Source organism: Sminthopsis crassicaudata, chromosome 4, assembly GCF_048593235.1.
Source record: "Sminthopsis crassicaudata isolate SCR6 chromosome 4, ASM4859323v1, whole genome shotgun sequence".
Taxonomy (NCBI): Eukaryota; Metazoa; Chordata; class Mammalia; order Dasyuromorphia; family Dasyuridae; genus Sminthopsis; species Sminthopsis crassicaudata.
This window is the reverse complement of record NC_133620.1, coordinates 300,128,359-300,200,447: the sequence shown is the minus strand read 5'-3', so window position 1 is coordinate 300,200,447 and position 72,089 is coordinate 300,128,359. Positions and strand designations below refer to the sequence as shown.

Here is a 72,089-nt window from a genome sequence, read left to right as displayed (position 1 = left end):
ACAGAGGTTATTTAATGAGGAAACCAAATGATCACTCTTTGCAGATGATATGATGATATAGAGAACTCTAGAGAATCTAGTCTAAAGCTATTAGAAATATTCCACCACTATAGCAATGTTGCAGGATACAAAATAAATCCACATAAATCATCAGCATTTTTATACATCACTGATAAAATCCAACAATGGGAGATACAAAGATAAATTCCATTTATCTGAAAATCTTATCTGCCAAAAGAGAGTCAGGAACTATATGAACAGTACTACAAAACTGATCTAACCAATTGGAAAAATATAAAATGCTATTGGATAGGGGCAGCAAAAATAATAAAGATGACAAAACTACCCAAGACTGGGTCCCCAAATACACCTATTTTATTTAGCGCCATACCAAACTCTCAAACTATTTTACTGACCCCCCCCCAAAAAAAAATTAACAAAATTCATCTGTAAGAGCAAAAGGTCAAGAATTTTAAGGGAATTTATTTAAAAAAAATGAAGGTGACCGCTGCTTTATAATGTAGCTTTAGATGTCATACAGCTAGGCCATCCAAACCATTTGGTGCTAGATAGGAAAAAGAGCAGTGATCAATGGAATAGGTAAAGTTTATAGGACAAAATAGTTAATGACTATAGCAATGTAGTGTTTGACAGAGATCTGGTATAGCTAGACCATCAAAACTATTTGGTACTAGATTGGAAAAAGATCCATTGATCAGTGGAATAAGTTAGATTCACAGAACAATATAGTCAATTACTATAGCAATCTAGTGTTTGACCCCAGCATTTGGGATAAGAATTCACTATTTGACAAAAACTGCTAGGAAAATGGAAAACGAGGATGGCAGAAACTCTTCATTGACCCACACCTAACACCATATACCAAGTTAAGGTCCAAATGGGTTCATGATCTGGAAATAAGAATGTTATAATAAACAAATTTGGAAGAGCATAGGAGAATTTACCTCTCAGTACTGTGCACGAGGAAGGAATTTATGACCAAAGAAGAACTAGAAATCATTATTGATCACAAAATAATTTTCATTAGATTAAGTTAAAAAGTTTTTGTACAAACAAAACAAATGTGGACAAGATTAGAAAAGAAGCAATAAATGGGGAAAACATTTTTACATTCAAAGGATCTGATAAACGCCTCATTTCTCAAATATATAGAGAATGGATTCAACTTCATAAGAAGTTAAGCCATTCTCCAATTGATAAATGTGAAAGGATATGGACAGACATTTTTCAGATGAAGATATTGAAACGATTTGTAGTCATATGAAAAGATGCTCCAAATCACTTGGAACAGAGAAATGCAAATAAAGAGAAATTCTGAGCTACCCCTATACAGCTGTCAGATTGACAAGAAACGATAATGATGAATGTTGGAGGGGATGTGGGAAAACTGGGATGCGGATGCATTGCTGGTGGAATAGTGAACACATTCAAATATTCTGAAGAACAGTTTGGAACTATGCTCAAAAAGTTATCAAACTGCATACCCTTTGACCTAGCAGTGTTTCTACTGTGTTTATATCCCAAAGAGATCTCAGCAGAGGAAAAGAGACCCCACATGTGCAAAAATGTTTGTGGCAGCCCTTTTTGTAGTGGCAAGAAACTGGAAACTGAATGGATGCCAATGATTTGGAGAGTGGCTGAATAATTTATTTCAGAGAGGCCTGGAGAGACTAAGCTAAGTGAAAAGAGCAGAACCAGGAGATCATTATAACATGCCACAGGACTAGAGGATGATCAATTCTGTTGGATAGAATCTCTCTTCAACAATGATTATGATTCAAACCAATTAAAATTTTTCAGTGATGTAGAGAGCCATCTACCCTCACAGAGAGGACCATGGGAACTGAGTGTGGACCATAACATAGCATTCTTACTCTTTCTGTTTGCTTGCGTTTTGTTGTCTTTCGGGTTTTTCTCCTTCTGAGTCTGATTTTTTCTTGTACAACAAGCTAACTGTTTAACTATATATATTTTAAGCTTTTCAACATGTATTAGAGTACCTGCCACCTAAGGGAAGGAGTGGGGGGGGGAAAGGGGATAATTTGGTACATAACACTTTGTTGAAAAATTACCCAAGCATATGTTTAATAAACAGAAAGTTTTAATTATTTTTTAAAGATAAAGCCAGATAAAGCCAGCCTTGGTCCCTGAGTCTCTGGTTCTCTGACCCTCTGGCTCTCTGGTTGATTGGTTGCCAAGGGTATTGGCGGCCAAAAGTATTGGCCTTGCGATTGTTGGGTAATTTCTTTACAACATTATTCCTTGCACTCACTTCTGTTCTGACTTTTGCCTTCCCTCTCTCCACCCCCTCCCCTACAAGGCAGGCAGGTTTATACAGGTTTACTATGTTATAGTATATTGCAGAACCGTACAGTTCTCTTGTTGCACAAGAAGAATTGGATTCAGAAGGTAAAAATAACCTGGGAAGAAAAACAAGAAATGAAAATAGGTCACACTCATTTCCCCGTGTTCCTTCTCTGGGTATAGCCGATTCTGTCCATCATGGATGAAGTGGAACTGAATGAGATCTTCTCTTTGTCAAGATATCCACTTCCATCAGAATACATCCTCCTAAGTATTGTTGTTGAAGTATATAATGAGCTAGTGGTTGTGCTCATTTCACTTAGCATCAGTTCCTGTAAGTCTTTCCAAGCCTCTCTGTATTCTTCCTGCTGGTCATTTCTTACAGAATCATAATATTCCATAATATTCACAAACCATAATTTACCCAACCATTCTCCGAATCTTGGACATCCATTCCATTTCCAGTCTCTGGCCACTAGAAAAAGGGCTGCCACAAACATTTTGGCACAAATATGACCTTCCTGTTGTTGTCGTATATTGTCCTATATTGTTCTCCTACCTTGAAAGTCCTATTATTTGGACAATAAAATAGAATTTTCATTTGATGGGGGGGGTTAATAAATGTATTAATTTAGAATACATTTTGCTTTATGAATCGTGTTTGGAGAGAAAAAAACAAAGCAAATGTAATAACCATGGAAGAGAGAGGGAGAGAGAAAAAGTGAACAAAGTACATGGTGTGTTACATTTTCTTCTCATTTTTTTTTTAATTCAGAGGGCATTTTCTGTCAAGTCTTATTAGGATTGCTTTGGATCACTAAAGCGCTAAGAAGAACCAATTCTCTCCTATCTGTCACAAATTCTTGCTGTTATTTCCTACAAAGTATTCTTCCTATTTTTGCCACCCACATCCTTCTCTGTTTCTTAATTCCTTCCCCTTTGCTCATATGTTGCCTCCTTCATCCACAGACTTGGACGTACCACTTGGCAGAAGGCTCTGCCAACGGGCCCTGGAGGACCTCACCCCGAGTTGACCTCCCCACATAGCCCATGGTGTGGAAAAGAAAACTAAATTAACTCAACCACCAGTCTAAATATCTACCCTCCACAGAATCGGTCCCACTGCCTGGCAGAAGCTTCCACCAGTGGGTCAAAGGCGTTCCTCTTCAATCGACTTCAACTCATCATCACATATTGGGTAAAACAAAACAAAAACAAAAACAACAAAAACAAAAACAAAAACAAAAACAAAAACCAGACAAGCTGACCCACCTTAACCCGTCCTAGGATGAATGTGTGCCCTCCAGAGACTTCACCCCAACACCTAGAAGAATACCAACAGGGCGAATGGAAGGCATTGTGCTATCTTTGCAAAGAGACGCTCCCCCCCCAAAAGACACCAATCACCCTCAACATCCAGTCTGAATGTGTGACCTCTGCAGATGTGGTTCCACCACCTGGCAATAATGCTCCACAGATGGGTCAGGGCACTCCTCTTCCCCAATTGATCTCCCCCCATTTCCCTTGAAAACCTGAGGGAACAGATGCCCAACATAAACCTCCAGGATTCACTGTGATGCCAGCAGCTAGGCCGGCCTTGGCAATCCCGACCCCTGGAAGAAGCCGGTCTCTGGGCTGACCAATGACCACCCCACCCCTCCTAGCCCCCTCTTCCCTCAGGCTGCAGCACCTGCCTGCCACAGGCTTTAGGCACTCCAGCCAAAGGTCCCAGGAAAAGGCTCAGCCAACTATAAAGGAAAATTGCGAACACCAGTCCAGGGTCCTGTTCACAAAGATGATATATTGAGAATCAATAATTACTAATTGTACATGTAGTTTCAGTCAGACTTGGTCCCCAGGTCTCTGGCTCATTGGATGCCCTAAACAGCATAGTTATTGGCTGTCCTGTATTATACATTAAATATTGAATAAAATTTTAATTTTAAATTTTTGTAGTGTTTAGTAAATTTACTTTTAATAAGCATTGCTTTTATGAATCATGTTGGGAAAGACAAATCAGAGCAAAAGGGAATAATCATGAGAGAGAGAGAGAGAGTGAAAGAAAAACATAGCATATGGTGTTTTACATTCTTTTTCTGTAGTTCTTTTTGTGAATGCGGATGGCATTTGCAGTTCAAAGTCTATTGGGATTCCTTGGATCACCAAAGCACTGAGAAGAAGCAATTTTTTCCTAGCTGATCAATACAAATTCTTGCTGTTATTTTGTACAAAGTATTCTTCCTTCTGATTGTTCCACACAGCATCAGTTTGTGTGAGTCTTTCCAGGCCTTTCTAAAATGAGCTTGTTCATGATTTCTTATATAATGCTAACATTCATATACCGTCATTCATATAATGATAACCTTCATATACCGTCACATCTTGTTCAGCCATTCTCCAATTGATGGGCATCTACCAAATTTCCAGTTTCTATCATAAAAAGAACAATTACAAACAACTTGGCACAGGGTCCTTTTCCCTCCCCTATAATTTTTTTGGAATACAGACCCTGTAAGGCAATTGCCATTTCTATAGGTATGTGCAGTTTGATAGCCCTTTCTGCAAGGATCCAAATTGCTCTCCAGAATGGTTGAATCGAATGCTAAAAAATGAGTGGATGAAACAACAAATTACAGAAACATTCCATAATTCCACCAAGAGAATGACAATCATGAAACAATGTATGAAAACCTATGAGATAATGCTGCCAAAATAGTGAATTCTTAAAGCAAATTTTTTTCTCTTCAAATAAGTATGTGAAAAAATTAAAGAGGACATCAATGACATGGACATGCAACTAGGCAAGCGAGGAAAAAAAAAAGAAAAGAAATTAAAAGTCCCAATTAAATATCAAATTAGAAATCCCAAGGAGAGATTAATAAATGTGAAAATAAGAAAACTAATGAACTAATGAGTAAAGCTAAGTAAATGAGTAATTAACCAAAATAAGTAAATGAACTAATGAGTAAAGCTAAGAGGGAAAAAGCGACAAAACAGATAAAACTTTGGTTAATTTGACAAGAAAAAGGAAAGAAAAAGCAAATCACCAACATTGAAAATAAAAGGGCATAGAGAGCAATTGGGAGTGATGCCCAAAGGGCTGTCAAATTGTGCATACCCTTTGATTCAGCCTGGTTTGTTCTGGGCTTCTATGTCCTAGAGATCCTAAAAGAGGGAAAGGGACCCATATGTGCAACAATGTTTGGTATTTGCAAGAAACTGGACACTGAGTGGCTGCCCCTTCGTTACAGAACGCCCAGATATGTTACGGTATATGAATTGTATGGAATATTAATGTTCCATAAGAAGCCATCAGCAGGATGATTTCAGAGAAGCCTAGAGAGAGTCACATGAACTGATGCTAAGTGAAATGAATAGAACCAGGAGATCATTGTACATGGCAACAGCAAGACTATACAATGATCAATTCTGATGGACATGGCACTTCACAATAAGATGATTCAGAGGATTTCCAGTGACTTTGTGTTGAAGAGAACCATCTATGCCCAGAGAGAGCATTGTGGAAACTGAGTGCAGATCACAACATAGCATTCTCGCTCTCCTTGTTGTTTGCATTTTATTTCTCATTTGTTTCTTTTTGATTTCATTTTTCTTGTGCAGCAAGATAATTGCATGATATGTATGCCTATATTGGATTTAATGTATATTGGATTATTATCTACAGGAAGAGGTGGGGACAAGGGGGAATAATTGGAACACAGGCTTTTGCAAGGGTTAATGCTGAAAAATTATCAATGTATATCTTTTGAAAATTAAAAAGCTTTAATAAAAAATAATGAAAGGGGGGAATTCACCACCCATGACAAAGAAACTAAAGCAATGATTAGGAGCTATTTACCCAACCTTCTGGCAGGAAGTCTGGTGATGTAAGCGAGATGGAGGAATATTGAGAAAATTGTAATTTTATCTTTTTTCCCCCTTTCTTCCCCTATATATCTGCCATGCAGGTTTTCAGTTCAGCACATATATTTTTATGTACACACAATATGTTTCTGGATATAACACATTCATGAACCCATGTATGTATATAGAAAATGATCATATGCATATTATATATACATACATATGTACACATGTGTTCATATAGACATTCACAACAATGACATCTAAAACAATTTTATATACCCAAGTATAATGTAGATTTCTCTCTTACTTGAATCATTTCAACTTAGATGACTTTACTTCTCACTTACCTAAGCAACCAAATTCTGCTGAATCCTTTCTTTTTTCATTAATTTTATAATTATTATATATTTGACAGTATTATATGCATGGGTCATTTTTTACACCATTTTCACTTGCACTCCCTTCTGTTTCGAATTTTCCCCTCCTTCCCTCCAGCACCTCCCCTAGATGGCAGGCATTCCCATACATATTACATATGTTATAGTATATCCTAGATACAATATATGTGTGCAGAACCGAATTTTTTGTTGTTGTTGCAAAGAAAGAATTGGATTCAGAAGGTAAAAGTAACCTGGGGGAAAAAAATGCAAACACTTTACACTCATTTCCCAGTGTTCCTTCTCCGTGTGTCGCGGATTCTCTCCATCATTGGTCAATTGGATCTGAGTTAGATCTTCTCTTTGTCGAGGATATCCACTTCCATCAGAACACATCCTCCTACAGTATTGCTGTTAAAGTGTATAATGATCTCCCAGTTTTGCTCATTTCACTCAGCATCAGTTGATGTAAGTCTCTCCAAGGCTCTCTGTATTCATCCTGCTGGTCATTTCTTACACAACAATAATATTCCATAACATTCATGAATCATAATTCACCCAACCAATCTCCAATTGATGGGCATCTATTCATTTTCCACTTTCTAGTCACTACCAAAAAAGCCGCCACAAACATTTTGGCACATCCAGGTCCCTTTTCCTTCTTTAGTATTTCCTTGGGATATAAGCCCAGTAGTAGCACTGCTGGGTCAACTGGTATGCACATTTTGATAACTTTTTGGGTATAATTCCAGATTGCTCTCCAGAATGGCTGGATGTATTCACAACTCCACCAACAAGGCATCAGTGACGCCGTTTTCCCACATCCTCTCCAACATTGGGCATTATCTCTCCCTGTCATTCTCGCCAATCTGAGAGGTATATAGTGGTATCTCAGAATTGTCTTCATTTGCATTTCTGTGATGAATAATAACTTGGAGCATCTTTTCATATTGCTAGAAATAGATTCAATTTCTTCATCTGAGAGTTGTCTATTCATATCTGACCATTTATCGATTGGAGAATGGCTTGATTTCTTGTAAACTAGAGTCCATTCTCTCTACATTTTAGAGATGAGGCCTTTATCAGAACTTTTGACTGTAAAAATGTTTTCCCGGTTCCTTGCTTCCCTTATAATCTTGTTTGCATTAGTTTTGTTTGTACAAAGACTTTTTTAGTTGGATGTCATCAACATTTTCTATTTTGTGTTCAATAATGATCTCTCCTTCTCGTTTGGTCACAAATTCCTTCCTCCTCCACAAGTCTGAGAGTTAAATTATACTATGTTCCTCTAATTTATTGATGATCTCATTCTTTCTGCCTAAATCATGGACCCATTTTGATCTTCTCTTAGTATGTGGTGTTAAGTGTGGGTCCATGCCTAGTTTCTGCAGTATGGCAGAATGGAAAGTTATGGAAGTATGGAAATTAGTATGAATTTCCACTCAAATCACTCAAGGTCAAGCACAGTTATTAAGCCATAAGGCGGGGAACAATGGGGAACAAGGAGGAAGGTTAGACCTTTTATGGAAAAGGTGTCCTAACTATGCTAATTGGGAATGTCATAAGTCAACTGGTCTTCAAGGCTTTCTGCTTCCCATAAGATAGCCTCGGGAAGTCAATGTCTGTAGCTGAACCCTCAGATTGTATAAGGTAGCAGTAGAATTCAGTACAGGATAGCTCTGTCTCTACAAGATCATTCTGCAGGGTCAGCTTGCTCCTCACTGGGGTGCATACTGATACTGGGTTGCTGCCAGGGACATTTTTTTCACTTCCTCCATTCACTCCATCTCTTAATGTTTTGTTCCTAGGATAGCTAACATTGGGGAAGAACTATACTCATTTGCCTCTTTGCAGTTTCCATTTCTTCATGCACAAATGAGGAGGAAACATCGAACGTTGAGTTGCAAAATTATTTGTCTTTATCTTTCCAAAGTTTGGGAAATTTCAATCTCTAACCATTTTCCTTCTCAGACTAATCTACTCTGATCTGGCACTTTACAAAGAGCTAAATGTTAGTGGCAAAATCAGAGTAGATTCTTGGAGAGAGCCACATGGGCAAAGAGCCACGCCCCCAATATCCTGGCTAGACTTACCAGAATCATAAAAGAAATCTAGATTAAGCCTTGAAGTCCTAATCAAATACAGCAAACTCAGAAAATAAGACAAAAGGAATTTATTAATACTTCAAGATAATATACACTGAATTCAATCTGTGCTCTGCTTTTTAGGGAAAGGCTGAGCAATGTCCACCTAAAAGACCACTTTGTATACTTCACATTTCAAATGAGGAGATGGGGGGTTAGTCCTGCTTCATTTATTGATTAATTCAGATTTTCAATGAAGAAAGCCAATTAGTGAGCATGTGCCATCACCATCTGATATAGGCTACCTGGCTCATATTCAAAGTTAAAAGCAAAGTTTTTAAAAAGGAGTCTCCCCTGTTTGACTCAGCACAAATAGCTGACTTTGGATGATAGTTTCATGGCTTTTTGTTTTTGTGTATATCAATCCATCCATATGTCTATCTACATGCGTGTATGTATGTATACCCACACACACACACAGATATACATATTAATGGATGTTGAAATTTAGAATGGAACTGGGAAAGAAAAAGGAGAACAAGTGGGAAAAACCATGGGAGGGAAAAGAAACAGAAAAAAGAAGTGAACTTTCTATCCCAAGTTTATTGAGATTGCTTTGAAAGATAGAAAGTTTTGTTTTGGAAGGCATGACTTGATGATAGAAGAGATTCTAAGCCAATGCAAAGCAGATGTTAGAGTTCCTATGTGAGAACAAAAAGGACAGTTTGACAATCATAGAGTACAGAATGGAATGGAAAAGTTTGGAAAAGGAGGTTAGGGACCTGTTGTGAAGGACCAAGAATATGAAGATAATCTGAGTTTCCTTATTGGTCAAAAGAGATAATTCTAAGAACTCATAAAAGAAACCCGATTTTAAATGTCCATTGTCCAAACTACAATATTTAGTTGAATGAACTGTCATTCATTAATACCTAAGAAAGGCTCTACAATAATAAGATAATGACTTAGTCTCTAAATCAGGGAAACACCCACAATGTGTATGGTTCTAGTCTGAGGGGCCTGGAGCTTTGGTATGATGCAATAAATCCTAGATGGACAGACCCCATGACAGTGGCAGAGCGATAGGGTGCTGCATTAGTCAGAAAGAGAGAGAACTTCTGTGTTTTCTCCTTCATCCTTCAAAGCTCTGCCATAAGTAATGAGTAAGTCTATCTCTGGACTTCCTATGAGAAAAGCTATTTTTAATACCAGTCTCCTGAAAGTATGTAAAAGTTGTTATGGGAAAAATGATTACAAGGGAAAATGATATAAAAATAAATTATTCATGCATGTATACTGTCAAAAAATTTCTAATTATAAAATAACAAATAAAAGTTGTTATGGGTTATTTTTGCTTATGTCTTGTTTTTTGGCTTTTAACAGGTTTTTGTGTGCAAGGAATTAGTCGACACTTGAAAATTTTTCTCTGTCTTCTCTTTGGGAGAACACAACCATAAGCCAGACTTAATTTTTACATGATTCTCTCTGGGACTCTGGAACAAAGATGGGAAGTTAAAGTTAATTCATAAAAAAGAATCTAATCTCTCTTTCCAGAAGCCAGACTCCCCTATTACTGCACCTAATTGATGGGTTTCTGGATCTAGAGGAGAGACAGGCCTTAGCAGAAAAGAAAGAGAATCATTACACTACAGCTGACCTGGGCCCTGGAGCAATTTTGAGTATATTGTTACACAATGATGACCTAAATATAAAAAGTTAGATAAGAGATGTCATAGAGAGAGTTTATGATTTGGAGGAGTGGTAGTCAAATCATGTCATTAGGGCTGCAATGAAATTCAAAAAACCTCATTTTTGTTTTGTATTATTGCTTTCCACTCGATCTAATATCCCTATTGTAGTTACGTAAGAGACGGTGAAAAAAATTAGGACACAAGGATTGTGGCGGTGAATGTCAAGAATTGGTACTCCCATAAAGGTATACAGAGTCAGCCAATTTGTTTGGGCAAGCCTTGCAAAGGATATTGGAGGGACTTTGAATATTCTTAGCAGGGAATTAAAATATTACAGTATGTGGATGATTTGTTCATAACTGGGAGAAAGAGAGACACAAACGACCATTGACCTGCTTAATTTTCTGGACCAGAAGGGGTTGAGAGTATCCCAAGAAAAATTCCAATATGTAGAACGGGAACTTTAGTATTTAGGACACTGATGATAAGTGAGCTACAGAAGAGATTGGATAAGATCCAGATTGAGGGAATGCTGCAGATGACCAGACCCAGGATGAAAAAGGAATTTAGGAAATTCCTGGGATTGGTAGGATGTTGTAGGATTTGGATTAATGAATATGCATTGTTATCTAAATCTTTATATTTATAAGAAAAAACCTAATCAAATAGAATGGAATCTTACAGGAAACACAGGAAAGGTTTGGGAGTTTGAGGAAGGCTTTACTATCAGCCCCTGTGTTAATATTGCCATCTCTAAAGAAACGCTTCCATCTATTAATACTGAACAAGGAGTGGCCTTAGGAGTTTTAGCACAAATAAGGGGGGCAGAGATATCCTGCAGCTTTTCTGTCAAATTGTTAGACCCTGTGGCAAGAGGTTGGCCCACATGCCTACAGGCAGTAGCTGAACAGTTGTACTAGTGGAAGAGAACAGAAAACTGACATTTGGGGAAAGTCTTATAGTGAATTTTCCTCATCAGGTTCAATCCATTTTAAATCAGAGGGCAGGAAGATGGTTAACTGATTCGAGAATACTAAAATATGAAGCAATCTTATTAGAAAAAAAGATGATTTAGTATTATTGCAATATTTGAATCCAAACCCAGCTAGTTTCCTTTCTGCCTCCCCCAGAGAGGATATGCAGTTAGAGCCCGATTGTCTTAATGTGGTGGACTTACAAACAAAAGTCAGGGAGCACTGCTAACAGGGGCCTGATGGTTCATAGATGGATCCTCCAGAGTGGTGGAGGGAAGAAGACACAATGTTTGGGCTATTGTTGATGGGGATGGGTTATGGGTCATTAAATCAGGAGTCTTACCTAATAACTTGTCAGCCCAGACTTGTGAATTGTTTATTCTCCATCATGCATTAAAGAATCGGGTGAAAGGAGTGGAACTAACTACACTGACTCCAAGTATGCCTGGGGAACGGTACACATTTTTGGAAGCACCTGGGAAGAACAAGGCATGGTCAAGAGCAAAGATAAGGGACTGGCACATGAAGCCTTGGTGACTGAGGTACTGACTAATCTGATGACACCTAAATTTTTAGCTGTTGTTCAAGTGATAAAACACTGAGCAGGAAATTCCTTCAAAGCCAAGGGAAACGGTTTGGTGATGGAAGAAGCCAAGTTAGCTGGGGAAGGAGATTCTGTTACTCCTGAGGAAATGATGGTGTTAATACCGGCCCTGCCTCAACATTTACCTCCACCATCCTATACCCCGGAGGAGAAACAGAGACTCCAGCTTCAGGGACCCAGGAGGTTCAAAGGGACGTTGGTTTCTCCCCAGTGGAAGAGAGGTACTGACCAAAGCAGTCATGAGACAGGTGATCCAATACCTGCACCTAGGCAGTCCAGAATAAGTGTGATACTATATGCACTATGTTTGTCGACCCTGGATTATACACATTGGCTCTTCAGGTAACGGATGGCTGCATTGTCTGTCGAAGGACAAACAGAGCGGCCCTTCAGTGAGCCCCATTGAGCGGAAGAAGCCCTGGCATTAGACCTTTTCAGAGTATACAAATGGACTTCACCGAACTGCCCCCTGTGGGACGTCTCAGATGTCTGCTGGTCATAGCGGACCATCTGACCTCTTGGGTGGAGGCTTTTCCCCTCTGTCAGGCTACGGCCCCTACTGTAGTGAAGGTCCTCCTTGAACAAATAATTTCAAGATATGAGATGGTGGAACGCACTGATTCAGACCGGGGTACACACTTTACAGCCAAACTGCTACAAGCTTTAGTTAAGGCCTTAAAATATCTTGGCAGTTTCATACTCCATGACACTATCCTTCCTAAGGAAAAGTGGAAAGGATGAATCAGGAAATAAAAAAACAAACAAAAAAAAAAACCCCAACTTACAGGGTTAACATTAGAAACTCAGTTACCTTGGACTAAGTGCCTTCCTCTTGCTTTGCTGAGAATTAGGACAAAGCCTCATAGGACATTGGTCTGTGCCCTTATGAATTATTGTTTGGCCATGCTTACCCTGGGCTAATGACCCCAGAGCAATCAGACCCAATTTTTGAGACTAAAGAGCTATTCCTTAGGAAATATGTTAAGATCTGACAGAACATCTCAAAGCATTGCAATTAAAGGTCTCATTAGTCGGGCTCCCCCCTTAAGATTTGTGATGCACCCATTTAAAGCAGGAGATTGGGTCCTGATTGGCTCCTGGAAAGGGGACAAGCTGATTCCAAGTGGGGACGGGCCTTTCCAGATCCTCTTGACTTCAGCTATGGTGATACGCACCAAAGAGAAATGTTGGGCACATCACACTTGAGTCAAAGGTCCCGTGGAGGCGCCAAAGAAGTGGGCAGTAGAGACTGATCCAGGAACGCCGAAAGTGTGGCTGAAATTACAGCTTAGCAAAGACTGATGAATTGTGCATGTAAAATTTTTCTGACTTGTCTCATTTGGGGAACTCTTTTGGGACTTTTCTTGTTTGTATTAGATATTATATTTTGTTGGACTGTATTGTTAGGGATTAGGGATATTATATACTATCAGGAAGAATGGGGTGTGAACCAAACCCAAAGGCTTGGAGACTGTGCCTTGTATATGCATGTGTAATTTTATGTGGGTACACCCTTTGTACTGGTACCTTGGGACCATTAGGGCATGAAAATACCTTTCAAACCCTGATCCAAACAATAGCCACTAGCTTTAGATTGACTGGCTGTTGGATATGTGGGGGACGTGATCAACTTACACGGTGACCCTGGCTTCCTGTTCCCCTGTCTCCGGCCTGGGATCTTGAACAACAGGTCAGTAATATACAATGGAACAGGTTTCTGGTCAGGAGAAGAAAAGCATCACTGGACCCTGTGGGAATATTGCTCAAATCAGAGTGGTACAGGGCCATGGATGGGAGAAAGTGAATGCCCATGGACATTTACCCACAGGCTGGAGAAGGGAGCTATCACAGATTGCAGTAGGTATGTGAATAGATGGAACTTGTTATGACGGATCAGTAGTTCGTGCTCTGTATCCAATGTTCTGATAGTAGTGAAGGATGTGTGAGAAAAATGGCACCTGCCTGTTTAATCCCTGACCCAGAGGGACCCCAGATATGGACATGTATAACCTTCAATAGCATAGCAGCTGGTTCAACTCACACTTCAATGGAATGGCAGTGGGAGAATAGAGAAACACTGTTAGGAAAAGGTTTAATAATTTCTGGAGCCATCAGGATCTAACTGCGGAAAATGGTTGCATCTGCCAATGGGGAGTTGAAAGTCATCTTTGGATAGGCCCTTAGGTCACTGGCATGTCAGGTATTTTCCAGGTTCAAGCAGACCTTTTATATTTTGTAATGAAGATAATCCTGCCCTGAAGGGGCATTACTGGATGTGTGGGCAGACAGCTTATACTCATTTTTCCAAAAATGGCACTGGGGCTGGTTATGTAGGTGTAATTAGACCTCATTTTCCTTTCTCTCATCAAGCGTTGGCAGGCAATGGGAGATATGGTTATGTGAAAATTTGGAAAGGGAAAAACGAAGTGCGGACTGCTCCCTAACCCACATTCACACTTCTTTGACCCAGACAAATGATGCCAACGGGTGGGGAGATGCCTGGCCTCCAGAGAGAAATTATAAAAGCATATTGACCGGCAACATGGGCCCAGGATGGTAGTTGGGGGTACCAAATGCTGACCTATGTGTTAAATTGGTTGATGAGACTACATCCAGTGCTAGAGGTAATAGCTAACTAAACTGCTCAAGCCTTAGACTCACTGGCTGATCAGGCAACTCAGACAAGGGAAGCAGTGTTACAACATTGGCTAGTCTTAGACGATTTACTAGCCCAGGAAGGTGGGGTCTGTGGGAAACTGAATTTGTCCACCTGCTGTATGCAGATTGATGATAATGGGCAAATTGTTAAGGAAATCATGAAAACCATCCCTAAGATTGCACATGTGCCTGTGAGGGTTTGGAAATCTCCCTTTGGTACTGGCTGGGGGTCGTGGTTCAGTGGAAGCTGGAGGAAACATCTGTTGGGATATGGATTAATACCTATAAGTGGAATCATCCTGTGGCCACTGTGTTTGCCTTGCATAATTCAGTTGGGAACAAGAATAGTTCGGAGATCACTGGCAAGAATCTTACCCAAAGAGGATGCCATTAAAATGATGATTTTACAGAAAGAGGGATGGAAGGCCATAGCAGCAGATGATCCACATGAAGAGATGAACAAGCAATGTGTAGAGATGTTAATTGAATTTGACCACAAAGTAAGCTCTTCATGAGGAAATATATACATATATCTTTATGAATGACAAGGGGGATTGAGTGGGAGAAAAGATGAAGAACTTATAGATTAAGCACATATTGATCAGGGACTGTTATCTAAAGCCTTAAAGGGCTCAGGTTATGAAGCATGTGATTTTAGATAAGGTCCTCAGGATGATCTGTTATTCAAAGAAGTACACTGGTGAGAAAGCTATACATCTACTGCATTCCACTGACCAAATAGGGGAATAAAGATTTATGTGACCCTCTACAGAGGATGGGATTTGGGGGGGTTCTTTTTCTGACAGTACAAAAGTTGTGAATACTATCAGTGGAATGGCTCTCCAAGGGGGCACCTTTACTGTCCTTTTGGGGCCACAGCATAGGATAGTGTGCTTCCTGAGATTCTAATAAATTCTTTCTCTATATCATTTGGAGCAACTCCTGAAAAGTCAATTTTTGTAGGTGTAATAATCCCAAATACGCTGATTAAGAATGCTAATGTTTTGTCAATGATTGTAAAAGTCTTCTGGCCTGCAAAGATAATAATATTTCTTAACTAAACTTTAGGGAAGATATATTAGTGATCCTGAGACTCTGTAACTATTGTTCTGACCATCTCGTATGCCCGCTACAGACTTATTGCCACTGACCAGCAGAAGCCTCTGCCAGTGGGCCAAGGCAGCCTCTTCCCCAGTTAAAATCACTGCATGGTACCATTTTTGGATAAAGCTCCCGGAAACACCCTGACCCACCTCCACCACGAGGCTGAATGTCTGCCCTGCACAGACTTGGCTCCCACCTGGCAGAACTCTGCACTAAGGGCCAGGGCGCTCCTCTTCACCAGTCGATCTCTCATCATTTCCCCTGAAAACTTGGGGGAACAGATGCCTCTCAAAAATCTCCAGCATTGACCATGGTGCCAGCAGCTGTTCCGGACTGGGTCCTCCCTACCCTTGGAAGAGGCCAGTCCTGGGCTGACGAATGACCTCCCCCCTTACTGCCATGAGAGGTCAAAGAAGAAGCCACCACATCCCTGTCAGTCTCTTCTCCCCTCAGGCTGCAGCGCCTGTCTGCCACAGGCTTTAGGGACTCCTGCCAAAGGCCCCAGGAAGAAGTGCCTCAGCCGCTCATACAGAGGAAAATTGTGAACAATAGTCCACCCTGTTTACCAGGTAGATGAAGATTGCAAATTGAGAAGCAAGAATTGCCAATTGAACGTGAAGTTCCAGCCAACCTTGGTCCTCAGGTCTCTGGATCACTGGATGCCCTAAATAGAAAATGTATTGGCTGTCCTGGTTGGACTGTGTCTTAAAAATTAAAAATTGAATTAAATTTAAATTATTTTCAATGTTTCATAAATTATTTAATAAGCATTGCTTTATGAATCATGTTGAGACAAGAAAATCAGAGCAAAAGGGAATAACCATGGGACAGAGAAAAAAAAAAAAAGAACAAGTGCACATGGCATATGTTGTTTTACATTCTTTTTCCTTTGTTCTTTTTTTGAATGCAGATGGCATTTTCTGTCCAAAGTCTATCTGGACTGCTGTTGATCACTAAAGGACTGAGACAAACCAATTCTTTCCTAGCTGATCATCACAAATTCTTGCTGTTATTTTGTGTACACTATTCTTCCTTCTGCTTGTTCCACTCAGCATCAGTTTGTGTAAATCTTTCCAGGCTTTTCTAAAATCAGCTTGTTCACCAATTTTGTCTAATCCTAATATTCTCTCACCTTCATAGACCACCACATCTTTTTCAATCATTCCCCATCTAATGCACATCTACTGATTTTCCAGTTCTTTGCTACCACAAAAAGGAGCTGCTATAAACAATTTTGCACGTGTGGGTCCTTTAGCCTCCTCTCTGATTACCTTGGGGTACAGAACAGTTGGGTCAAAGGGTATGTAAAGTTTTAGAGCCTTTCTGCCTAGTTCCCAATTGCTCTCCAGAATCTTTAAATCCAATTCTAAAAAATGGGTGGGTCAAACAACAAATCAGAGTAATGTGGATTTCATCCAAGAGAATTACCATAATGAAACAACATCCTAAAACCTGTGAAATATGCATCCAAAGCTGGGAGTTCTTAGGCCATACTTTATGTCTCTAAATAGCTGTGTGAATCAAATAAAGAGGAGATCAATGACTTGGGTATACAACTAAAGAAGCTAGGAAGAGAACAAGAAAAGAAGAAATTAAAACCCACAATTCAATGTCAAATTAGACATTCTGAAACTCCAGGGAGAGATTAATAAAATTGAAACTCAGGAAGCTATTGAACTAATAAAACTAAGAGTTAATTTTATGAAAAAACCTAATGAATTAGATACACCTTTGTGTAAGGGTCCTTTAAATGGGCCAGCATGGCGCAACAGGAGGTTTGAGTGGTCCAGAAGAAATTTTCTGTGGCTAGGAGCTGTCCCATGGGTAGGCTTCCTAACAGCAGATGGCTCCCTCTCTGATTGGCTGTGTTGGAGACGGCACAGAACCTTTTTAAGACCATTCTAGCAATGGGTCAATCTCTTCAGTCTCTTTATTCTGGGGGTAGTTGAGCCAAGCTGATGAATAGGCAAGAGAGGTAAGGAGCTTGACAGTGAACACGTGGTTCTCTCACAGACCACACATTCACTTGGGAGTTAACAGGTCAGGGCATTATGTGAGCAAGGATAATAAAGACTTTGAGTTTGCACATGGCTGTTCCTTGAGCAAGCTATCAGATATTAAACTAGGATTCAAAAAATTGTACCTAGAGATCTCTGAAAGCCGCAGAGGAGGCAGCCAGGTAATTAGTTGTTACTGCAAAGGTCTGTGGCCTGAGGCTTTCTGACGTCCTGGGAATTAGGAGAGACTGGCGATGTGAAATATTGAGTAACGCTAGAGCAGGCCAGAAGCAGCCCCCTGAGGACATTTATGCTGCCCACGGGGTTATGGCAACTGGGCTGAGTGGCGGAGACAGAGTGTGAGCTTTTGTTTTTACTATAGTCCGGCCCTCCCACAGTCTCAGGGACAGTGAACTGGCCCCCCTCAGTTTGAGGACCACTGTCCTAGAATGTTCTGAAACCCATGGGCAGTTTTCCAAATGGTTCATAACTGTTGGTCAGTAACTGTTTCTAACTACTGTCCAAAACTGTCCAAGCTTTCCCCACAGCGAGGTCTGGGGAATTTGTGGCCCTGTGGCGACCTTGTGCAGCTTCTGGAGCAGCCTAAGTAATTACACTCATGTTGAGGACAGTGGTCCCTTCAGGAGGAGAGGTGTCCAGGTAGGTGTATTTCTTTTCAATTCATTAACTTCACTTCCAAAATAAAAACAACAACAACAAAAAAAAACTTAACTGGAAAGCAGAAAAACCATTGAAATAACAAAAAATATTGTCAAATCCCACCAGAATAACAGGGAGAATTCAAAAGACATAACAATTAATTTCCTTTTCAAGAAAATATTTAATAACAGAATTTTGGTTTTTGTTCTTTGTTTTCACAACATCCTGTGCATCTCTCAGGCTCATTAGTGCATCGGTTCTCATCCCAGCCTTGAGAATAATCTCTTTTATTCTCTAATCCTTGTTGCAGTATTAAAGTATACATGTTATTGCCTGTTGTAAGTCAAAGAATATCTCAACTACATTCACATTTTGTGATTGGAGCTATCTGAGAGAAACTACCCATCCTATATTTTAAAAATGCCACCTGAAATCACAGCCAATAAGTGGATTTTACCTTTGGAGATAAATTCTTTTGACATACAGACACTTTGCCATAATCATTCATCCTCTGTAATTATTCCTGTGGTTACACAAGGAGTCTCTCAGTTGCCTTCCTTCCATTTATTTTAATGATGAGTATGGAGGCAAAATGAAAAGGAGAAAGGAGGAAATTGGGAAACAATCTGAAAGAATTGATCACTATCATCCATTGTGTTGGAGAGGGTTCTGCTTACTGCTTGAAAAGCAGTGCCTGGGCTGTGCTACGTTAGGGCCTTATGGGACAGCTACTTCTTTAGTTGGGTGGATGGGATAGTTGTTGTAATAAGGAATTATAGCAGTTTGGTTGACATCTTTTCCCTCAATGAAATCTGCAACTGAACAGGGAAAGAAACAGGACAATTCCCAAGGCTGAGAATCAATCAACAAAGATTTAGCAATACTTGTTTAAGATGCACAAATTCCATTTTAAATGGGAGGACAACAAATACATAAACTAGAATCCACCAAAAAAATACAGAGTACAGAGACAGTCACATGAGAATGCATAATCCTAATAGAACAGCTGGAGTCCTGTAGGAAAGAGGTGTACAGGGTCATGAGGTTGATGGCAAGGAGACTAAAGGAAAGCAAGCCTCTGGGGGAGGAGAGTCGTAGAGGAAGGGCTTAGAACCTGCAGAAGCTAATGGATGAAATGTGGGCAAAGTAAGAGAAAAGGGTAGGGGATGACTGATCCTGCAAAGCTGGGTGCCCGGAGTAGAGAATTTCAGACAAGGGGAGAGTTTGGGGGACCAAGATTATGCAATGTGCTTTGGACACATGGATTTTCAGCTGCAAATTGGCTCAGATTCAACATGGGCAACAGAATTATATGGGAATTGGGGAGCACAGCTGAGGAGGTAGACTCCAGCCCCATCAACATAGCTGCGAGTGTTTTGCTTAGAGATGACAATTGGGCCTCATCAGTTTCCAGGACATAGATGACTGGTGACACAGGCATAAGGGGGTCCTCCCCAGGGTCCATGACATAAATAAAGATCCAGTCAAAGAGCCAAGCAGGACACACAAGTCAGTAAAAAACCCAGAGATGGCAGAATCTGGAAAACTCTGAAAAGAGAGGGAGAAGAAAAGGCAGTCACTCCCAAAAATGCTGCCAGAGAGATGCTGAAGGAGGAGAATTAGACAGGGCTCTTTCAGCTTTTGCACTCCAGAGGTTATCAGTCACTGCATTTCAATGAGTAAAACTCATCTGAATGAGGAGGAGAGAAGCCAGAGTGCACAGAGTTTAGGAGAAAGAATAAGAAAAAACATTGATTTTCTACTGTGGTGAGACCCTGGACGAAGCCCTGGGGGTGGGGTGGATACAAAAGCCTGGGGGACCTCCCAGTCTCCATGGAAACAAATCTGCACCAATCAGTGGTTTACAAGGAAAACTGAGAGTGTGTGGAGTAAGATATGATGAACTGAAGAACCACAATAAGGATTATACCCAGGACCTAAAGGCTTCCCCCTTAAAGGATAGAAGGACCTGGGATCTGATATTCTGAAAGGTAAAGGTAAATGGAATGCAGCCAAGAATAAATTACTCCTCTAAACTGAGATTTTCTTTCAGAGAATAGATGGACATTCAGTGAATCAGGGTGACTTGCATTTATTGCTGATGAAAAGACCAGAGCTAAACAAATATTGAAAATCCAAATATTGAAATCAGAAGAAGCATAAAAAGGTAAGCAGAGCACTTAAAAAGTATAATTCTGTTATGGGTATACATAGAGAGTATATGTATAATTTCATATTACTGTTCCAATAAAAAAAATAAAAAAAAAACTAGAGGTGAGAAGGGCATTATACTTGGAAAAAAGAGAAAAGTGGAGGGAAAATGAGGGAAATTAAATCTCAAGACGAAGCAACGAAAACCTTTTATAAATGAGGGAAAGCAGGGAAGGGGATGAATGTTTTGTGAATCTTACTCTGGACAGATTTGGCTCAAAGAGAAAATATTACAAATATTTGGTTTCCCCGAGAAACTTCTCTCACCTTACAGCAAAGTGGGGTAGGGGAAAAGCAAAAGGGGAAAGGGGGAAACTAAATAGAAGGGGAAACAGAAATACTAAGCAAAGGTGTAAGAAAGGGGGAGGGACTCTAAAGGAAGATGGCTGGTTGAGGCAAGTAGTGCTCCTAAGAAAAATACTGGGGAAGGAGGGAAAGGGGAAAAGGAAAGAGAAAAGTATAATTTTGGGAATAAGATGGCAAGGAAATACAGTTTTAACCATAAATGTGAACTCTCTCAATAAAAGGTAAATGGATAGCAGACTGGCTTCTATAATATATTGTTTAAAAGAAACACATTTAAAACAGAATGATACATACAGAGGAAAAGTAAAAGGCTGGAGCAGAATCTATTATGCTTCAGGTGAAGTACAAAAAAGCAGGGGTAACCATCCTGACTTCAGATCAAGCAAAAGTAAAAATATGTCTAATTAAAAGGAATAAGGAAGGGCACTATATATCTATATCTATATCTATATCTATATCTATATCTATATCTATATCTATATCTATATCTATATCTATATCTATATCTATATCTATATCTATATATATCTATGCATATATCTATCTATCTATCTATCTATATTGGAAAAATATAAAGGGCTATTGGATAGGGGCAGCAAAAGTAATAAAGGTGACAAGACTACCCAAGACTGGGTACCCAAATACACCTATTTATTTAGTGCTATGACAAACTCTCAACCTATTTTACTGACCCCTGCCCCCCAAAAAAATTAATCTGTAAGAGCAAAAGGTCAATTTCAAGGGAATCAATTAAAAAAAATTGAAGGTGACCTCTGCTTTATAATGTAGCTTTAGATGTCATATAGCTAGGCCATTCAAACCATTTGGTACTAGATAGGAAAAAGAGCAGTTATCAACGGAATAGGTTAAGTTCACAGAACAAATTAGTTAATGACTATAGCAATCTAGTGTTTGACACAGATCTGGAACAGCTAGACCATCAAAACCATTTCGTACTAGATAGGAAAAAGAGTCATTGATCAGTGGAATAAATTAGGTTCACAGAACAAAATAGTCAACTACTATAGCAATCTAGTGTTTGACCCCAGCTTTTGGGATAAGAATTCACTATTTGACAAAAACTGCGGGGAAAATTGGAAACTAGGATGGCAGAAACTAGTCATTGACCCACACCTAACACCATATACCAAGCTAAGGTCCTAATGGGTTCATGATCTGGAAATAAGAATGATATAAACAAATCTGGAACAGCATAGGATAATTTACCTCTCAGAACTATGCACGAGGAAGGAATTTATGACCAAAAAAAAAAACTAGAGATCATTATTGATCACAAAATAATTTTAATTAGATTAGAAAAATTACCCAAGCATATGTTTTTTAAATAAAAAGCTATATGATAAAATTTTTTTAAAAGATAAAGCCAGCCTTGGTCCCTGAATCTCTGGCTCTCTGGCTCTCTGGTTGATTGGATGCCAAGCATATTGGCGGCAAAAAGTATTGACCTTGCTATTGTTTTTTTACAACATTATCCCTTGCACTCGCTTCTGTTCTGACTTTTCCCTTCCCTCCCTCCACCCCCTCCCCTAGAAGGCAGGCAGTTTTGTACAGGTTTACTATGTTATATTATATCGCAGATACAATGTATGTGAGCAGAACCGTACAGTTCTCTTGTTGCACAAGAAGAATTGGATGCACAAGGTAAAAATAACCTGGGAAGAAAAACAAAAAAATGTAAACAGGTTACACTCATTTCCCAGTGTTCCTTCTCTGGGTGTAGCTGATTCTGTCCATCATTGATGAAATGGAACTGAATTAGATCTTCTCTTTGTCCAAGATAGCCACTTCCATCAGAATACATCCTCCTACAGAATTATTGTTGAAGGGTATAATGGTCTTCTTGTTCTGCTCATTTCACTTAGGATCAGTTTATGTAAGTCTTTCAAAGCCTCTCTGTATTCATGCTGCTGGTCATTTCTTATAGAACTATAATATTCCATAATATTCATAAACCATAATTTACCCAACCATTCTCCGATTGTTGGACATCCATTCAATTTCTATTTTCTGACCACTACAAAAAGGGGCTGCCCCAATCATTTTGGCAGAAGCATGACCTTTCTATTGTTGCCTTATATTGTCCTATATTGTTATACTACTTTGATTGTCCTATTTTTTGCTCAATAAAATAGAATTTTCAAATGTATTGATTTAGAATATACTTTGCTTTATGAATCGTGTTTGGAGAGAAAAAGCAAAGCAAAAGGAACAACCATGGAAGAGAGAAAAAAAAAGTGACCACAATACATGGTGTTACATTTTTTTTCTCATTTTTTTTTAATGCAGAGGGCATTTTCTGTCCAAAGATTAGGATTGCTTTGGATCACTAAAGCACTAGGAAGAGCCAATTCTCTCCTATCTGTCACAAATTCTTGTTATTTCGTACAAAGTATTCTTCCTATTTTTGCCACTCACATCCTTCCCTGTTTCCTAATTCCTTCTCCTTTGCTCATATGTTGCCTCCTTCATCCACAGACTTGAACCTGCCACTTGGTAGAAGGCTCTGCCAACAGACCCTGGAGGACCTCACTGGTATTTGACCTGCCCACATAGCTCGTGGTGTGAAAAAAAAGTAAATTAACTCGACCACCAGGCTAAATGTCTACCCTCCACAGAATGGGCCCCACTGCCTGGCAGAAGCTACCACCAATGGGCCAAGGCGTTCCTCTTCCTCAATCGACCTCAACTCTTCATCACGTATTGGGTAAAAAAAAAAAAATTAAAAACGACAACAAAAAAACAGACAAGGTGACCCACCTTAACCCCTCCTAGGATGAATGTGTGTCCTCCAGAGACTTCACCCCAAAACCTAGAAGAATGCCAACAGGCCGAATGGAAGGCATTGTGCCATCTTTGGAAAAAGATCCTCCCCCCAAAAAAGACACCAATCACCCTCAAAATGTAGTCTGAATGTGTGACCTCTGCAGATGTGGTTCCACCACCTGGCAAGAAAGTTCCACAGATGGGCCAGGGCGCTCCTCTTCCCCAGTTGATCTCCCCCCATTTCCCTTGAAAACCTGAGAGAACAGATGCCCAACATAAAGCTCCAGCATTCACTGTGATGCCAGCAGGTGGGCTGGCCTTGGCAGTCCCAACCCTGGAAGAAGCCAGTCTCTGAGCTGACCAATGACCACCCCACCCCTCTCAGCCTTCTCTTGCCTCAGGCTGCAGCACTTGCCTGCACAGGCTTTAGGCACTCCAGCCAAAGACCCAGGAAGAGGCTCAGCCCCTTATAAAGGAAAATTGCGAACACCAGTCCAGGATCCTGTTCACAAAGATGGTAAATTGAGAATCAAGAATTGCTAATTGTACATGTAGTTTCAGTCAGACTTGGTCCCCAGGTCTCTGGCTCACTGGATGCCCTAAACAGCATAGGTATTGGCTGTCCTGTTTGGACAATGATCTTATACATTAAAAATTGAATAAAATTTTAATTTTAAATTTTTTGTAGTGTTTAGTAAATTTACTTTTTATAAGCATTGCTTTTATGAATCATGTTGGGAAAGACAAATCAGAGCAAAAGGGAATAATCATGAGAGAGAGAGTGAAACAAAAACATAGCATATGGAGTTTTACATTCTTTCTCTGTAGTTCTTTTTGTGAAAGACTTTGGACAGCAAATGCCATCTTCAATCGGGATTGCTTGGATCACTAAAGCACTGAGAAGCAATTCTTTCCTAGCTGATCAATACAAATTCTTGCTGTTATTTTGTACAAAGTATTCTTCCTTCTGATTGTTCCACTCAGCATCAGTTTGTGTGAATCTTTCCAGGCCTTTCTGAAATGAGCTTTTTCATCATTTCTTATGTAATGCTAACATTCCTTTACCTTCATATATTGTCACATCTTGTTCAGCCACTCTCCAATTGATGGGCATCTACCGATTTTCCAGTTTCTATCATAAAAAAGAACAACTACAACTTGACACAGGGTCCTTTTCCCTCCCCTATAATTTCTTTGGGATACAGACTCCCCACCCCCCCGTAAGGCAATTGCCATTTCTCAAGGTATGTGCAATTTGATAGCCCTTTCTGCAAGGATCCAAATTGCTCTCCAGAATGGTTGAATCTAATGCTAAATGAGTGGATGAAACAACAAATTACAGAAACATTCCATAATTCCACCAAGAGAATTACAATCTGCAGCCAAAATAGTGAGTTCTTAAGGCAAATTTTTTTCTCTCCAAATAGGTATGTGAAAAAAATAGAGGACATCAATGACATGGACATGCAACTAAGCAAGTGAGGAAAAAAAGTAAAAGTCCCAATTAAATATCAAATTAGAAATCTCAAGGAGAGCTTAATGTGAAAATTAGAAAACGAATGAACTAATTAATGAGTAAAGCTAAGAGTTGGCTTTATGGGAAAAAGCAACAAAACAGATAAAACTTTGGCTAATTTGACAAGAAAAAGGAAAGAAAAAAATCAACATCAAAAATAAAAGGGCATAGAGAGCAATTTGGATCTATGCAAAAAATTGTGTATACCCTTTGATTCAGAAGGTTTTGTTCTGGGCTTCTATGTCCTAGAGATCCTAAAAGAGGGAAAGGGACCCATATGTGCAACAATGTTTTGTATTTGCAAGAAACTGGACATTGAGTGGCTGCCCCTAAGTTACAGAACGCCCAGATATGTTACGGTATATGAATTGTATGGAATATTAATGTTCCATAAGAAGCCATCAGCAGGTTGATTTCAGAAAGGCCTGGAGAGAGTTACATGAACTGATGCTAAGTGAAATGAACAGAACCAGGAGATCATTGTACATGGCAACAGCAAGAGTATACAATGATCAATTCTGATGGACATGGCACTTCACAATAATGAGGTGATTCAGAGCATTTCCAGTGACTTTGTGTTGAAGAGAACCATCTATGCCCAGAGAGAGCATTGTGGAAACTGAGTGCAGATCACAACATAGCATTCTCACTCTCCTTGTTGTTTGCATTTTATTTCTCATTTGTTTCTTTTTGATTTCATTTTTTTTTTTTTGTGCAGCAAGATAATTGCATAATATGTATGCACATATTGGATTTAATGTATATTGGATTATTATCTAAAGGAAGAGGTGGGGACAAGGGGGAATAATTGGAACACAGGCTTTTGCAAGGGTTAATGCTGAAAAATTATCAATGTATATCTTTTGAAAATTAAAAAGGTTTAATTAAAAAAATGAAAGGGGGGAATTCACCACCCATGACAAAGAAACTAAAGCAATGATTAGGAGCTATTTACCCAAACTTCTGGCAGGAAGTATGGTGATGTAAGCAAAATGGATGAATATTGAGAAAATTGTAATTTTATCTTTTTTCCCCCTTTCTTCCCCTATATATCTTCCAGGCAGGTTTCAGTTAAGCACATATATTTTTATGTACACACAATGTGTTTCTGGATATAACACATTCATGAACCCATGTATGTATACAGAAAATGATCAGATGCATATACTTACATACATATGTACACATGTGTTCATATAGACATTCATAACAATGACCTCTAAAACAATTTTATATACCTAAGTATAATGTAGATTTCTCTTTTAATTGAATCATTTTTTAAGTTTGACATTGTGTGAGATGAAGGATTAGTACCCCTAATTTATTTTGTCTTTTTTTGTTTGTTTTGCTGAGGCAATTGGGATTAAGGGACTTGGTCAGGGTCACACAGCTAAGAAGTATCAAGTGTCTGAGGCCAGATTTGAAATCAGATCTTCCTGCCTTCAGAAACTATATTTTATCCACTGCCCCACCTAGCTGCCCCCACCCTTAATTGTTTTTCTCAAAAATCCTCCTCCCTACCCCAATTGGCATCAGAGGTGCTCAGAGCAGAAAAGCAAAAACAATTCATTATGATCTCAGGAGACAGAGCTCCAGAAGACTGCTGTGTCAGTACAGCAGGGGAAAGCACAAGCTGCAAACACTGGATTATTATAGACCCTAACTGGGAAGTCCCCACTCACTTCTGACCTTTTCTCCCCTTAGCTGGGTGAGTTCAGGCTTCCATCCTAATGCAGAAATCTAATCTATCTCCTTTTCCCCAAGATTTTGCTTTCCTTTTGCCCTTTCCCTCCTCCCCAGTGTTTTCATTCTGATCACCACTTTCCTCAATCAGCTCTCCCCTTTAATAGCCCCTTCCCCACTTCTAAACCCTTTCCCCTTCTACTTCTGTTTTTCCTTCTATTACCCCTCACCCCCCACACTCTTTTTTCTCTTTTCCATTTCTCTCCTATTTCCCTATAGGGTGAGACAAGTTTCTTTGTGATGCATAATATGTATGATATTCTCTCTTTGAGTCAAATAGATGAGACTAAGATTCACAGAATGCTCATCCCCCTCCCTTCTTTCCCTCAATTGTAATAGATCTTTTGGGCCTCTTCATGACATGTTGTTTACACCATTTTACTTGCTGAACAGTTGATTTTTAGCAGCAAACCAAGTTCTTTTTCATTTCAGAATATTTTATTTGCTGATTTTGTTTCCTCGATAATTGAATTATTTCTTTCTAGCTACTTGCAGTATTTTCTTCTTAATCAGATAATTCTAGAATTTAAGTACAGTCTTCCTTGGAGTTTTCATTTTAGAGTCTCTTTTAGGAGGGGATAGATGGATTCTTTCTATCACTATTTTACCCTCTGGTTCAAGGACTTCAGGGTAGATTTCCTTGATGATTTCCAGAAAGATGCTGTCTAAGCTCTTTTCTTTAACATGATTTTCAGGTAGTCCAATAATTCTTAGATTGTCTCTCCTGGATCTTTTTTCTAGGTCAGTTGTTTTTCAGATGAGGGATTATACATTTCCTTCTTTTTTTTGGTGTTGTTTGATGGTTTCTTTGTGTCTCGTTGAGGCACTCACATTTGTTAAATTTTAATTTTTAGTCACTTATTTTCTTCGTTTAGCATTTTTTTCCACCTTGTTTTGCATTTGGTCAATAAAAGTTTTAAGGGAGTTGTTTTATTCATTGGATTTTTTTCCCATTTCACCAATTCTATTTTGGGGGAATTGTTCTCGGTTTTCATTTCACCAATTCTGTTTTTCAAGGAGTTGCTTTCTTTTTCCATTTCACCAAATTTATTTTTTAATGAGTGATTTGCTTCAGACAATTTTTGCATTTCCTTTTCCCTAGCTTTCAATCCCTTTCCCTATTTTTCTATTTTCTTCTAGTATCCTTTTTGAATTCTTCCAAGAGAGCCTTTTGAATCAGAGAGCAACTTATTTCACCCTTTGAGGCTCCAAGTGGAGTTCTTTTGCGTTTAGGGGCTGGTGTTGCCAGCTTCCTACCCATGCTGGGTAGACGTGGCCAAGTCCCATTTCTTATTCTGGGCCTCAGGGGCTCACTATTTCCTTTCTGTGGTTGTGTTGGACATTTCATAGCTAGCCTGCTAAAAACAGAAGAAAATGTCAAGGATATAATAGAAAATAATGACTTGGAAAATAGATTTTAGAAGAAACCAAAGCTTCAGAGTAGTGAAATGCCATGAGAAAAAAAAAACAGACAGAAAAAGGAGTCTAGACAGACCATGTCCACATACCATCAAAAGAAAAATGTCCAGATCTCGTAGAACCAAAGGGTAAATAAAGTAGAAAAAGAAAGAATCCACTGATCACATCCTCAAAGAAATCCCCTCAACTTAAAACTTTCAGGAACATCATTGCCAAAGGTCAGAGAGTCCAGGTGCAAGAGAAAAACACTTCAAATAGAAGATTTCCAGTGGGGATCATAACTGTACTGGTGCTTATTGCTTCTATTGTCAAAGAGAATAAGTGAACATCTTTGCAAGCAAGAAGAATGGGGAACAAGTGACACTTCAACCTCATTCTCCTCCAAAATGCTCAAAGGAAGGAAAATTCACACATATGCAACTAGGTACAGAATTCCATTTCACTTAACAAGGCAACATGAAGAAAAGTGGGGACAAGAGGAAGTTAAAGAAAAGGCAGATTAAGGTATTGTGGTACTGCTCATAGTGTTCAGTCCTTTCAATCTTTGGTGACTCTTTGTGATCCCTGAAATATGTTGTGGGAACACAAACCTGAGTTCTTAGGAACCCTTCCCTTTATGGGCATGTTCTATCTATACTGGCTAACTTGCTGTTCCTTGAACAGCCGAGCCCTGTTAACAGGAAAACTGTTCTCATGGGACACTAGGTGGTGAAGTGAAGAGGGTAGCACACCTGAAATCAGGAGGACCTGGGTTCAGATCTGACCTAAGATACTTGCTAGCAAGTCGTTCTACCCTGATTGCCTCCAAGAACCCAAAACTTCTCATGTTTGACAAAATGGAGTTCTTACTCAGTAGACTTAGTGCCTGAAGATCAGCTATAAACTCCTGTTCTAACAGTCCTTAACCCTTCAAACACTTGCAGTCTTTCTTGTCCTCTTTCAAATTACTCTTCTTTCTCTACCTTTATCCTCTGGGCGTCCTGGCTCCGTGCTTCCTTTCATAAAGAAAGTCCAGATCTGGAAAGATGTGCATGAACTGATTTTGAGTGAAACATGCAGAACCAGGAACACATTATATATACAATACCAGCAACAATGTTCAAGGATCAACTATGAAAGACTTGGTTCGTCCCAGAGTTTCAGTGATCCCAAGAAATCCCAATGGTCTTTGAAGAGGAGATATCATCTGCATCCAGAAAAAGAACTAAGGAGACTGAATGTAAACAACAGCTCTATTCACTTCTTTATTCTCTTTTATTTTTTTTCTCTCTCCCATGGTTGTTCCCTTTGGCTCTGATTTTTTTTCTCCCAATATGATTCACAAAACTATATGGGTTAAAAATAAAAGGGCATGATTTAACTGTTCTACTTTCCTCCAGTCTAGGATATTTATTTCTGTACCATTGGAAAGCACATATAACACAAAAGCAGCTTTACTTTGGTGCTCTGGAATAGATAATAACAGCATGGAATTATATTGTATTTAATTGATACTTTAACATATTAAACATATATTGGTCTACCTGCCATCTGGGAGAGAGAATGGCGGTTAAGAGGGGCAAAATTGGAACAAAAGGTTTGGCAGTTATCAATTCTGTAAAATTACCCATGCATATATCTGGTAAATAAAAAGTATAATTAAAAAAAATAACAGCTTATGATTTCTATTCCTGGTGAAAGACAATAGGTTATTGTAAAATTAGTTATTTCTGTGGGTGAGCATCATTCTCACACACACACACACACACACACACACACAGAGAGAGAAAATTCCATCTTTTATCTCTGAACCTTGTCAATAATTATCTCCTTTTCGTGGAACATCCTCTCTTCTAACCTCCATCTCTTTTAATTCCTGACTCACTTTAAATCTAAGGCAAAAATATCAGTTTATGGAAGAATTCCTATGTTTACCCTGCCAGATGCTAATGGTTTCTTCTTTAAGATTATCTGAAAATAAATATTTTTCAGTAGGTTCAATCAGGTCCAATTCTTTATGATTCCATTTGACTTGGATGTGTTTTTTGGAAAAGATATGGGAGTGGTTTGCCATTTCCTTCTCCAGGTCTTTTGACAGATGGGGACACTGAGGTAAACAGTATTATGTAATCTGTCCAGGGTAGAACTAGTAAGTATCTGAGGCTGGATTTGAATTCAAGCTATCTCAATTCCAAGCCTACTTCTCTGCACCACCTAGCTGCCTTTTCTTAAATTTATTTATTGTTTATGTGCCTTTTGGCATATACATTGTCTTCCTTTTTTTTTTTTTTGCATGAGTAATTTTTTTAATAATATTATCCCTTGTATACATTTTTCCAAATTATCCCCCCTCCCTCTACTCCCTCCCCTTGATGACAGGCAATCCCGTACATTTTACATATGTTATAATATGACTTAGATACAATATATGTGTGTAAATACCATATTCTTGTTGCACATTAAGTATTAGATTCCGAAGGTATAAGTAACCTGGGTAGATAGACAGTAGTGCTAACAATTTACATCCACTTCCCAGTGTTCCTTCTCTGGGTGTAGTTATTTCTGTCCATCATTGATCAACTGGAAGTGAGTTGGATCTTCTTTATGTGGAAGATATCCACTTCCATTAGAATACATCTTCATACAACATTGAAGTGTACAGAGATCTTCTGGTTCTATTCATTTCACTCAGCATCAGTTGATGTAAGTCTCTCCAAGCCTCTCTGTATTCCTCCTGCTGGTCATTTCTTACAGAGCAATAATATTCCATAACCTTCATATACCATAATTTACCCAACCATTCTCCAATTGATGGACATCCATTCATCTTCCAGTTTCTAGCTACTACAAAAAGAGCTGCCACAAACATTTTGGCACATATAGGTCCCTTTCCGCTCTTTAGCATTTCTTTGGGATATAAGCCTAATAACAACATTGCTGGGTCAAAGAGTATGCACAGTTTGATAACTTTTGGGGCATAGTTCCAAATTGCTCTCCAGAATGGCTGGATTCTTTCACAGTTGTGAAACCAACAATGTATTAGTGTCCCAGTTTTCCCACATCCTCTCCAACATTCATCATTATTTGTTCCTGTCATCTTACCCAATCTGACAGGTGTGTAGTGGTATCTCAGAGTTGTCTTAATTTGCATTTCTCTGATCAATAATGATTTGGAACACTCTTTCATATGAGTGGATATAGTTTCAATTTCATCATCTGAGAATTGTCTGTTCATATCCTTTGACCATTTATCAATTGGAGAATGGTTTGATTTCTTATAAATTAGGGTCAGTTCTCTATATTTTGGAAATGAGACTTTTGTCAGAACCTTTAAATTTAAAAATATTTTCCCAATTTATTACTTCCCTTCTAATCGTGTTTGCATTAGTATTGTTTGTACAGAAACTTTTTAGTTTGATGTAATCAAAATCTTCTATTTTGTGATTAACAATGATCTCTAGTTCTCCTCTGGTCATAAATTCCTTCCTCCTCCATAGGTCTGAGAGGTAGACTATTTTCTCTTTCTCTAATCTATTTATTATCTCATTCTTTATGCCGAAATCATGGACCCATTTTGATCTTATCTTGGTATATGGTGTTAAGTGTGAATCCATATCCAATTTCTGCCATATTAATTTCCAGTTTTCTCAACAGTTTTTTGCAAATAATGAATTTTTATACCTAATGTTGGTATCTTTGGGTTTGTCAAAGATTAGATTGCTATAGATGTACCCTTTTTTGTTTTTTGTATCTAATCTGTTCCACTGATCTACTGGTCTATTTCTTAGCCAATACCAAATACTTTTGGTGACTGCTGCTATATAATATAGCTTTAGTTCAGGTACACTTAGACCGCCTTCCTCTGACTTTTTTTTCATTAGCTCCCTTGCAATTCTCGACCTTTTATTCTTTCATATGAATTTTGTTGTTATTTTTTATACGTCATTAAAATAGTTTCTTGGTAGTCTGATTAGTATAGCACTAAATAAATAGATTAGTTTGGGGAGTATTGTCATCTTTATTATATTCGCTCGGCCTATCCAAGAGCACTGAATGTCTTTCCAATTATTTAAATTGACTTTATTTTTGTGGCAAGTGTTTTGTAATTTTTCTCTTATAATTCCTGACTATTCTTTGGTAGATGGATTCCCAAATACTTTATACTCTCAACATTTGTTTGGAATGGAATTTCTCTTTGTATCTCTTACTGTTGCATTTTGTTGGTGATATATAAAAATGCTGAGGATTTATGTGGATTTATTTTGTATCCTGCCACTTTGCTGAAATTCTGAATTATTTGTAATAGCTTTTTAGCAGAGTCTTTGGGGTTCTCTAAGTATACCATCATGTCACCTGCAAAGAGTGATAGTATGATTTCCTCATTTGCTTCTCTAATTCCTTGAATGTCTTTCTTGGCTCTTATTGCCGAGGCTAGCGTTTCTAGTACTATATTGAATAGCAATGGTGATAGTGGGCAAACTTGTTTCACTCCTGATTTTACTGGGAAAGGTTCCAGTTTATTTCTATTGCATATTATGCTGACTGACTGTCGTAAATGTATGCTCCTGATTATTCTAAGGAATAGTCCATTTATTCCTCTACTCTCAAGCGTTTATTATAGGAATGGATGTTGGATTTTGTCAAATGCTTTTTCTGCATCTATTGAGATGATCATATGGTTTTTATTAATTGGATTATTAATATGGTCAATTATACTAATAGTTTTCCTAATATTAAACCAGCCCTGCATTCCTGGAATAAATCTTACTTGATCATAGTGTATTATCCTGGGGATGATTTTCTGAAGTCTTTTTGCTAATATCTAATTTAAGATCTTAGCATCAATATTCATTAAGGAAATTGGTCTATAATTTTCTTTCTCAGTTTTCAATCTACCTGGTTTAGGTATCAGTACCATGTCTGTGTCATAAAAGGAGTTTGGTAGGACTCCTTCATCCCCTATTTTTCAAATAGTTTATATAGCATTGGGGCTAATTGTTCTTTAAATATTTGGTAGAATTCACATGTAAATCCATCTGATCCTGGGGATTTTTTCCTGGGGAGCTGATTAATAGCTTGTTCTATTTCTTTTTCTGAAATGGGACTATTTAAGCAATTTGTCTCCTCCTCTGTTAATCTAGGAAGCCTATATTTTTGGAGAAAGTCATCCATTTCACTTAAGTTATCAAATTTATTGGCATAAAGTTGGGCAAAGTAACTCATTATTTCTCTAATTTCCTCTTCATTGGTGGAAAGATCCCCCTTTTCATTTGTAAGACTAACAATTTGATTTTCCTCTTTCCTTTTTCTGATCAGATTTATCAAAGGTTAATCTGTTTTATTGGCTTTTTCATAAAACCAACTCTTGGTTTTATTTATTAATTCAATAGTTTTTTTTTACTTTCAATATTATTGATTTCTCCTTTTAATTTTTGTATTTCAAGTTTAATTTTTGGTTGGGGGTTTTTAATTTGGTCTTTTTCTAGCCTTTTAAGTTGCAAGCCCAATTCGTTAATCTTCTCTTTCTCTATTTTCTTCAAATAAGCCTCTAAAGATATAAAATTTCCTCTTATTACTGCTTTAGCTGCATCCCATAGATTTTGGTATGATGTCTCATCATTGTCATTATCTTGGGTGAAATTATTAATTGTTTCTATAATTTGCTCTTTCACCCAGTCATTCTTTAAGATGAGATTATTCAGTTTCCAATTACTTTTTGGTCTATTTACCCCTAACTTCTTACCGAATGTAGTTTTTATTGCATTGTGATCTGAGAAGAAGGCATTTATTATTTCTGCCTTCCAATATTTAATTTTGAGATCTTTATGTCCTGATATATGGTCAATTTTTGTATAGGATCCATGAACTGCTGAGAAGAAAGTATATTCCTTTTTATTGCCATTCAGTTTTCTCCCAAGGTCTATCATACCTAGTTTTTCTAATGTTCTATTTACTTTTTTAATTTCTTTCTCATTTGTTTTGTGGTTTGATTTGTCTAAATCTGAGAGTGCAAGGTTGAGATCTCCCACTATTATAGTTTTACTGTCTATTTATTCTTGCAGTTCTCTTAACTTTTCCTTTAGAAAGTGAGATGCTATACCACTTGGTGCATATATGTTTAGTATTGATATGGCTTCATTATTTATGCTACCTTTTAGCAGGATATAGTTTCCTTTCTTATCTCTTTTAATTAGATCAACTTCTGCTTTTGCTTGATCTGAGATAAGGATAGCTACCCCTGCTTTTTTGGCTTTACCTGAAGTCTAATAGATTCTGCTCCAACCTTTTATCTTTACTCTGTATGTATCTCCCTGTTTAAGTGTGTTTCCTATAAACAAGATATTGTAGGGTTCTGATTTTTGATACAGTCTGCTATCCGTCTCCGTTTGATGGGAGCGTTCATCCCATTCACATTTACAGTTAAAATTTCTAATTCTGTATTTCCTGCCATCATATTATCCCCAGATTATGCTTTTTCCCTTGACCCCCCTTAATCCTTTCCACTATATTTTCCTTTTCCTTTTCCCTTTTCATCTTCCCCCTTTTAATGAGGTGAGAGAGAATTCTCGGAAAAACAAATATATCAATTATTTACTCTTTGAGCCTCTTCTGATGAGAGTCAGATTCACACAATGTTTCTCCCCCTCTATAAATTTCCTGAGATATGGTATATTTTCTATGCTTCTTCCTGAGATGTAGTTTCCCTATTTTTATCACTCCTTCCCCTTTTTCTGATACTACCCCCTTCCCTTTACTACACCCCCCTTTTTATATCAGTAAAATCAAATTATCCCTGCGGACTTTCTATATATCTACAACAGAGACACAGTTCTCAAGGGTTCTGTGTACCTTTTTCTGTTTCTCTTCAGTCTTGTGGATGTAGATCAAATTTTTTGTTTAAGTCTGGTTTTTTTCTTAGAAGCATATGGAATTCCTCTATTTCATTGAATGACCATCTTCTTCCATGGAAAAAAATGCTAAACTTAGCTGGGTAGTTTATTCTTGGTTGCAATCCTTGATCTTTTGCCTTTTGGAATTATCAGGTTCCCGGCCCTGCGATCTTTTAATGTGGAGGCAGCCAGATCTTGAGTGACCCTTATTGTGGCACCTTGGTATTTAAATTGTTTTTTTCTAGCTGCTTGCAAGTTTTTCTCCTTTTTGTGGTAATTCTGCAGCTTAGCCACAATATTGCGTGGTGTTCTTTTTTTAGGGTCTATTTCAGAAGGAGTTTGATGAATTCTTTCGACGTCTATTTTCCCTTCTATTTCTATTATCTCTGGTCAGTTTTCTTTAATGATTTCCTGTAAAATACAATCTAGGCTCTTTTTTTGGTCATAGTTTTCGGGAAGTCCAATGATCCTCAGATTATCTCTCCTAGATCTCTTTTCCAGGTCTATAGGTTTTCCCAGTAAGTATTTGACGTTATTCTCCAGCTTTTCTTTTCTTTCTTTTTTTTTTTTTTTGTTTTGTTTTGTTTGACTGATTCTTGGGTTCTCAATGAATCATTCATTTCTATTTGTTCTGTCCTGAATTTTAAGGAGATATTTTCTTCATTCACAGTTTTTAGTCCTTTTTGTAAATGCCCAATTTTTTTTAAATGAATTATTTTTCTCTATTGAATTTTTTCCATTTCCCTAATTTATTATTTTTAGAGAATTATTTTCTTTTTCTAATTCAGAAATCCTATTTTCTGGAGACTTTTTTTATCTTTTCCAATTCAGAAATCCTACTTTCCTGTGATTTTTTAACCTTTTCTAATTCACAAATTTTGTTTCCCTGAATCTCCTGTGAATTCTTTATTTTTTCCAACTCCAATTTCAGAACGTTGTTATTCTCTATCATAGCTTCTCTGTCCTTTCCCCATTTTTCTTCAAACTCTCTTAATTTTTTAATAGTCTCTTCTGGGATAGAGTTATGCTATGGGGGGCAGGTATCATTGCCCTTTGTAGTGTTATCTGCTGATTCTCTGCTGTTAACTTCCTCGGGGTTGGATACCCGCTCTTTCTCTGTGTAGAAAGAATCGATCATTCTTCTTGGCTTTTTGCTCACAGTTAAAAAATCTTTTGGGGTCTGTCCCTGGGGTAAGAAGTTTATTTATTTATTTCTTTACCAGCTTCCTCCCAGACCAGATGCATGCAGCGGCTCCTGGGCCTGAGCTAAGAGAGAGCTCTGGGAGAGAGTTCCCCTCCCCCTCCCTGGAAGTGCCTCCGAGGTGATTAGCAGGGCTGTGCTTTGAGGGCGCTGTGTGTCCTAGCGACTTTCCTGAGGTTTAAGACTGAGCAGTAAAGGCGACACAAAGCCCTGCCTATGCATCCCGGTGGAGCGTGGATGTCAGCAGCAGGTGATGTGAAAAGCCCCTGCGCTCAAACTGGAAGTGTCTGCCCAGAAACCACGGTCCCTATTTCAAAGGGTCAGCTTCTCTGGGACTTCCATGGCTGAGTTCCACAGCCTCCAGCCGAGCAAGGCACTATGAGTTACCACTGGCTTTTCAATCTCTTAACTACCCCGAGGTGAGGCCCCAGACAGCCTATGTCGGCCACACCCACAGTGCCAAGATCTATTGAGCCACTTCCAGATTGGGGTGGTTCTAGTATCTGGCTTTACGTTTTAAAGTGGCTTGATTTCTCTTCTGAACTGCTGTTTTATAAGTAGAGAAGAGCGAAAAGCCTGTGCCAGATTCTTCTATCTCAGTGGCTTCTCTGGTTCCAGAGCCCTCCCCAGCTAGATCAGCTCAGTGTGCTACCTTCCAACCATCTGTGCTGGCCTCTTCTTTTTTTTTCCTCCCCTGGGAACTGACCTTTTCTGTTGAAAATCCAGATTCTCTTCAGCTGGTAAGTCTTGCTTCCAGTCCTTGTGGTTTCTATCAGTCCAGCGTTATTTTTGAGGCTGATTTGACTAATTGGTAATGAGGGAAGAAGGGAGCTTATAAAATCTCCTGTATCTTCTCCGCCATCTTGGCTCCGCCCCCTGTCTTCCCTTTTAAAAAAAAAATAAGTTCTTTGAAGGTAGGGACTCTTGCTGCTTTTTCTTTATATCTCTGGTTCTTAACTTGTAGTACATTTTATTTTATTTTTTTTCTTATTTATTTAATTTAATTTAATTTTATAATTATAACTTTTTTTTTTGACAGTACATATGCATGGGTAATTTTTTTACAGCATTATCCCTTGCACTTACTTGTATTCAGATTTTTTCCCTTCCTCACCCAACCCCCTCCCCCAGATGGCAGGCAGTCTTATACATGTTAAATATATTACAGTATATTCTAGATACAATATATGTGTGTAGAACCGAATTTCTTGTTGCACAGGAAGAATTGGATTCAGAAGGTAAAAATAACAGTTTACACTCATTTCCCAGTGTTCCTTTTCTGGAAGCAGCTGATTCTGGCCATCATTAATCAATTGGAATTGGATTAGCTCTTCTCTATTTTGAAGATATCCACTTCTGTCAGCATACTGAAAGGGACCCTAAAATCAAAACACCAAGAAATACAGTGGCCAAGTTCAAAAACCATCAGACGAAGGAAAAAATATTGGAAGCTGCAAGCAAAAAGCAATTCAGATATAGGGGAGCCACAATAAGGATAACCCAGGATCTCACAGCGTCCACATTAAAAGAACGAAAAGCCTTGAACATCATGTTCCACAAGGCTAAGGAACTTAGTATGCAGCCAAGAATACCTTACCCAGTAAAAATGAGCATCATTTTGCTGGGAAGAAGATGGAATTTTAAAGAAATAAATGAATTCCATCTACTCTTGATGAAAAAACCAGACCTACATAAAATGTTTGATCTTCCAATACAGAACTCAAGAGATTTCTAAAAAGGGAAAAAGAAATCTTGAGAACTATATGTCACTATGTAAAAAATATGTAAAGAACATATGTATAATTTGTCCTTGAAACTAGAGGTGGAAAGGAAATTATGTCATAAAAAAGTATAAAGCGGTGGTACTACATCTCATGAAGAGGCAAAGCTAACCTATTATATCTGAGAGAAAGAAAGGAGGGAGATGAACATAGTGTGTATCAATAGGCATATTTGATTTATAGTGAAACTTCTTCCACTTCATTGAAAAGTGAGAGGGAAGGAGTAAGCTAAGAGGAAGGGAATACAGAAATTGTGAGGAATAGGGTTAAAATAAGGGGAGGAACTTTAAGGTGGGGGAGGGATACTAAAAAGGGAGGGCTGTGAAAAGCAAGTGGTGTTCATAAGTTTAATACTGGGTAGAGCGGTAAGAGGGAAGGAAAGGAGAAAAGCATAAGCAGGGGTTAACAGCATGGCAAGCAATACAGTATTAGCCATTCTAATATTACACATATACGCACCAAATGGTGCAGTTCAATAAAATTTAAAGGAAAAACCCCAACAAAATACATAAACCTTTAGTTAATTTGATTTTAAAAAGGAAAGAGGAAAATCCAATAATTAGTCCAAAAAATGAAAAGGGAGAATGTTCACCAATGAAGAGGAAATTAGAGCAATAATTAGGAGTTACTTTGTCCAACTTCATGCCAATGAATTTGACAACCTAAAGGAAATGGACGAATATCTACAAAATTACACACTGTGAGATGAACAGAAGAAGAAATAAATTAGTTGCCCACTTAAAAAGACAAAATTTACAAATGTAATACTTTTTGACATCATAAATCAGACATTAAGAATATACCCTGAAAGTGTTACAAAACACACGTGTGCACACACACACACACACGCAAACACACACACACACAAACACACACACACACACACAAACGCACACACACACGTGTAGCCTTTCAAGGCTACTTTATGCTGTCTTTTCTTGTTGAGTCATTTCAGGTTTCCCCGCCTCTTTGTGACCTCACTTGGAGCTTTCTTATAGTACTGAAGCAGTTTACCATTTTTTGCCAGTTTCTTTTATAAGTGAGATAACTGAGGCAAATAGAATTAAATCACTTGCACAGGGTCCCACAGCTAGTACATGTTTGAGGCCAGATTTGAATTGGGCAAAGTCACTTTTCCTGACTCCCAGCTCAGTATTCTAATCCTTTTTAGCACCTAGCAAGCAGACATTGAGAAAAGATATTGAAGCAAACTAATTGTCTACTGATAGGAAACTAGGAAAATTATTGATGGTACATGAATGGAATGGGATATTATAATGTATAATTAAGAACAGCAAGTATGAGAAATATAGTGAAATGTGAAAGAAACCGCAGTTCTCCAAAGAAGAAAATTCTCCAGTAGAAACCTTTTCCCACCCCTTAATGCCTTTTTCTTTGATGTGATCACATCAGAGTCCATTCACAATCACATCCCCAGTCCCTGTGATGCTCCCCTCTATCTGTCCCAGTGTCAGATACAGTTTGCAAGAGTTACAGATATAGCTCTTCCATTTAGGGATGTAAACAGTTTAACTTTTAAATATAGATATTTCCCCCTGTTAAACCTTCCTTTAGTTCTCTTGAGTTCTGTGTTTGCAGGTTAAATTTCCTGTTTCATTCTGGTTTTTTCAGTAGAAAGGACTGAAAGTCTTGACTTCAGTGAAGATCCACCTCCCCCCCTGAAAGATGATGCTGAGTCTCCTCGTTAATCCTGGATTGTAAGCCCAGCTCCTTTGCTTTCCGGAATATGGTATTGCAGGTCCTCTGATCCTTTATTGTACAAGCTACCAGGTCCTGGGTAATCCTGACTGTTTCTCCTTGCTTGCAGTATTTTTGCCTTTAGATTGGATTTTTGCAGCAATGCTCCTTGGGATTTTCCTTGTAGGATCTCTTTCCAGAGGTGATTGATGAATTCTTTCAGGGAGTATTTCCCCCTGCATTTCTGGAATACCAGGCAAGTTTTCCTTAAGGATCTCTTGTAGAATGCTATCCAGGCTCTCTTCTTTTCTTGGCCTTCAGGTAGGCCAATACTTTTTACATTGTCTCTTCTGGATCTATTTTCCAGGTCAGCTATTTTGTGAATAAGGTATTTCACATTTTCTTCCATGTTTTCATTCTTTTTAATTAGTTTGATTGATTGTGGCTGTCTCACAAAGTCATTAGCTTCCATTTGCCTGGTTTGAGTTTGTACTGTTTTACTCTCTTTTTTCTGATCCTGTGTATCTTTTTTTTAATCCTCCTTTAGAAGGAGTTGTTTTATTCATTTTTGTTCTTATGTGACCCTAACCTAATCCACTGATCGATCAGCTTCTCTGTTTCTTAGCCAGTACCAAATGGTTTTGGTGACTGCTGCTTAATAATATCATGTTAGATCTGGAAAGCTAGGTCACCTTCATTTTCATTTTTTCCCCCATCAATTCCCTTGAAATTCCTGATCTTTTGTTCTTCCAGAGGAACGTTTGTTATTATTTTTCTAGCTCGGTATTTTGTTGGAATTTTGATTGGTAGAGTATAATAACAGAATGAGTAGGTGAATTTAGATGGAATTCTTTTTATTGTATTAGCTCAGCCTACCCATGAGCACTTGATATTCTTCCAATTGTTTCGATCTGACTTTCTGTGTATGGTAAGTGCTTTGTCATTGCGTTCATATAGTTCCTGACTTGGACTTGGGAGGTGAACTCCCAAATATTTTATATGATCTACAGTGATCTTCAGTGGAATTTCTTTTTGAATATTTTGGTGCTAGACTTTGTTGGTGACATATAGAAATGCTGATAATTTATGTGGAGTTATTTTGTATCTTGCAACTTTCCTAAAGCTGTTCATTGGTCCTAGTATTTTTAGGTTATTCTCTTGGATTCTCAAGTATACCATCATCTGAAGACAGTGATAATTTTGTTTTTTCATTAACTACTCTAATTCCTTTAACATGCCCCAAACTCAAACTATAAGGTTACTTCACAAAACTTCCCACCTTATAAACTTTCCTAGTACTGTTGAGGATGCCACTGATCCTGCTAGGTAACCAGACTCAAAGCCTCCATGGCAGTGTTGAATCCTCACTCTCTCTCCACCCTCACATCCCCCACACCATCAGTTTTTAGCTAATACAATAAAAAGAATTCCATCTAAATTCACCTACTCATTCTGTTATTATACTCTACCATTATAGACACCCTTGTGGCATCTGGGATTGTTACTACCATGGGGCAAATACTCATCATCCCTTGTAACAATAGCTGCATTTCTCCTCATAGCAGTCCTTCCTCCACTCAACTGTGCATTAATCTTCCCAAAACACAGATCCATGTCCCTTCCCTCAACCCCCAATTCAATAATCTTCAGAGACCGGACCATGCCCTGTATGATCAAAGAGAGAATTTTGTGTAGCATTCCAAGGCCTTCACCAATGACCACCCTCCCCTTTCCAGTCTCCTTAACCTTTATTCCCTTCCATTTACTATGGAATCCAGGGAAAGGGAACTCCCTGCTTTGCAGTACCTGCAAAGGGCATAGATCTAGGAAGTGGCAGAAATAGAACTAGGGTCTATCAGATCACATTGCCCACAATAACCCCCAAAGCCCACCCAAACTAGCCCATCCGCATCCTATCCTCTTTCCAGGCTCTTTGCACCTTCTATCCCATCTCACCATCCTCAGTGATTGAGTGACACTAGGCTCCTTGCTGCTTTTCAAATGAAACCCTCCCTCTCCTTTATCCTGTGCATTGGCCCTGGTTGTCCCTCATCCCTGAAAGACTGTCCTTCCTCAACTCTTCCTCCTGAATTCCTGTCTTCCTTCAAGTCCCTGCTGAAATGCCACCTTGACCTGTTACTCCTTCTTTTGAATGCCTTCTTTCATGGGTGATCTCCAATGCACTTCTAGACAGCTAGGGGAAGAAAGGACCAGGGGAAATCTTAGGCTGACTGGGAGGAAGGTCAAAAGGACTCTGACTATGTCACAACGAATAGGAATGTTGCCTTCAGTCAGAGAGGCTCATAAAGATGAAAAGGACCAATGCAGGAGCTGCTCCCCACCAAAGAGATTATTCTGCTCCTTCCAAATTCTCCATGAGATTAGTTAATGAACTCTCTCCTTCTATTGGGAGATTTTCAGGAGATAACAAGCTGCTTGGGTTGGATTGCAACCCACTTGATGGAAGTGCAGATGGAAATTAAGGGAGCAAAAGCTCTAAGCCTTTCATAATCACTTCCTATGTATCAGGCATGATACTAAATGTTTTACAAGGACTTCTCATTGAATTCTCACAAATCTAGGGCACTTTGGATTTGAAGAAGCGGAGGCAGGCTGAGATGAGGAGGATTTCCTAAGGATCACACAGCTAGTCAAATAGGAGCATGGACTTGATCTGAGGACTTCCTGATTTCTGAGCTCTGTACAACAACTCCAGCCCTGTGCCTAATAATCAGAGTCAAGGGTGTGACTGAATAGGAAGAAAAAAGGGTTAGGGAAGACAGAGAAGAGGAAAAGGAGGAAGGTGGCAATTTTGTTGCCCGATCAATAAAGATAGCCACATTATCTGTCCTTGATTGGATATGTATCCGAGAGGAAAACAGCTGAATCAAAAAATTTCTACAGAAGCATATGAATTTCCCCTTATCTCTCTACCCTGGACACAAAAATATTATTCCTTATTAATGAATGGGCAATCAGACAGAGACCAGCATTTGAAAAGTTTAGCTTTGAGAGATATTTTGAATCTTTGGTAAAGATACTATGTAGGCGTAAGAGTGGCAAAAAATATTTAGTGAGAATAACTGGGAAATATATAGTTTGAAAGCCCATGAAGGGAGAGCATGGCTTGTGTTCAGGATACTAGCAAGCTTTCTCTTTCTGAACAAATGACAGAGGTGACTGGAGGGAGGTGACTGGTATGAAGGAAAAATGGTGACTTGTGATGTCACTTGTACCTCACCCACTCTTACCAAGATAAAAGGCCAGGAGAGTCACCAGTCCTGTTGAATGACTGGGAGAGTGAGTGAGAGTGTGAGCGGTTGAGCGACAGAGAGAGGGAGAGAGACAAACCGATTCAGACAAAGAGAAGAGAGAGTAGAGAGGAGAGGAGAGGCGGAGGAGGAAGTGGTGGAGGAGGAGGGGGGGAAATAGAACATCGGAGGAGGGAGGAGGACAAAGAGGAGGAGGAGGAGGAGAGGGAGATAGAACATCACTAGAACATCGGAGGAGGAGAGGGAGATAGAACATTTATAGAACATCGGAGGAGGAGAGGGAGATAGAACATTTATAGAACATCGGAGGAGGAGAGGGAGATAGAACATTTATAGAACATCGGAGGAGGAGAGGGAGATAGAACATTTATAGAACATCGGAGGAGGAGAGGGAGATAGAACATTTATAGAACATCGGAGGAGGGAGGCAGGAGGAGATAAAAGAGCAGAGGAGAGAGAGTAGAGAGGAGCAGGGAGAGGAGCAAAAGAGGAGAGAGTGAGAGTGGAAGAGTTCCTGTTCCTCAGGAGGTAAGAGGCTTTATGGTAACTTTTTGGTGGGAGTGGGGATACCAGAAAATGTATAGAAGGAGGAATGGGGGAGTTTGTATCTCTGGGGAGGCGTCTGTTTTTCTGGAAGTACATTCTCTCTAGAGATCAATGTGAGAGACACTTGTTATGCCCGCACTAGGAGATGGAAAGGCTCCTTCTCTTTTCCCTCCTCAATGGGAGAAGAGCTGAGATACCATTCATATCTCCTCTCCTCTAGACTTTGGGGAGATTAACACAAAGCCCCAAGACAAAATGGATTTTTGTTTTATCCCTAATCAGCTCCTATATTCTCTTATATCCAAGTAAATCCTGTACAGCCTTTGGAGAAATGCATCTGCAAGTTAGGATGATCTGAAGTTCAATGAGTGTCCCTGAGACAAAGTCACTTCACCTGTTTGCTCCCAGGATTGTTGTGAGGATTAAATGACAGGTGTCCTTAAAGGCCATTTAGCACGGTGCAGAGGACAAAGTTGGTATTTCATCTTATTTTCTCCTTCTTGATGCCAATCTGAGGCTGCCTCCAGGTCCTAATGGCACAGAATGAGCTTCCAAGCAACACCCCAGCCCCAGCCCACCCAGTTTGTGGATCAAGCTGAACCCCAGGACACTTGTGGAAACAGTTCTGATCTTTTTTCTGACAAGTGACCTTCTGACAACTGGGGGAGCCTATCTGACCTTTCTTCAAACCATATTTTTAATTCATCACAAATAATTCTCCGCAATCTCAACATTTTCATATATTTCATTGCTTTCTTAAATTGGACGGGTGGGCACAATTGTTCATCCTATGAGTAGATATGAAATGTAGGCATGAAAAATCTGTTTCTCACAGCAATGGGGTCCCCCAGGAGTCATTTCTTCTTCAGAGAGCTGGTTTGCTTCAAGGCACTGAAAGAGTTAAGGCAGGCTTATTCAGGGCACAACTATAGGTTAGCAATTTCAAGTCCCTCCTTCTGGCCCTTCTGACCCACACTCTCCCCACTACTAGGATCCAGTCTCTTGTGGATTTGAGAATACAAGTAGGAGAGAATTCTTTGTGCAGGATGGGAACCAATGAGCTAATGAACTGAACAGGTCCATCGGTGATTGTGAAATCAAAGACTATTGGAACTACCCCCAAAATTTTGTGATTTGAGAAGTCTGGAAAGAGCTGCCCACTTTCCATTAGCAAAATGCCACCTGAAATCACAGCCAAGAAATGAACTTGACCTTGAGAGATTCATCCTTTTTTTGACTAACAGACACTTGGCTATAATGTTTCATCTTTTTAGTTTTCCTGTGGTCATACAAGGGAGTCTCTCAGTTGCCTCACTTCCGGATCCTTTAATGATGAGGAGAGAGGCAAAATGGATTGGAGAAGGGGGGAAATCAGGAAAGGAACCTGAAAGAATTGATCACTTTCATGCATCGTGTTAAGGCTGCCTTACTTACTGCCCAAGCAGAGTAAACACAGCAAAGCAAGCTCTGGGCTGTGCTACCTTAGCTATCAGGGCCTTGAGGGCCTGCTCCTCCTTTAGTTGGGTGGATGGGGTAGTGGTGGCAATAAAAGTTTGTAGGACTTATTACTTGACTCTTTTTTCCCCCAGGAAACATCTGAAGCGGTATGGGGAAAAGATATAGAATCGTCCCTATTGGTGAGAATCAGTCAACCAGCAATTAGCAATACTTGTTCAAGATACAAAAGCTTCACAAATACAAAAAACCTAAACTAGAACATACCAGATCAATACAGAGTACAGAGACAGTCACATGAGAATGCATAATCCTAATAGAACAGCTGGAGTCCTGTAGGAAAGAGGTGTACAGGGTCATGAGGTTGATGGCAAGGAGACTAAAGGAAAGCAAGCCTCTGGGGTTGGAGAGTTGTAGAGGAAGGGCTTAGAACCTGCAGAACCTAATGGATGAAATGTGGGCAAAGTAAGAGAAAAGGGTAGGGGATGACTGATCCTGCAAAGCTGGGTGCCCGGAGTAGAGAATTTCAGACAAGGGGAGAGTTTGGGGGACCAAGATTATGCAATGTGCTTTGGACACATGGATTTTCAGCTGCAAATTGGCTCAGATTCAACATGGGCAACAGAATTATATGGGAATTGGGGAGCACAGCTGAGGAGGTAGACTCCAGCCCCATCAACATAGCTGGGAGTGTTTTGCTTAGAGATGACAATTGGGTCTCATCAGTTTCCAGGACATAGATGACTGGTGACACAGGCATAAAGGGGTCCTCCCCAGGGTCCATGACATGAATAAAGATCCAGTCAAAGAGCCAAGCAGGACACACAAGTCAGTAAAAAACCCAGAGATGGCAGAATCTGGAAAACTCTGAAAAGAGAGGGAGAAGAAAAGGCAGTCACTCCCAAAAATGCTGCCAGAGAGATGCTGAAGGAGGAGAATTAGACAGGGCTCTTTCAGCTTTTGCACTACAGAAGTTATCAGTCACTGCATTTCAATGAGTAAAACTCATCTGAATGAGGAGGAGAGAAGCCAGAGTGCACAGAGTTTAGGAGAAAGAATAACAAAAAACATTGATTTTCTACTGTGGTGAGATACAAAAGCCTGGGCTACCTCCCAGTCTCCATGGAAATAATTCTGCACCAATCAGTGGTTGACTAGGAAAACTGAAAGTGTGAGGAGTAAGATATGGTGAAGAAGTTACAGACTAAGCACATATTGATCAGAGACTGCTAGCTAATGTAAACCAGACCTATAGGCCCCATTCACATGAAGGCCTAGGCTGCATTCCATTGTCCAAAGAAGAAGAGACTGGAAATAACCTCCTTGGCTGCATTCCACTGACCAATTGGGGGGGGGGGGGGAAGGAGCATATTTGTATGACCAATCACAACCTGTGGAGGGTGGGATTTTGGAGGTTCTTTGTCTGAAATGTATAAAGGTTGTGAACATTTTCAAGGGAGCAGCTCTGTCCTGTTCTAAATCTGGCTCACACACCAGGATGGGGTCCGCTTCTCCAGATTCTAATAATTGTGCTTTTCTATGAGGGATCTCAGAGTAGTCATTTTTGGAAAGGATTTTCTACCCCTGACAAAAGTAAGGAAGTTGTCCCTTGGGCTTCCCTAAGTGAGAAAGGTGGGACAGCACAAGCAACAGCCAGTTGGAGAAGGGTCCAGCTGAAAGCCAAAGGCCAGGTATCTGTGTCCATCTCTGCTCCCTGTACTGCTGCTGTCTTTGCCAGCCTCCCTCTTGTCTTCTGATTCCTTCCCCTTTGCTCATATTTTGCCTTTTTCATCCACAGACTTGGCCCCACCATCAGATGGCCGAAGCCTCTCCCCACAGGGACCCTTATGCCCTAGGGGAATGCCCCCTATGGTGGAACGGGATCCACCAAACACTAGGGAAAACAGTCCTACCCAAGAGTTAACGTCCCTCAATAACAACTGCTTCTGCCAAGGGGCGAAGTCTGCCATGGGCATCCCATCAAACCAGATTGTGCCCATATGGGAGCAGGACGCAACAAAATCCAGGGCAGCCAGTCCGGGAAAGAGAGCCCCCTTGAAGCATCTGGCTCCTCTGGAGAGAAGAAGTTTCTGCAAAAGGGCCAAGACACACTTCTTAAGCAGGCCTTCTGGCAAAATCTTGCCACTGGACAAAGACAAACATCTTGGCTCCATAGAGAGCCAGGATCCAAATTCATTGTCTGCCCTGCAATGCCAGGGGAAACAGGGAGCCCCCCCTCCTCTCTCTAGCTTCCTTTACCCTCCCCTGCCTGCTATTCCCACAAAAAATCCAACAAAGGCCTCAGAGACAAGACACTCACCCTGCCCATCTCCCAATTGAAGAAACCACAGTTTGTGGGGCAGAGCCAAGATGGAAGAGAAGACACAGGTTTCCTGGAAGCCCAGTACTTCAGAAGAGAAGTCAAAAAACAAGTCCTCCCCAAAGGTAAATAGTGAATCCCCAAATGACAGAATCTCATGCCACCAGGCCATGCCCACACAGTACCCAGCAGTTAGGAAATACTGATCCTGTGCAGCTGCTGCCACTTGCAGAGGAAGTTTGGACAAACCCCCCCTTACTGGTTAAACAGATCTCAACTTTCTTTTTTTTTAAATTTTATTTATAATTTTTTGACAGTATATATGCATGAGTAATTTTTTTAAACATTATCCCTTGTATTCATTTTTCCAAATTATCCCCTCCCTCCCTCTACTCCTTCCCCTTGATGACAGGCAATCCCATACATTTTACATATGTTATAGTATAACCTAGATGCAATATATTTGTGTAAATACCATTTTCTTGTTGCACATTAAGTATTAGATTCCGAAGGTATAAGTAACCAGGGTACATAGACAGTAGTGCTAACAGTTTACATACAATTCCCAGTGTTCCTTATCTGGGTGTAGTTGTTTCTGTCCATCATTGCAGATCTCAACTTTCAAAAACAAAATGAATAAAAAAACAGTAAGAACTTTGACTTGGAATAGCTTTTCTGGAAAAAAAGAACATATTTCAAACATTTTTTACTAATTGTCAAAGTAATTGACCTGGAAAAATAAATCTTGGAGAGAGAGTCTAAGATTATTGGACTTTCTGAAAACCATGATAGATAAAGAGCCCAGACACAATTTTTCAGGAAATCAGAATCAGAAGGTAAAATGAAAGAATTCACCAAACATCTCCTGAAACAGACCCCCAAAGGAAAACTCCAAGGAATCTCCTGGCTACATTTTAGAACGATCAGGAAAAAATAACACAAGCAGCCGGGGAAAAAAAAAACCAAAATTAAAATACCAAAGAACCACAATAAGGATTATACCCAGGACCTCAAAGCTTCCCCCTTAAAGGATAGAAGGACCTGGAATCTGATATTCTGAAAGGTAAAGGAACTTGGAATGCAGCCAAGAATAAATTGCTCCTCTAAACTGAACATTTTCTTTCAGGGAAGAAGATGCAAATTCAGTGAAATAGGTGACTTACTTTCATTGCGGATGAAAAGACCAAAGCTAAACAAGAAATTTGAACTCCAAATATTGAAATCAGGAGAAGCATAAAAAGGTAAACAGCACTTGAGAAGTATAATTCTGTTATGTGTATACATAGAGAGTGCATGTATAATTTCATATTAGTGTTCCAATATTAAAAAAAAAAACTAGAGGTGGGAAGGGCATTATACTGGAAAAAGAGGAAAGTGGAGGGAAAATGAGGGAAATTACATTTCAAGAAGAGGCAAGAAAACCTATTATAATTGAGGGAAAGCCGGGGAGGGGATGAATATTGTGTGAATCTTACTCTGGTCAGATTTGGCTCAAAGAGAAAATATTAGAAATATTTGGTTTCCCCGAGAAACTTCTCTCACCTTACAGCAAAGTGGGGTAGGGGAAAAGCAAAAAGGGAAAGGGGGAAACTAAATAGAAAGGGAAACAGAAATACTAAGGGAAAGGTAGAAGACAGGGGGAGGGACTCTAAAGGAAGAGGGCTGGCTGAGGCAAGTGGTGCTCATAAGAAAAATACTGGGGAAGGAGGGAAAGGGGAAAAGGAAAGAGAAAAGTATAATTTGGGGAATAAGATGGCAAGGAAATAGTTTTAACCATAAATGTGAATGGGGCGAACTCTCTCAATAAAAGGTAAGTGGCTAGCAGACTGGATCCTACAATACATTGTTTAAAAGAAACACATTTAAAGCAGAATGATACATACAGAGGAACAGTAAAAGGCTAGAGCAGAATCTATTATGCTTCAGGTGAAGTACAAAAAAGCAGGGGTAACCATGCTGACTTCATATCAAGCAAAAGGAAAAATATATCTAATTAAAAGGAATAAGGAAGGGCACTATATCTTGCTAAAGGGTACCATAGATGATGAAGCAATACCAATACTAAACATATATGTGTATATATATATATATATATATATATATATATATATATATATATATATATATATATATATATATATATATATATATATGTATATGTATATACCAAGCGGTATACCATTTAAATTCCTATAAGAGAAATTAAAAGAACTGCAAGAAGAAATAGACAGCAAAACTATAATGTGGGAAATCTCAACCTTGCTCTCTCAGAACTAGATAAATCAACCACAAAATAAGAAGTTAAAGAGATAAATAGAATACTAGAAAAGTTAGGTACGATAGATCTTTTGAGAAAATTGAATGGAGACAAAATGAGTGCATGTATAATTCCATATTACTACTCTTCCAATATAAAAACAAAACAAAATAAAACAAAACAAAACAAATCTAGAGGTGGGAAGGGGATTTTACTGGAAATAGAGGAAACTTTTCTGCCTTTCTTCTCTGCAGTTTATGAAACCTAAACTAAAATTCATTATATATTAGGACATTAAAAACATCAAAACGAACACAGAAAGGCAGAAAGAGTAAATGCAAATTTCTTTTCAGATCATGATGCCATAAAAATTTTATTCAATAAAAGGCCAGGAGAAAGGCAAACAAATTATAGCAAACGAAATAATCTCATCCTATCAAGTGAATGGATGAAAAAGCAAATCTTAGACGCAATCAACAATTTCACCCAAGAGAATGACAACAGTGAGACAACATACCAAAATTTGTGGGATACAGCCAAAGCAGTAATAAAAAGGAAATTTGTCTCTCTAGATGCTTGCTTGTATAAAATAGAGAAAGAGATGATTAGTGAATTGGGCTTGCAACTAAAAACTAGAAAAAGAACAAATTGAAAACTCCATCATTGATCAATTGGAATTCGATTAGCTCTTCTCTATGTTGAAGGATATCCACTTCCATCAAAATACATCTTGATATACAGTATCTTTGTTGAAGTGTATAATGATCTCCTCATTCTGCTCGTTTCACTCAGCATCAGTTGATGTAAGTCTCTCCAAGCCTCTCTGTATTCCTCCTTTTTGGTCATTTCTTATAGAACAATAAGATTCCATAACATTCATATACCATAATTTACCCAACCATTCTCCAATTGATGGGCATCCATTCATTTTCCAATTTCTAGCCTCTACAAAAAGGGCTGCCACAAACATTTTGGCACATCCAGGTCCCTTTCCCTTCTTTAGTATTTCTTTGGGATATAAGCCCAGTAGTAGCACTGCCGGGTCAAAGGATATGCACATTTTGATAACTTTTTGGACATAATTCCATATTGCTCTCCAGAATAGTTGGATTCTTTCACAACTCCACCAACAATGCATCAGAGTCCCAGTTTTCCCACAGCCCCTCCAACATTCATCATTATTTGTTCCTGTCATCTTAGCCAATCTGACAGGTGTGTAGTGGTATCTCAGAGTTGTCTTAATTTGCATTTCCTCATCAATAGTGATTTGGAACACTCTTTCATATGAGTAGAAATAGTTTGAATTTCATCATCTGAAACTTGTCTGTTCATATCCTTTGACCATTTATCAAATGGAGAATGGCTTGATTTCTTATAAATTAAAGTCAATTCTCTGTCTGTTTTGGAGATGAGGCCTTTATCAGAACCTTTAACTGTAAAAATTTTTTTCCCAATTTGTTACTTCTCTTCTAATCTAATCTAATACATTTAATAAAAAGCCAGGGGAAAATAGACCAAAACTTAATTGGAAACGAAATAATTTCATACTAAAGAATGACTGGGTAAAAGAGCAAATCATAGACATAATTCATAACTTCCCCCAAGAAAATGACAATAATGAGACATCATACCAAAATATGTGGGATACAGCCAATGAGGGTAAGTTTTATATCTCTAGAGGCCTACTTGCATAAAATAGAGAAAGAGAGGGTCAACGAATTGGGCTTACAACTAAAATTGCTAGCAAAGGAACAAATTAAAATCCCCCCCACACGAAACTTGAAATTCTAAAAAGAAAAGGTGAGATTAATAAAATTGAAAGTAAAAAAACGATTGAATTAATTAAAATAAAACTAAGAGTAGGTTCGTTGAAAAAACCAACAAAATAGACAAACCCTTAGTAAATCTGATTCAAAAAAAGGAAAGAGTAAAAGTAAATTGTTAGTCTTGAAAATGAAAAGGGAGAACTCACCACTATTGAAGAGGAAATTAGAACTTTGCTCAACTTTATGAACCAATAAATTCGATAACTTAAACGAAATGGAAGAATACCTTCAAAAATATAGCTTGCCCAGATTAACTGAGGAAGAAGGATGTAGTCTAAATAGTCCCATTTCAGAAAAAGAAATAGAACAAGCTATTAAGCAACTCCCTAAGAAAAAATCCCCAGGACCAGATGGATTTACATGTGAATTCTACCAAACATTTAAAGAACACCTAACTCCAATGCTATATAAACTATTGGAAAAAATAGGGATGGAAGGAGTCCTACCAAATTCCTTTTATGACACAGGCACGGTACTGATACCTAAACCAGGTAGATTGAAAACTGAGAAAGAAAACTATAGACCAATCTCCTTAATGAATATTGAAAATCATCCCCAGGATAATAAACTATGATCAAGTAGGATTTATTCCAGGAATGCAGGGCTGGTTTAATATTAGGAAAACTATTGGTATAATTGACCATATTAATAATCAAATTAATAAAAAACCATATGATCATCTCAACAGATGCAGAAACAGCATTTGATAAAATCCAACTTCCATTCCTATTAAAAACACTTGAGAGTATAGGAATAAATGGACTATTCCTTAAAATAATAAGGAGCATATATTTACAACCGTCAGTAACCATCATATGCAATGGCGATAAACTGGAACCTTTCCCTGTAAGATCAGGAGTGAAACAAGGTTGCCCACTATCCCCATTCCTATTCAATATAGTACTAGAAACGCTAGCCTCAGCAATAAGAGCCAAGAAAGAGATTCAAGGAATTAGAGTAGGACGTGAGAAAATCAAATTATCACTCTTTGCAGATGACATGATGGTATACTTAGAGAACCCCAAAGATTCTGCTAAAAAGGTATTACAAATAATTCCGAACTTTAGCAAAGTTGCAGTATACAAAATAAATCCACATAAATCCTCAGCATTTTTATATACCACCAACAAAATGCAACAGCAAGAAATACACAGAGAAATTCCATTTCAAACAAATGTTGAGTGTATAAAATATTTGGGAATGCATCTACCAAAGAATAGTCAGGAATTATATGAGAAAAATTACAAAACACTTGCCACAAAAATAAAGTCATATTTAAATAATTGGAAAGACATTCAGTGCTCTTGGATAGGCCGAGCGGATATCATAAAAATGACAATACTCCCCAAACTAATCTATTTATTTAGTGCTATACCAATCAGACTCACAAGAAACTATTTCAATGACCTAGAAAAAGAAAAAAATAACAACAAAATTCATATGGAAGAATAAAAGGTCGAGAATTGCAAGGGAACTAATGAAAAAAATCTCAGAGGAAGGTGGTCTAAGTGTACCTGATCTAAAGCTATATTATATAGCAGCAGTCACCAAAACCATTTGGTATTGGCTAAGAAATAGACCGGTAGATCAGTGGAACAGATTAGATACAAAGGACAAAAAAGGGGACATCTATAGCAATCTAATCTTTGACAAACCCAAAGATACCAACATTAGGGATAAAAATTCATTATTTGGAAAAAAACTGTTGGGAAAACTGGAAATTAATATGGCAGAAATTAGATATGGATTCACACTTAACACCATATACCAAGATAAGATCAAAATGGGTCCATGATTTAGGCATAAAGAATGAGATAATAAATAGATTAGAGGAACAGAGGATAGTCTACCTCTCAGACTTGTGGAGGAGGAAGGAATTTATGACCAGAGGAGAACTAGAGATCATTATTGATCACAAAATAGAAGATTTTGATTACATCAATCTAAAAAGTTTTCTGTATAAACAATACTAATGCAAACAAGATTAGAGGGGAGGTAAGAAATTGGGAAAATATTTTTAAAAGCAAAGGTTCTGACAAAGGTCTCATTTCCAAAATATATAGAGAACTGAACCTAATTTATAAGAAAATGAACCATTCTCCAATTGATCAATGGTCAAAGGATATGAACAGACAATTCTCAGATGAAGAAATTGAAACTATATGCACTCATATGAAAGAGTGTTCCAAATCACTACTGATCAGGGAAATGCAAATGAAGACAAATCTGAGATACCACTACACACCTGTCAGATTAGCTAAGATGACAGGAACAAATAATGATGAATGTTGGAGGGGATGTGGGAAAACTGGGACACTAATACATTGCTGGTGGAGTTGTGAAAGAATCCAGCCATTCTGGAGAGCAATTTGGAACTATGCCCCAAAAGTTATCAAACTGTGCATACCCTTTGACCCAGCAGTGCTACTACTGGGCTTATATCCCAAAGAAATACTAAAGAGCGGAAAGAGACCTATATGTGCCAAAATGTTTGTGGCAGCTCTTTTTGTTGTAGATAGAAACTGGAAGATGAATGGATGTCCATCAGTTGGAGAATGGTTGGGCAAATTATGGTATAGGAAGGTTATGGAATATTATTGCTCTGTAAGAAATGACCAGCAGACGGAATACAGAGAGGCTTGGAGAGACTTACATCAACTGATGCTGAGTGAAATGAGCAGAACCAGAAGATCACTATACACTTCAACAACAATACTGTATGAGGATGTATTCTGATGGAAGTGGAAATCTTCAACATAAAGAAGAGCCAACTCAATTCCAGTTGATCAATGATGGACAGAGGTAGCTACACCCAGAGAAGAAACACTGGGAAATGAATGTAAATTGTTAGCACTAATATCTGTCTGCCCAGGTTACATGTACCTTCAGAATCTAATGCTTATTGTGCAACAAGAAAATGGTATTTACACACATGTATTGTATCTAGGTTATATTGTAACACATGTAAAATGTATGGGATTGTCTGTCATCGGGGGGAGAGACTAGACGGAGGGGGGATAATTTGGAAAAATGAATACAAGGGATAATATTACAAAAATATATAATAAAAAAAGTTTAAAAAAAAAAACAAAATCAGATTTAAATAATTGGACAGAATCAGCTACACCCTGAAAAGGAACATTGGGAAATGAGTGTAAACTATAAGCATTTTTGTTGTTGTTGTTGTTGTTGTTGTTGTTGTTTTTCTTCTCAGATTATTTTTACCTTCTGAATACAATTCTTCCTTTGCAACAACAACAACAACGACAACAAAATTCGGTTCTGCACATATATATTGTACCTGGGATATACTATAAGATATTTAATATGTATGGGACTGCCTGAGATGTAAGGGAGGGGATGGAGGGAAGGAGGGGAAAAATTCTGAATAGAGGGAGTACAAGGAATAATGTAGTAAAAAAATTACCTATGCATATGTACTGCCAAAAAAAAACCTTAATTATAAAATTAATTCAAAAACGAAAACTCCAAATACCAAATTTGAAAGTGTAAAAAATAAAAGAGATAAATAAAACTAAGAGTTGGTTTTATGAAAAAAAATTGACCTTTAGTTACTTTGATTATTTTTAGTGTCAAAGATGAAAAGAACTTTCCACCAATGAAGAGACAATTAGAGTGATAATTAGTAGTTATTTTGCCCAAAAGCGCAAAGGAGGAATATGTCCAAAAATATAGAATGCCCAGATTAACAGAAGAGTAAATAAGTTACTTAAATAATGGCATTTTAGAAAGAGAAATAGAACAAGCTGTTAATCAACTCTCTACGCAAAATCCCAGGACCAGATGGATTTTCAAGAATACAACTCCAATACTAAAGTATTTGAAAACTAGGCAATGAAGGACTCCTACCAAAATTCTTTGATGACACAGCCATAGTACTGATACCTCAACTAGGGAGGACGAAAACAGAAAAAAAAATTTAGACCACTCTATCTAATGAATATTGATGCAAAAATCTTAAGTCAAATATGAGACATTAATTCCCAGGATAATATACTATGACCAAGTAGGATTTTATACCTGAATATAGGTCTGGTTCAATATTAGGAACCATGATTGACAATAGCAATAACCAAATTAAAACCATATGATTATCGCAACAGATAATAAAATCTAACATCCATTCCTCATAAAAACACTTGAGAGCACAGGAATAATTGGACATTTCCTAAAAATAGTCAGTAGCATCGATTTAAAACCATCAGCAAGCCTCATATGTAATGAGGATAAACTGGTACCATTCCCAGTAACATCAGGGGTGAAACAAGTTTTCCCCCTCTATCACCATTACTATTTAATATTGTATTCAAAATGCTAGCTTTGGCAATAAGAGAGGACAGAGGTTATTTAATGAGGAAACCAAATGATCACTCTTTGCAGATGATATGATGATATAGAGAACTCTAGAGAATCTAGTATAAAGCTATTAGAAATATTCCACCACTATAGCAATGTTGCAGGATACAAAATAAATCCACATAAATCATCAGCACTTTTATACATCACTGATAAAATCCAACAATGGGAGATACAAAGATAAATTCCATTTATCTGAAAATCTTATCTGCCAAAAGACAGTCAGGAACTATATGAACAGTACTACAAAACTGATCTAACCAATTGGAAAAAATATAAAATGCTATTGGATAGGGGCAGCAAAAATAATAAAGATGACAAAACTACCCAAGACTGGGTCCCCAAATACACCTATTTTATTTAGCGCCATACCAAACTCTCAAACTATTTTACTGACCCCCCCAAAAAAAAAATTAACAAAATTCATCTGTAAGAGCAAAAGGTCAAGAATTTTAAGGGAATTTATTTAAAAAAAATGAAGGTGACCTCTGCTTTATAATGTAGCTTTAGATGTCATACAGCTAGGCCATCCAAACCATTTGGTGCTAGATAGGAAAAAGAGCAGTGATCAATGGAATAGGTAAAGTTTATAGGACAAAATAGTTAATGCCTATAGCAATGTAGTGTTTGACAGAGATCTGGTATAGCTAGACCATCAAAACCATTTGGTACTAGATAGGAAAAAGATCCATTGATCAGTGGAATAAGTTAGATTCACAGAACAAAATAGTCAATTACTATAGCAATCTAGTGTTTGACCCCAGCATTTGGGATAAGAATTCACTATTTGACAAAATCTGCTAGGAAAATGGAAAACGAGGATGGCAGAAACTCTTCATTGACCCACACCTAACACCATATACCAAGTTAAGGTCCAAATGGGTTCATGATCTGGAAATAAGAATGATATAATAAACAAATTTGGAAGAGCATAGGAGAATTTCCCTCTCAGTACTGTGCACGAGGAAGGAATTTATGACCAAAGAAGAACTAGAAATCATTATTGATCACAAAATAAATAATTTTCATTAGATTAAGTTAAAAAGTTTTTGTACAAACAAAACAAATGTGGACAAGATTAGAAAAGAAGCAATAAATGGGGAAAACATTTTTACGTTCAAAGGATCTGATAAACGCCTCATTTCTCAAATATATAGAGAATGGATTCAACTTCATAAGAAGTTAAGCCATTCTCCAATTGATAAATGTGAAAGGATATGGACAGACATTTTTCAGATGAAGATATTGAAACTATTTGTAGTCATATGAAAAGATGCTCCAAATCACTTGGAACAGAGAAATGCAAAAAAAGAGAAATTCTGAGCTACCCCTATACAGCTGTCAGATTGACAAGAAACGATAATGATGAATGTTGGAGGGGATGTGGGAAAACTGGGATGCGGATGCATTGCTGGTGGAATAGTGAACACATCCAAATATTCTGAAGAACAGTTTGGAACTATGCTCAAAAAGTTATCAAACTGCATACCCTTTGACCCAGCAGTGTTTCTACTGTGTTTATATCCCAAAGAGATCTCAGCAGAGGAAAAGAGACCCCACATGTGCAAAAATGTTTGTGGCAGCCCTTTTTGTAGTGGCAAGAAACTGGAAACTGAATGGATGCCAATGAACTGGAGAGTGGCTGAATAATTTATTTCAGAGAGGCCTGGAGAGACTAAGCTAAGTGAAAAGAGCAGAACCAGGAGATCATTATAACATGCCACAGGACTAGAGGATGATCAATTCTGTTGGATAGAATCTCTCTTCAACAATGATTATGATTCAAACCAATTAAAATTTTTCAGTGATGTAGAGAGCCATCTACCCCCACAGAGAGGACCATGGGAACTGAGTGTGGACCATAACATAGCATTCTTACTCTTTCTGTTTGCTTGCATTTTGTTGTCTTTCGGGTTTTTCTCCTTCTGAGTCTGATTTTTTCTTGTACAACAAGCTAACTGTTTAACTATATATATTTTAAGCTTTTCAACATGTATTAGAGTACCTGCCACCTAAGGGAGGGAGTGGGGGGGAAAAGGGGATAATTTGGTACATAACACTTTGTTGAAAAATTACCCAAGCATATGTTTAATAAACAGAAAGTTTTAATTATTTTTTAAAGATAAAGCCAGATAAAGCCAGCCTTGGTCCCTGAGTCTCTGGTTCTCTGACCCTCTGGCTCTCTGGTTGATTGGTTGCCAAGGGTATTGGCGGCCAAAAGTATTGGCCTTGCGATTGTTGGGTAATTTCTTTACAACATTATTCCTTGCACTCACTTCTGTTCTGACTTTTGCCTTCCCTCTCTCCACCCCCTCCCCTACAAGGCAGGCAGGTTTATACAGGTTTTCTATGTTATAGTATATTGCAGAACCGTACAGTTCTCTTGTTGCACAAGAAGAATTGGATTCAGAAGGTAAAAATAACCTGGGAAGAAAAACAAGAAATGAAAATAGGTCACACTCATTTCCCCGTGTTCCTTCTCTGGGTATAGCCGATTCTGTCCATCATGGATGAAGTGGAACTGAATGAGATCTTCTCTTTGTCAAGATATCCACTTCCATCAGAATACATCCTCCTAAGTATTGTTGTTGAAGTATATAATGAGCTAGTGGTTGTGCTCATTTCACTTAGCATCAGTTCCTGTAAGTCTTTCCAAGCCTCTCTGTATTCTTCCTGCTGGTCATTTCTTACAGAATCATAATATTCCATAATATTCACAAACCATAATTTACCCAACCATTCTCCGAATCTTGGACATCCATTCCATTTCCAGTTTCTGGCCGCTAGAAAAAGGGCTGCCACAAACATTTTGGCACAAATATGACCTTCCTGTTGTTGTCGTATATTGTCCTATATTGTTCTCCTACCTTGAAAGTCCTATTATTTGGACAATAAAATAGAATTTTCATTTGATGGGGGGGGGTTAATAAATGTATTAATTTAGAATACATTTTGCTTTATGAATCGTGTTTGGAGAGAAAAAAACAAAGCAAATGTAATAACCATGGAAGAGAGAGGGAGAGAAAAAAAGTGAACAAAGTACATGGTGTGTTACATTTTCTTCTCATTTTTTTTAATTCAGAGGGCATTTTCTGTCAAGTCTTATTAGGATTGCTTTAGATCACTAAAGCGCTAGGAAGAACCAATTCTCTCCTATCTGTCACAAATTCTTGCTGTTATTTCCTACAAAGTATTCTTCCTATTTTTGCCACCCACATCCTTCTCTGTTTCTTAATTCCTTCCCCTTTGCTCATATGTTGCCTCCTTCATCCACAGACTTGGACGTACCACTTGGCAGAAGGCTCTGCCAACGGGCCCTGGAGGACCTTACCCCGAGTTGACCTCCCCACATAGCCCATGGTGTGGAAAAGAAAACTAAATTAACTCAACCACCAGTCTAAATATCTACCCTCCACAGAATCGGTCCCACTGCCTGGCAGAAGCTTCCACCAGTGGGTCAAAGGCGTTCCTCTTCAATCGACCTCAACTCATCATCACATATTGGGTAAAACAAAACAAAACAAAACAAAAACAAAAACAAAAACAAAAACAAAAACAAAAACAAAAACAAAAAACAGACAAGCTGACCCACCTTAACCCGTCCTAGGATGAATGTGTGCCCTCCAGAGACTTCACCCCAACACCTAGAAGAATACCAACAGGGCGAATGGAAGGCATTGTGCCATCTTTGCAAAGAGATGCTCCCCCCCCCAAAAGACACCAATCACCCTCAACATCCAGTCTGAATGTGTGACCTCTGCAGATGTGGTTCCACCACCTGGCAAGAATGCTCCACAGATGGGTCAGGGCACTCCTCTTCCCCAATTGATCTCCCCCCATTTCCCTTGAAAACCTGAGGGAACAGATGCCCAACATAAACCTCCAGGATTCACTGTGATGCCAGCAGCTAGGCCGGCCTTGGCAATCCCGACCCCTGGAAGAAGCCGGTCTCTGGGCTGACCAATGACCACCCCACCCCTCCTAGCGCCCTCTTCCCTCAGGCTTCAGCACCTGCCTGCCACAGGCTTTAGGCACTCCAGCCAAAGGTCCCAGGAAAAGGCTCAGCCAACTATAAAGGAAAATTGCGAACACCAGTCCAGGGTCCTGTTCACAAAGATGATATATTGAGAATCAATAATTACTAATTGTACATGTAGTTTCAGTCAGACTTGGTCCCCAGGTCTCTGGCTCATTGGATGCCCTAAACAGCATAGTTATTGGCTGTCCTGTATTATACATTAAATATTGAATAAAATTTTAATTTTAAATTTTTGTAGTGTTTAGTAAATTTACTTTTAATAAGCATTGCTTTTTATGAATCATGTTGGGAAAGACAAATCAGAGCAAAAGGGAATAATCATGAGAGAGAGAGAGAGAGTGAAAGAAAAACATAGCATATGGTGTTTTACATTCTTTTTCTGTAGTTCTTTTTGTGAATGCGGATGGCATTTGCAGTTCAAAGTCTATTGGGATTCCTTGGATCACCAAAGCACTGAGAAGAAGCAATTTTTTCCTAGCTGGTCAATACAAATTCTTGCTGTTATTTTGTACAAAGTATTCTTCCTTCTGATTGTTCCACACAGCATCAGTTTGTGTGAGTCTTTCCAGGCCTTTCTAAAATGAGCTTGTTCATGATTTCTTATATAATGCTAACATTCATATACCGTCATTCATATAATGATAACCTTCATATACCGTCACATCTTGTTCAGCCATTCTCCAATTGATGGGCATCTACCAAATTTCCAGTTTCTATCATAAAAAGAACAATTACAAACAACTTGGCACAGGGTCCTTTTCCCTCCCCTATAATTTTTTTTGGAATATAGACCCTGTAAGGCAATTGCCATTTCTAAAGGTATGTGCAGTTTGATAGCCCTTTCTGCAAGGATCCAAATTGCTCTCCAGAATGGTTGAATCGAATGCTAAAAAATGAGTGGATGAAACAACAAATTACAGAAACATTCCATAATTCCACCAAGAGAATGATAATCATGAAACAATGTATGAAAACCTATGAGATAATGCTGCCAAAATAGTGAATTCTTAAAGCAAATTTTTTTCTCTTCAAATAAGTATGTGAAAAAATTAAAGAGGACATCAATGACATGGACATGCAACTAGGCAAGCGAGGAAAAAAAAAGAAAAGAAATTAAAAGTCCCAATTAAATATCAAATTAGAAATCCCAAGGAGAGATTAATATATGTGAAAATAAGAAAACTAATGAACTAATGAGTAAAGCTAAGTAAATGAGTAATTAACCAAAATAAGTAAATGAACTAATGAGTAAAGCTAAGAGGGAAAAAGCGACAAAACAGATAAAACTTTGGTTAATTTGACAAGAAAAAGGAAAGAAAAAGCAAATCACCAACATTGAAAATAAAAGGGCATAGAGAGCAATTGTGAGTGATGCCCAAAGGGCTGTCAAATTGTGCATACCCTTTGATTCAGCCTGGTTTGTTCTGGGCTTCTATGTCCTAGAGATCCTAAAAGAGGGAAAGGGACCCATATGTGCAACAATGTTTTGTATTTGCAAGAAACTGGACATTGAGTGGCTGCCCCTTCGTTACAGAATGCCCAGATATGTTACGGTATATGAATTGTATGGAATATTAATGTTCCATAAGAAGCCATCAGCAGGATGATTTCAGAGAAGCCTGGAGAGAGTCACATGAACTGATGCTAAGTGAAATGAATAGAACCAGGAGATCATTGTACATGGCAACAGCAAGACTATACAATGATCAATTCTGATGGACATGGCACTTCACAATAAGATGATTCAGAGGATTTCCAGTGACTTTGTGTTGAAGAGAACCATCTATGCCCAGAGAGAGCATTGTGGAAACTGAGTGCAGATCACAACATAGCATTCTCGCTCTCCTTGTTGTTTGCATTTTATTTCTCATTTGTTTCTTTTTGATTTCATTTTTCTTGTGCAGCAAGATAATTGCATGATATGTATGCATATATTGGATTTAATGTATATTGGATTATTATCTACAGGAAGAGGTGGGGACAAGGGGGAATAATTGGAACACAGGCTTTTGCAAGGGTTAATGCTGAAAAATTATCAATGTATATCTTTTGAAAATTAAAAAGCTTTAATAAAAAATAATGAAAGGGGGGAATTCACCACCCATGACAAAGAAACTAAAGCAATGATTAGGAGCTATTTACCCAACCTTCTGGCAGGAAGTCTGGTGATGTAAGCGAGATGGAGGAATATTGAGAAAATTGTAATTTTATCTTTTTTCCCCCTTTCTTCCCCTATATATCTGCCATGCAGGTTTTCAGTTCAGCACATATATTTTTATGTACACACAATATGTTTCTGGATATAACACATTCATGAACCCATGTATGTATATAGAAAATGATCATATGCATATATATATATATACATACATATGTACACATGTGTTCATATAGACATTCACAACAATGACATCTAAAACAATTTTATATACCCAAGTATAATGTAGATTTCTCTCTTACTTGAATCATTTCAACTTAGGTGACTTTACTTCTCACTTACCTAAGCAACCAAATTCTGCTGAATCCTTTCTTTTTTCATTAATTTTATAATTATAATATATTTGACAGTATTATATGCATGGGTCATTTTTTACAACATTTTCACTTGCACTCCCTTCTGTTTCGAATTTTCCCCTCCTTCCGTCCAGCACCTCCCCTAGATGGCAGGCATTCCCATACATATTACATATGTTATAGTATAACTTAGATACAATATATGTGTGCAGAACCGAATTTTTTGTTGTTGTTGCAAAGAAAGAATTGGATTCAGAAGGTAAAAGTAACCTGGGGGAAAAAAATGCAAACACTTTACACTCATTTCCCAGTGTTTCTTCTCCGTGTGTAGCGGATTCTCTCCATCATTGGTCAATTGGATCTGAGTTAGATCTTCTCTTTGTCGAGGATATCCACTTCCATCAGAACACATCCTCCTACAGTATTGTTGTTAAAGTGTATAATGATCTCCCAGTTTTGCTCATTTCACTCAGCATCAGTTGATGTAAGTCTCTCCAAGGCTCTCTGTATTCATCCTGCTGGTCATTTCTTACACAACAATAATATTCCATAACATTCATGAATCATAATTCACCCAACCAATCTCCAATTGATGGGCATCTATTCATTTTCCACTTTCTAGTCACTACCAAAAAAGCCGCCACAAACATTTTGGCACATCCAGGTCCCTTTTCCTTCTTTAGTATTTCCTTGGGATATAAGCCCAGTAGTAGCACTGCTGGGTCAACTGGTATGCACATTTTGATAACTTTTTGGGTATAATTCCAGATTGCTCTCCAGAATGGCTGGATGTATTCACAACTCCACCAACAATGCATCAGTGACGCCGTTTTCCCACATCCTCTCCAACATTGGGCATTATCTCTCCCTGTCATTCTCGCCAATCTGAGAGGTATATAGTGGTATCTCAGAATTGTCTTCATTTGCATTTCTGTGATGAATAATAACTTGGAGCATCTTTTCATATTGCTAGAAATAGATTCAATTTCTTCATCTGAGAGTTGTCTATTCATATCTGACCATTTATCGATTGGAGAATGGCTTGATTTCTTATAAACTAGAGTCCATTCTCTCTACATTTTAGAGATGAGGCCTTTATCAGAACTTTTGACTGTAAAAATGTTTTCCCGGTTCCTTGCTTCCCTTATAATCTTGTTTGCATTAGTTTTGTTTGTACAAAGACTTTTTTAGTTGGATGTCATCAACATTTTCTATTTTGTGTTCAATAATGATCTCTACTTCTCGTTTGGTCACAAATTCCTTCCTCCTCCACAAGTCTGAGAGTTAAATTATACTATGTTCCTCTAATTTATTTATGATCTCATTCTTTCTGCCTAAATCATGGACCCATTTGGTCTTCTCTTAGTATGTGGTGTTAAGTGTGGGTCCATGCCTAGTTTCTGCAGTATGGCAGAATGGAAAGTTATGGAAGTATGGAATTTAGTATGAATTTCCACTCAAATCACTCAAGGTCAAGCACAGTTATTAAGCCATAAGGCGGGGAACAATGGGGAACAAGGAGGAAGGTTAGACCTTTTATGGAAAAGGTGTCCTAACTATGCTAATTGGGAATGTCATAAGTCAACTGGTCTTCAAGGCTTTCTGCTTCCCATAAGATAGCCTCGGGAAGTCAATGTCTGTAGCTGAACCCTCAGATTGTATAAGGTAGCAGTAGAATTCAGTACAGGATAGCTCTGTCTCTACAAGATCATTCTGCAGGGTCAGCTTGCTCCTCACTGGGGTGCATACTGATACTGGGTTGCTGCCAGGGACATTTTTTTCACTTCCTCCATTCACTCCATCTCTTAATGTTTTGTTCCTAGGCAAGCTTACATTGGGGAAGAACTATACTCATTTGCCTCTTTGCAGTTTCCATTTCTTCATGCACAAATGAGGAGGAAACATCGAACGTTGAGTTGCAAAATTATTTGTCTTTATCTTTCCAAAGTTTGGGAAATTTCAATCTCTAACCATTTTCCTTCTCAGACTAATCTACTCTGATCTGGCACTTTACAAAGAGCTAAATGTTAGTGGCAAAATCAGAGTAGATTCTTGGAGAGAGCCACATGGGCAAAGAGCCACGCCCCCAATATCCTGGCTAGACTTACCAGAATCATAAAAGAAATCTAGATTAAGCCTTGAAGTCCTAATCAAATACAGCAAACTCAGAAAATAAGACAAAAGGAATTTATTAATACTTCAAGATAATATACACTGAATTCAATCTGTGCTCTGCTTTTTAGGGAAAGGCTGAGCAATGTCCACCTAAAAGACCACTTTGTATACTTCACATTTCAAATGAGGAGATGGGGGGTTAGTCCTGCTTCATTTATTGATTAATTCAGATTTTCAATGAAGAAAGCCAATTAGTGAGCATGTGCCATCACCATCTGATATAGGCTACCTGGCTCATATTCAAAGTTAAAAGCAAAGTTTTTAAAAAGGAGTCTCCCCTGTTTGACTCAGCACAAATAGCTGACTTTGCATGATAGTTTCATGGCTTTTTGTTTTTGTGTATATCAATCCATCCATATGTCTATCTACATGCGTGTATGTATGTATACCCACACACACACACACAGATATACATATTAATGGATGTTGAAATTTAGAATGGAACTGGGAAAGAAAAAGGAGAACAAGTGGGAAAAACCATGGGAGGGAAAAGAAACAGAAAAAAGAAGTGAACTTTCTATCCCAAGTTTATTGAGATTGCTTTGAAAGATAGAAAGTTTTGTTTTGGAAGGCATGACTTGATGATAGAAGAGATTCTAAGCCAATGCAAAGCAGATGTTAGAGTTCCTATGTGAGAACAAAAAGGACAGTTTGACAATCATAGAGTACAGAATGGAATGGAAAAGTTTGGAAAAGGAGGTTAGGGACCTGTTGTGAAGGACCAAGAATATGAAGATAATCTGAGTTTCCTTATTGGTCAAAAGAGATAATTATAAGAACTCATAAAAGAAACCCGATTTTAAATGTCCATTGTCCAAACTACAATATTTAGTTGAATGAACTGTCATTCATTAATACCTACGAAAGGCTCTACAATAATAAGATAATGACTTAGTCTCTAAATCAGGGAAACACCCACAATGTGTATGGTTCTAGTCTGAGGGGCCTGGAGCTTTGGTATGATGCAATAAATCCTAGATGGACAGACCCCATGACAGTGGCAGAGCGATAGGGTGCTGCATTAGTCAGAAAGAGAGAGAACTTCTGTGTTTTCTCCTTCATCCTTCAAAGCTCTGCCATAAGTAATGAGTAAGTCTATCTCTAGACTTCCTATGAGAAATGCTATTTTTAATACCAGTCTCCTGAAAGTATGTAAAAGTTGTTATGGGAAAAATGATTACAAGGGAAAATGATATAAAAATAAATTATTCATGCATGTATACTGTCAAAAAATTTCTAATTATAAAATAACAAATAAAAGTTGTTATGGGTTATTTTTGCTTATGTCTTGTTTTTTGGCTTTTTTTTTTATTATATATATATATATATATATATATATATATTTTATAATATTATCCCTTGTATTCATTTTTCCAATTTACCCCCCCTCCCTCTATTCCCTCCCCCCGACGACAGGCAATACCATACATTTTACATGTGTTACAATATAGTCTAGGTACAATACATGTGTGCGAATATCATTTTCTTGTTGCACAATAAACATTAGAATCCGAAGGTACATGCAACCTGGGCAGACAGATATTAGTGCTAACAATTTTCATTCCCCTCCCAGTGTTTCTTCTCTGGGTGCAGCTACCTCTGTCCATCATTGATTAACTGGAAGTGAGTTGGATCTTCTTTATGTTGAAGATTTCCACTTCCATCAGAATACATCCTCATACAGTATTGTTGTTGAAGTGTACAGTGATCTTCTGGTTCTGCTCATTTCACTCAGCATCAGTTGATTTAAGTCTCTCCAGGCCTCTCTATATTCCTCCTGCTGGTCATTTCTTACCGAGCAATAATATTCCATAACCTTCATATACCACAATTTACCCAACCATTCTCCAACTGATGGACATCCATTCATCCTCCAGTTTCTAGCTACAACAAAAAGGGCTGCCACAAACATTTTGGCACATATATGTCTCTTTCCGCTCTTTAGTATTTTTTTGGGATATAATCCCAGTAGTAGCGCTGCTGGGTCAAAGGGTATGCACAGTTTGATAACTTTTTGGGCATAATTCCAGATTGCTCTCCAGAATGGCTGGATTCTTTCACAACTCCACCAGCAATGTATTAGTGTCCCAGTTTCCCCACATCCCCTCCAACATTCGTCATTATTTGTTCCTGTCATCTTAGCCAATCTGACAGGTGTGTAGTGGTATCTCAGAGGTGTCTTAATTTGCATTTCTCTGATCAGTAGTGATTTGGAACACTCTTTCATGTGAGTGGATATAGTTTCAATTTCTTCCTCTGAGAATTGTCTGTTCATATCCTTTGACCATTTATCAATTGGAGAATGGTTCGGTTTCTTATAAATTAGGGTCAGTTCTCCATATATTTTGGAAATGAGACCTTTGTCAGAACCTTTGTTTTTAAAAATATTTTCCCAATTTGTTACTTCCCTTCTAATCTTGTTTGCATTAGTATTATTTGTACAGAAACTTTTTAGTTTGATGTAATCAAAATCTTCTATTTTGTGATCAATAATGATCTCTAGTTCTCCTCTGGTCATAAATTCCTTCCTCCTCCACAAGTCTGAGAGGTAGATTATCCTCTGTTCCTCTAATCTATTTATTATCTCCCTCTTTATGCCTAAATCATGGACCCATTTTGATCTTATCTTGGTATATGGTGTTAAGTGTGGATCCATATCTAATTTCTGCCATACTAATTTCCAGTTTTCCCAACAGTTTTTTCCGAATAATGAATTTTTATCCCTAATGTTGGAATCTTTGGGTTTGTCAAAGATTAGATTGCTATAGATGTACCCTTTTTTGTCCTTTGTATCTAATCTGTTCCACTGATCTACCGGTCTATTTTGTAGCCAATACCAAATGGTTTTGGTGACTGCTGCTATATAATATAGCTTTAGATCAGGTACACTTAGACCACCTTCCTCTGAGTTTTTTTTCATTAGTTCCCTTGCAATTCTTGACCTTTTATTCTTCCATATGAATTTTGTTGTTATTTTTTCTAGGTCATTAAAATAGTTTCTTGGGAGTCTGATTGGTATAGCACTAAATAAATAGATTAGTTTGGGGAGTATTGTCATCTTTATTATATTCGCTCGGCCTATCCAAGAGCACTGAATGTCTTTCCAATTATTTAAATCTGATTTTATTTTTGTGGCAAGTGTTTTGTAATTTTTCTCATATAATTCCTGACTTTTCTTTGGTAGATGGATTCCCAAATATTTTATACTCTCAACATTTGTTTGGAATGGAATTTCTCTTTGTATCTCTTGCTGTTGCATTTTGTTAGTGATATATAAAAATGCCGAGGATTTATGTGGATTTATTTTGTATCCTGCCACTTTGCTGAAATTTTGAATTATTTCTAGTAGCTTTTTAGCAGAGTCTTTGGGGTTCTCTAAGTATACCATCATGTCATCTGCAAAAAGTGATAGTTTGATTTCCTCATTTCCTACTCTAATTCCTTGAATCTCTTTCTCGGCTCTTATTGCCGAGGCTAGCGTTTCTAGTACTATATTGAATAGTAATGGTGATAGTGGGCAACCTTGTTTCACTCCTGATCTTACTGAGAAAGGTTGCAGTTTATTTCTATTGCATATTATGCTTACTGACGGTCTTAAATATATACTCCTGATTATTCTAAGGAATAATCCATTTATTCCTATACTCTCAAGAGTTTTTAGTAGGAATGGATGTTGGATTTTGTCAAATGCTTTTTCTGCATCTATTGAGATGATCATATGGTTCTTATTAATTTTATTATTAATATGGTCAATTATATTAATAGTTTTCCTAATATTAAACCAGCCCTGCATTCCTGGAATAAATCCTACTTGATCATAGTGCATTATCTTGGAGATGATTTTCTGAAGTCTTTTTGCTAATATCTTATTTAAGATTTTAGCATCAATATTCATTAAGGAGATTGGTCTATAATTTTCTTTCTCAGTTTTCGATCTACCAGGTTTAGGTATCAGTACCATGTCTGTGTCATAAAAGGAGTTTAGTAGGACTCCTTCATCCCCTATTTTTTCAAATAATTTATATAACATTGGGGCTAATTGTTCTTTAAATGTTTGGTAGAATTCACATGTGAATCCATCTGGCCCTGGGGATTTTTTCCTGGGGAGTTGATTAATAGCTTGTTCTATTTCTTTTTCTGAAATGGGACTATTTAAGCAATTTATCTCCTCCTCTGTTAATCTAGGGAGCCTATATTTTTGGAGAAAGTCATCCATTTCACTTAAGTTATCAAATTTATTGGCATAAAGTTGGGCAAAGTAACTCCTTATTATTTCTCTAATTTCCTCTTCATTGGTGGAAAGATCCCCCTTTTCATTTGTAAGACTATCAATTTGATATTCCTCTTTCTTTTTTTTGATCAAATTTACCAAAGGTTTATCTATTTTATTGGCTTTTTCATAAAACCAACTCTTGGTTTTATTTATTAATTCAATAGTTTTTTTACTTTCAGTTTTATTGATTCCTCCTTTTAATTTTTGTATTTCGAGTTTAATTTTTGGTTGGGGGTTTATAATTTGGTCTTTTTCTAGCCTTTTAAGTTGTAAGCCCAATTCCTTAATCTTCTCTTTCTCAATTTTCTTCAAATAAGCCTCTAAAGATATAAAATTTCCCCTTATTACTGCTTTAGCTGCATCCCAAAGATTTTGATATGATGTCTCATCATTATCATTATCTTGGGTGAAATTGTTAATTGTTTCTATAATTTGCTCTTTCACCCAGTCATTCTTTAAGATGAGATTATTCAGTTTCCAATTACTTTTTGGTCTATTTACCCCTAACTTTTTACTGAATGTAGCTTTTATTGCATTGTGATCTGAGAAGAAGGCATTTATTATTTCTGCCTTCCTACATTTAATTTTGAGATCTTTATGTCCTAATATATGGTCAATTTTTGTATAGGATCCATGAACTGCTGAGAAGAAAGTATATTCCTTCCTATTGCCATTCAGTTTTCTCCAAAGTTCTATCATACCTAGTTTTTCTAATGTTCTATTTACTTTTTTAATTTCTTTCTTGTTTGTTTTGTGGTTTGATTTGTCTAAATCTGAGAGTGCAAGGTTGAGATCTCCCACTATTATAGTTTTACTGTCTATTTCTTCTTGCAGTTCTCTTAACTTTTCCTTTAGAAAGTTAGATGCTATACCACTTGGTGCATATATGTTTAGTATTGATATGGCTTCATTATTTATGCTACCTTTCAGCAGGATATAGTTTCCTTCCTTATCTTTTTTAACGAGATCTACTTCTGCTTTTGCTTGATCTGAGATAAGGATAGCTACCCCTGCTTTTTTGGCTTTACCTGAAGCATAATAAGCTCTGTTCCAACCTTTTACCTTTACTCTGTATGTATCTCCCTGCTTTAAGTGTGTTTCCTGTAGACAACATATTGTAGGGTTCTGCTTTTTGATCCAATCTGCTATCCGTCTCCGTTTGATGGGATCGTTCATCCCATTTACATTTACAGTTAAAATTACTAATTCTGTATTTCCTGCCATCGTATTATCCCCAGATTATGCTTTTTTCCCTTGACCCCCCTGATCCCCCTCCCCGATATTTAATTTACAGACCCCCCTTGTGACGCGCAACCCTCCCTCTTTTTTTTTTTTTTTTTTTTTAGGATCCCTCCCCCCTCCCTCCAAGTCCCTTCACTTATTCTCCTTTTCCTTTCCCCTTTTCCTCTCCCCCCTTTTAATGAGGTGAGAGAAAATTCTCTGAAAAACAAATATGTTAATTATTTACTCTTTGAGCCTCTTCTGATGAGAGTAAGATTCACACAATGATTCTCCCCCTCACTAAGTTCCCTCAGATATGGTGTATTTTCTATGTCTCTTCCTGGGATGTAGTTTCCCTCTTTTTATCACTCCTTCCCCTTTTTCTGAACCGACCTCCTTCCCTTTACCACACCCCCCTTTTTTTCTTTTATATCAGTAAAATCAAATTATCCTTGAGTATTTTTTATATACCCACAACAAAGTTACAGTTCTCAAGGGTTCTGTGTACCTTTTTCTGTTTCTCTTCAGTCTTGTGGATGTTGATCAAATTTTTTGTTTAAGTCTGGTTTTTTTCTTAGAAACATATAGAATTCCTCTGTTTCATTGAATGACCATCTTCTTCCATGGAAAAAGATGCTAAACTTAGCTGGGTAGTTCATTCTTGGTTGCAGTCCTTGATCTTTTGCCTTTCGGAATATCAGGTTCCAGGCCCTTCTATCTTTTAATGTGGAGGCAGCCAGATCTTGGGTGACCCTTATTGTGGCACCTTGGTATTTAAATTGTTTTTTTCTAGCTGCTTGCAGGATTTTCTCCTTTGTGTGGTAATTCTGCAGCTTAGCCACAATATTCCGTGGTGTTCTTTTTTTAGGGTCTATTTCAGAAGGAGTTCGATGAATTCTTTCCACATCTACTTTCCCTTCTGTTTCTATTATCTCTGGACAGTTCTCTTTGATAATTTCCTGTAAAATAGAATCTAGGCTCTTTTTTTGGTCATAGTTTTCTGGAAGTCCAATAATCCGCAGATTATCTCTCCTAGATCTATTTTCCAGGTCTATAGATTTTCCCAGTAAGTATTTGACGTTGTTCTCCAGCTTCTCATTTTTTTTGTTTTGTTTGACTGATTCTTGGGTTCTCTGTGAATCATTCATTTCTATTTGTTCCATCCTGACTTTTAAGGAGTTATTTTCTTCTTTCACTGTTTTTAGTTCTTTTTGTAAATGCCCAATTTCGTTTTTAAATGAATTATTTTGCTCTATTGAGTTTTTTTCCATTTCCCTAATTTTTTTTTTTTGAGAATTATTTTCTTTTTCCAATTCAGAAATTCTATTTTCTTGAGACTTTTTTATCTTTTCCAATTCAGAAATCCTACTTTCCTGTGTTTTTTTAACCTTTTCTAATTCACTAATTTTGTTTCCCTGCATCTCCTGTGAATTCTTTATTTTTTCCAACTCCAATTTCAGGACATTGTTATTCTCTATCATAACTTCCCTTTCTTTTCCCCATTTTTCTTCGATCTCCCCCAATTTCTTAAGAGCTTCTTCTAGGAGAGAGTTATGTGATGGGGGGCAGGAATCGTTCCCCTTTAGGTTGTTATCTGATTCTCTGCTGTCAACTTCCTCGGGGTTGGACACCCGCTCTTTCTCTGTATAGAAGGAATCTATGGTTTTTCTAGCTTTTTTGCTCATACTTAAAAAAAATCTTTTGGGGTCTGTCTCTGGGGTAGGAAATTATTTACTTCTTTACCAGCTTCCTCCCAGACCGGATGGATGCAGCGGCTCCTGAGCCTGAGCTAAGAGAGAGCTCTGGGAGAGAGTTCCCCACCCTCTCCCTGGGAGTGCCTCAGAGGTGATTAGCACTACTGTGCTTCGAGGGCGTAGAATAGTGAAGACTGCAGGAAGCCCAGCCTATGTGTCCGGGTGGGGAGTGGGTGTGACGTAAGAAGCCC

General features: G+C 38.1%; 1 long non-coding RNA gene across 1 annotated transcript; it reads left to right on the top strand.

Moving 5' to 3' along the window:
- Window positions 1-18,122: 18,122 nt before the first annotated feature.
- Window positions 18,123-24,320, top strand: LOC141541302 (uncharacterized). Its single transcript, XR_012481737.1, has 3 exons — window positions 18,123-18,341; window positions 20,395-20,508; window positions 23,355-24,320. It is a non-coding gene; the product is annotated as an uncharacterized LOC141541302 (long non-coding RNA).
- Window positions 24,321-72,089: the final 47,769 nt, after the last annotated feature.